At 39.5% G+C, this 72,089-nt stretch overlaps 3 protein-coding genes across 4 annotated transcripts; all 3 read left to right on the forward strand.

The window, feature by feature from the left end:
- The first annotated feature begins 4,531 nt into the window (after window positions 1-4,531).
- On the forward strand, window positions 4,532-5,014 carry LOC125497758 (uncharacterized). Its single transcript, XM_048645436.1, has one exon. The coding sequence runs from the start codon at window positions 4,532-4,534 to the stop codon at window positions 5,012-5,014; it is 483 nt and encodes a 160-aa protein (XP_048501393.1).
- A 692-nt stretch (window positions 5,015-5,706) lies between these two features.
- LOC104893823 (clathrin interactor EPSIN 2) lies at window positions 5,707-19,588 on the forward strand. Of its 2 annotated transcripts, none has more exons than XM_010679961.3 (15): window positions 5,707-5,931; window positions 6,099-6,220; window positions 7,132-7,200; window positions 7,452-7,503; window positions 10,417-10,496; window positions 10,593-10,671; window positions 11,741-11,824; window positions 11,951-12,096; window positions 14,456-14,803; window positions 14,886-14,924; window positions 15,088-15,183; window positions 15,256-15,476; window positions 16,428-16,612; window positions 17,847-18,615; window positions 18,707-19,588. In XM_010679961.3, exons 3-15 carry the CDS (start codon window positions 7,160-7,162, stop codon window positions 19,150-19,152), a joined length of 2,586 nt encoding a protein of 861 aa, XP_010678263.1. In that variant the 5' UTR covers window positions 5,707-5,931; window positions 6,099-6,220; window positions 7,132-7,159; the 3' UTR covers window positions 19,153-19,588. The 2 variants fall into 2 exon arrangements, with proteins under 2 accessions (XP_010678263.1, XP_010678264.1); XM_010679962.3 differs by having other exon boundaries at window positions 6,099-6,134.
- A 43,236-nt stretch (window positions 19,589-62,824) lies between these two features.
- On the forward strand, window positions 62,825-64,855 carry LOC104893832 (uncharacterized). The gene is made up of 4 exons (XM_057394712.1): window positions 62,825-62,897; window positions 63,452-63,582; window positions 63,657-64,028; window positions 64,148-64,855. The coding sequence occupies exons 1-4, from the start codon at window positions 62,825-62,827 to the stop codon at window positions 64,853-64,855; spliced, it is 1,284 nt and encodes a 427-aa protein (XP_057250695.1).
- The last annotated feature ends 7,234 nt before the right edge of the window (window positions 64,856-72,089 follow it).

The following is a 72,089-nucleotide window of genomic DNA, read 5'->3' on the forward strand; positions in this document are numbered from 1 at the left end:
CAACAAAAGACTAGGCGGCAGGAGGATCATTGTCCTCTTCGTCCTGAGCCTCCATACGTCTTCTCCTTCTTCGTCCTCAGAAGATTCTTCAAAGAGGGAAGGTCTGCTCCAGATATGGTGGCCTTGTGCAAGCTTCTTGGAACTCCAGCCGACGAGCATATCTGGGATATCCTCCTCCTCGCCCATCATACCAAAGGCCTGCACCGCCCATTCTTTTGAGGTATCTATGACGGTGTTCATAGCCTCCTTAGCCGCAGCAACGGTGTTCGCAACCTCAGCGCGAAGGGCTTGGTTCTTTACCTTCAGGACGAGGTTCTCTTTGTAAAAATCAGCAGCCATGGTCATGACTGAGTTCCTCTCGTCCGTCAGGGCACGTTCCAAAGATGCCCGTTCGTCTAACATCTCCGTCAGCCGAAGGAGGTAGACTTTGATCTGAGATTCCATCTCGGCCGACCGTTTTTCCAAAGCAACCTTGGTTTGCTAATGCAACACCTCTTGCTCGGAAATAACAAACTCGGCATGGTCAGCGGCCGCCGTCACATCTTGGACGAGCTTTTTGTTTTCTTTTCTGAGCTTCTTCGCCCAATCTTCCGTTATCATGCTGCGAGCAAAGAGCTGAAAGAGAAAGGGGGATAGAAAAGTCAGGACGAATGTTAGAAAAATTAATAAATATCTCAAGTATGGAATTGGAGCGTCCAAAGAGAAGCTTACCTCTGCAGCCAGCTGAGACATGTAGCCAACATGCCCTGAAGAGGCTCCCCTTAAACCCTTTATGTAAGGCTCAGGGAAGCATTTGAAGAGATCCAGCTTGAGCTTCTCCCTTTTGGCCGGGCTCATCCTCGTAAAGGCGGCCGAAGCTTCGTCATCAGAGAGGACGGGAGAGCCGGCTGGAGCCTCCTCAGCTTTGCCCTTTCCCTTATCTGAAAGAGTTGACTTGTCAGTATATTTGATGGGTATTACGACCGTCTGATGGTTGGAGGGACTCATTGGCCGTCCGCCAACGCGCAAGGTCCTAACAAAGTTTGAGTAATAGGACTCACCAGAAGAAAGGGAAGTCGTCTTATAAGCTTCCGGCATTTGTTTTACCAACTTGGCAACCGGCCCGGAAAAAGCTGACCCGTCCACAGAAGTGTCCGGTTTCAGCTCGAATACATCCAGTTGAGCAAGGGCCTCTGGTTGCTCAGTCTGCTCGGCTGCGGAGTAGGGGATCAGGCTCCTCTCCTCAGTGACCTCCGCGGCCGGAGGAGTATCCTCGGCCGGGATATTGATCACCACCTTTGGAGGAGGCCGGGCAGGTTTCTTCTTCTTGGCTGTGAAGCCTTTGGATTTTTTGGGAGGAGGTACCTCACCAGTTGGGGCCGACCTCTTCTTTGAGGCCGCCTTTTCCGCCAACGCTTTAGACGTTGGGGCGTTTTTCTGGAAAAAAATGCAAGTTAGAACTCGTTCTGAGGATATATTTGTATACACAGATTAAGAGTGCAAGGTATTCAGATAATATTTTAGACGACTTGCTCATGGAAGGGGCAAAGCGTCCAAAGCACCCAAGACGGTTTCCTCTTTGAAGAGGCAACGCGTCAAAGAGGGATTTCAGACGACTTACCCTTTGCTGAGGCAAAGCGTCTAAAATCAGTTAAGACGGTTTTCTCCTCGAAGAGGCAAAACGTCAAAGAAGAATTTTGGACGGCTTGCTCTTTCCCAAAGCAAAGCGTCCAAAACATCCAAGACGGTTTCCCCTTCGAAGAGGCAAAACGTCAAAGATGGATTTTGGACGACTTGCTCGTTCCAAAGGCAAGGCGTCCAAAAAACATCCAAGACGATTTGCTCTTCTAAGAAGCAAAGCGTCAAAGATAAATTTTGAACGACTTCCTCCTTCCCAAGGCAAAGCGTCCAAAAACATTCAAGACGATTTGCTCTTCTAAGAGGCAAAACGTCTTGAATCAGTAAGGACGATTTACCCTCCATGAAAGTAGGACGTCCAACACAAAAAAAAAAAATATAATATATATATATATGTAATTATGTACCAGGGTGTCTGCTCTCTTTTCAGCGCCGGACTTGCTGAACTCCTTCCATAAGGAGTCTGTAAACTTGGACGCGCTCATGTCACCTTTCCAAGATTTTTGTAACTTGGCCTTGGCTGAATCTGCATAAGAAGAGAAAATATCAGTTTTCTGAACACAGGACGAAGAAGTTTTTCCCTTAGAACTTTTGAAAGATATACCTCTATCAGCGGCCGGCCTCAGCCCAGCCGCGACCAAGAAGCCGTCATTGTAGAACATCTCCTTGAAAGGGATCCAGTTGGACGGACCTCTAAAGGAGACGTCATTGATGGAATACTCGGAGGTTTTAAAGTATTCCACCAGGTGTTCAGCCGAGCTGTCCTCCAGCTCCAGAAAGGACGCAGTTCGTCCAGTATTGGTGGCACTCCGGCTGGTATAGCGGTAACGTCTGGCCACAGCTTCGTTTGGAGCTTGGACGAATAAGAACTCGGCTTTCCAAGCATGCATTTTGGACGTCTTGTCCCAAGACGTCATAAAGCCTTGCCTATTGCAAACGCTCACCCAAGCCCCAGTTACAGTTTTGGGAACTTTGGAGACATAATGTATTTGGGAGAAGGCCGCCATGGATGGCTGGACGCCCTTAAGCTCACAGACGGCTATGAAAGTTAGAATGTTTTGCCATGAATTTGGGGCAAGTTGGTTGAGTCCTATGTTATAATAATAAAGAATTCTAGTAATAAAGGAATGAAGAGGAAAGCGTAGTCCGGCATCTAAAGCTAGACGATAAACAGCAAAATGGCCAGCAGGAGCACTAAGTACAGTGTCCTCCCGGCCAGGAAGAACAAACCGATACCCCGGCATGGGTATGGCTGAAGAAAGGTGGTCTAGATGGCGACCTACTCGTCCTAGCTAACCAGATTCGGCCAGAATGTATTTAGGGTCAGACAAGGGGCCCAGGCACCTCCTTATCTCAGAAGATGTGGTTGATGGATCGTCTGAGCCACTGTCAGCAGCAGAAGAGCTCTCGGCCTCATTTGATTCATCCGAGGCCGTTCTTGAGTTTGACGGGTTAGGCTCTGGAGAGCCAAGTCTTTCAGGCTCCTCCTGGACGAGTTTAGGAGAAGGAGTTTGGTTAGCAGGACTAGCACTTTGGGTCTCTCGTTCTCTTTCAACAGGAATTCGGCCAGTTGATTCCTCTTTTTCTGAGCTGGAGGCCGGCATGGTAACCCCTCTTCTGATACGAGCCGTCTGCTTGACGCGCGCCAGATTACCCTGCACAGGTAAAGTCTGGGTCGTCTGACTTTGCCGTCCATGGCTAAAGAAAAAGAATGCATGTCCGGCCGAGATAGGACCAACTTTAGAAGATGCCGGGGAAGTTAGGCCCTCTGTTCTAGGGTTAGCACCAACCCTTGAGCGGCCGGAATTGTTCGAGGAAGAGGACGAATCCATTTTCTTAAAATATGCTTGAAAATATAAAAAAGGATGAATGAGGGAATACCTGTAGAGAAAAGTTCGGACGAACGTCAAAGATGACTTGAGGCCTCGGACGAGCAAAGTAACAATTGCAAGAGCTTGGACGGGAGTAGTTCTTCTTTCTAAAAGTTCAGTAAAAACTTGCAGAGTCTCTCTCTCTAGAAAATCTCTCAACAATGTTAAAATGATTCCAGGAGCGACTAAGGCACATATTTATAGAGGGGTGAAAATGACCCCCTCATCCGGTAAAAGTAACCGTTATTCATAAGGGTTGACCTGTGGAGACCGGCAAAATGGCGCCCCTTTTTTGAAAAAGAGAAGGGCAGTTCCAGGTTGGTTAAAAGAGGAAGATTAACCGTCTTGGTACCTAGAAGGCAATAACTCCCTCTTTTAAGGGGCAAATGTTGTAGCCTAAAAATCAACGGCTATTGCACTGACACGTGGCCTCATCAGAACCTTACATGTGGCATATATGCAGGTGAGTAAAGTACAAAGGGCCTGAAGGTGACATGCCTAAAAGTACATTTCTCTGAAGAAAGCGTACTAAAGGTCCTACTCCTGGCCCCAAAAATTGTACTTAGGCCTAGTAAAAATGATCTACACCTTTATATGAAAGTGAGGTGTGCTGACCAATTAATTGCTGCCACGTGTCCCATTACTTTGATTAGCCAATCAGATGCTCCCAAATTAGGGTGACATCAAGGCACAACAATCATTTCAAACAGTATAAATAGTCCTTGATTTCAGGGTGAAAGGTACGTTTTTCAGAGCATAGTACTGTTACTCTGTCATAAATTCTTCTCTCTCTCTACTTTCTCTCTCTAAAAGTTCCTTTACATCCCTGACATCTGACTTAAGCATCGAAGGGGGAAATACCACCCAAACCTCCAGGGTGGGTCCCTTTTTTGCAGGTTGCTGGTCAGGAGTTAGCATCGGGATTTGAACCAATCATTGTTGCACAAGTCTCCAGTTTTAAGAACCCATCTTTGGGAGTGTGATATAAGTTTGCTAGTTTTACACTACGTAACAACTTGCATCGACCTTTTGGAGGCAAAGTTATGGTGTTTGGTGGTGATCTAAGGCAGATATTACCAGTTGTACCAAAGGGAACGAGGCAAGATATCGTGTTTGCTACCGTTAATTCGTCTTACTTGTGGGATTCCTGTAAGGTTCTAACACTTACTCGCAATATGAGACTAAAATCAGGTTCTTCGAAATCTTCTGCTGATGAAATGCGAGAATTTTCAGAGTGGATATTAAGTGTAGGAGACAGAAAGGCTGGAGGTCCTAATGATGGCGAAGCCATAATTAAGTTTGCAAAAGATATTCTTATAGATCCAGGTTTCGATCCAATTTCAACAATTGTTGATAGCACTTATCCAAACCTACATGATCATATTTGGGAAGCTAAATTCTTCCAGGAAAAAGCAATTTTGGCGCTAAGAAATGAAATAGTGGAGATAGTCAATGATCATGTTCTATCTACCATTCATGGAGAAGAGAAAGTGTATTTAAGTTCGGACGCTATAAGCAAAGAATAGGGTAACTTTGGAGTACATGAAATATACTCCACTGAATTCCTCAATACAATAAGATGCTCCGGTCTCACAAATCATAGCATACGATTAAAGGTTGGTGCGCCATTTATGCTTCTAAGAAATGTTGATCAAACATCTAGATTATGTAATGACACCAGGTTAATCGTTAAACACTTAGGCAATCATGTTATTGAAGCTACTGTTATTTCTGGAAGTAATGTTAGAGAAAAAGTATTTATCCTAAGAATGACACTCACTCCGTCTGACTCGACCAAATTTCCTATCAGATTTCAGAGACGCCAGTTTCTTTTTAATGTATGGTTTGTTTTGCTATGACTATAAATAAAAGTCTAGGAAAATCTTTGTCTCATGTAGCCTGTTCTCTCGAGACCTGTTTTCAGCCATGATCAATTTTATGTTGCCGTGTCCAGAGTTACGAACAAAAATGGTCTCAAGATCCTTCCCTTTGATAAAGAACACGGTGTGCGTACAAGTACAACAAATGTAGTTTACAAGGAAGTATTTGCAAACATAGATTGAGTTGTAAGCTTTTTTTTTTTTTTTGTATTGTGTGCCATTTACCACTATTATATTTAGAATTTATGAAATTGTGCAATTCGTTTCATTCTTATTATGCGACTTAATTTAATTTAATAATGTTATAAAGTGCAAGAATAAATTCCTAAAATTTCTGCGTGCAAGGTGCGCTGTCTCGCTCTGTCCATTTCTATCTTCCTCCCAACTCGTAGAAACGTCGGGGGTCAGCACGGAGAAAAAAAGAAACTAAGAGTTTGTTCTTCCTTTCTTCCTCACCAAATAAAAGTTGTCTTTGTATTTCCCTTTTTTTTTACATCAAACAAATTATTCTCTCTCCTACCATCTCAGCAGTCAGATCTGACCTTCCTCAGCGATTTCATCAGGTTTTGTCTATTTCTTTTTTCTTAATATTCTAATCCTTTTTTTGGCCTTGTTTCCGATCTATAATTTTAAAATTCTATTTTTCATCATTTCTTTGACTGTGTTAAGATCCAATTTCTTGGTTATTTCCGTTGAAAATTTTGATTTTTGACTTATTCGTTTCATGCAGCGCTGAGATTCAGCTGGGTCTTGATCTGCTGCTTTGGTATTTCCTCTCCATTTTTCTTATGTCCCATTTTCTCCTAATTTACATTTGATTTTGCTGGGTACTGTTCCAGAATTCGAGTTCTGGTAATTTCATTAATTGCCTTATTTTATGCTATTTCTTTTGATTGTTTGTGGGTCATTAATTATTCGTCTGAATGTTGAATTACAAGTTAAGGGTGGTTGTTGGAATGATTGAATGTGACTTTAGAATTATGGGTTATATGGGTTGTAAGTTTAAGATCCACGAGCTGTACGGACTTTCGGTTCATCGAAAGCGTGTTTTGTTGTGGTAATAGCAGGTACGAGTGAGGATCATCAGAGTTATGGTCTGTAGGGAGGTCTGGGATTTCATTTTAGAGGATGATGGGTAAGGAAATTCAGCTTGTTTGTGATAGGAACTTTCGATTTTGTCCCGAACTTATGTATTGAGTTTCTAAAAAATACAAGATGTTCTAGAATAGTTTGAGATAGAAGGGAGTAACGCATAGTTTAATTGAGGATTGTTGAAATAATTATTCAATTATGATGAGGTATGCAGTATTAGTGACAAGGGTTTTATCTTTGATGGTAATCGGACACCGATTTTATGAAAACTTCTCCATGTTTGTTGCCTTCCTTCTGTATAAGCCTGTTATGAAAGACGAACTTCTTTTTTTAAGTTGTTAATCCTTTTATCTTTTCAGTTTTCTGTATCATTCACTAGATTGAGGCTTTGGCTATGGCTTTTCCTCGTTGAAGCTGTAAATGTTATTTGAGTTCACCATAATTGATGCTCGTTAAGTTTCTCTAAGATTATCTTAATTATTTGTGTAAATGTTTTCATTTTTGTATACCCGTGTAGTTTGTGGTAGTCTGTTATTCCAATTTCCACCATCATTTGTTCTTGCATGGTCTGCATTTATTTGGTAGTGTTGTGCTCGAAAACTTTCACTGGTCGGTTGCGTGATCATTTTTTCTTGTGCTTAAGTAGTATGTAAAAACAATTTTCTGTGCAGTATCTACTGAAGACAAGAGAGTTAGAGCATGTCAATGAAGAAGGCCTTTGACCAAACCATTCGAGACTTGTAAGTTATAACAAACTTTCATTCCTTGCTTCCTTTATGGAGAAAATCGTTGGACATTTGAGAAATTATTAGCCTCTTACTTGAATAACACTCTCTACCTACAAGCTGTCACCCTAGACATGCACATTGCCAATCGCTAATTGACCTCTGGAACATTGTTTGCAAGTGTGTCTGTTACAATTCTGTTAATATTAATTATATTATAGTGTGGTACATGCTAACTAATTGGAAACTTTTGTTTGTGTTGCTAGAAAGAGGGAGGTCAACAAGAAAGTTCTTAAAGTTCCTTCGGTAGAGCAGAAGGTAAACACTCTCCTTGGATCTTTGACTGAGTTTGTGTTGCTGATCCGTTTCATAGGGAAAGTATTCTTTAGATTATAGCTCGAAAAGATTTTGAGAAGGATTATGTGCATAACTTTTGACAAAAATGTACGTCTTTTTTGTATTTAAGGTGCATTTGAAACTAGATTTTCTGTAATCTACCAAATATTCCATGAAGAAAGATGCACATTCTTATTATTTAGTAAAAACTAGTTTAAAGAAGATAAACATGAATCCTTCTCACCCTTATGTTTGTAAGTGCCTTTCATTTGATTTTAGAGTTACTTTCTAAATCCTTATCTTGTTATGCTGCATGGGGATTAAAAGCTCTAAACAACAATTGTGTGAAAACATGAATCCTTCTCACCCTTATGTTTGTAGGAGCACGGTGCACCCAATAATTTTGTTCCATTTTCGATGAACAAATGTTCTATTTCACCAAATGTTCGCTTTAAGCATATTTCAGCAAAAAATATGTTCTATTTTCCGTGAAAGTTGTTCTATTTTCTTTGAAAATTCTGTTTTCAATAAGCAAATGTCCTATATCAACAAACGTTCTTTTTAAGTTTATATTTGAGCACAAAATTATGTTAAGTTTTCCTTGAAAATTGTTCTATTTTCCTTGAAAATTGTTGTATTTTCGATAAGCAAGTGTTCTATTTCAGTAAAAGTTCGTTTAAAGCTTATTTTTTAGTGAAAAATATGTTCTATTTTCCATAAAAATATGTTCTAATATAAGTCATGATTATGTTTTTACATGACAATTAAAGTAAGTGAAATCTTGTTTTATTTGGATAGCATGGTGTTAAATAACGCGTCGTATCAATTTGGTTCACCCGAGTTGTAACAGATTTCAACTTTGGCGAACCGAATTCGATAGGTTCATACCGTCTTTTCAATATACACTGAGATTTCGTTCATTCCAACCATAGTTCGAAAATGCGGTTTAGGTTACGGTTGCGGTGATGCGGGAACGGGGATGATGCGGTTGGTGTACCGCCAAATATCGGCTTAAACCATGAGATATCCCTAGAACCCGCCTAAAATGCGGTTTTTTTACACCTTTACGATGCGGGTAATATCGGTTCGGTATATTTAAAAACCTTTACGACACGGGAGATACGATATGATGCGGCCTTGTTTTGACACCATGGTTCCAACCGAAACTAAGAATTATCGGCTGCATTTCCCGTTCTAAGATGCGATTTTCAGATTTTTTTTCCAAAGAAACAAACCCGAGATCTACCAATTGAAGATGAAATATGTGATTTCTCAAAAAGAAATGTTAGGGCTTTTGCTCGGGGGTTTGATTCCGTTACCAAGGGTATATTTTTTGACGTAGAGAGGAGAGAGAAGCGACGAGAGAGGATGAACATTGAAGGAGGACGAAGAGAAATTAACAGCGTGTTTACTTTAGGTGGGAAGGAACCCCACGTGCTACTCCACTGTGTGCAACTTTTTCTTTTTATTTTTATGATGCAGTACACTTTTACAGCTGTATACAACTCTTTTTTTTTTCTCTTAAAGAGCTAATGTCCCACTGCCAAATCATGCTCTTCTTCTTGATTGATGTTCTTAATTTTATTTTAACTACTTTTTTTTTACGGGAAAAGTGAATTATTATCTCTACTCACTTATACACACTTTTTTAAACTCCGTATTTTTAATTTTTTTAAGTTTTATTTAATATTGGTGCAAAATTAATAAAAAAATTAAATAGCCTAAAAAGTATTATAATATCCGATTCGTCCACGACAACTGCGACGCGGTCCGCGGCAAACATATCCATTTTGTTCTAGCGAATCCGTTACCGTTTTCGCAACCGAAACCGTATTTTCGAACTATGTTGGATAGATAGATTCATTTTCATTGGGAAACACTTACATTGTGTTTCTCTTTTTAACAAAAAATAAAAACTGAACATTTAATGTTGTACGATTCAATGTGTAGAGAAGTTCAATGGGGTAAAATATCCATTTTGTGATTAATAATGGTGTATTTGGAGCTGAAATCATGAGAACATTTTGGAAATTAAATTATTTTCATGAGGGTATTTTCGGCATATATTATTGATTGAAAATAGAAATGGGACTTATATTTTGGGATGTCTTATAAGGAAACATGACTTATATTATATGGGAGAGGGAGTATTTTTAAGTCTTATATTTAGACCCTTTTTAGTCCTAATATAGTACATGTTACATTTATATGTTTTAACATTTAATTGAATTGATGAACAAAAATATAGAGTATATGTTCATTGTTTAAATTTAAAAATATGTTTTTCACTTGTTCTTTGTACCTTTCTTTATGTTTATATAGTACTAGGTTTGTCCCCTTGTAAAAATGTTCCATTTCAACAATAAAATATTCATTTTCGTAATTGAATTCTTGTAATGTTCCACTCAAACAATAAATTTTCGTTTTCTTAAGTGAATTCTTGTAATGTTCCACTTCAACAGTTTCATGTTCGTTTTCGTAAGTGAATTCTTGCTATGTTCTACTTCAATAGTTAAATTTTGTTTTCGTAAATGTTCTATTTTGTATTGTGGGAGCATAGTTCTCATGCTCCCGGGAGCATAGTTCTCATTGTGCACCTGGGAGCACAATGCACAGATTATCAATTGTGACTAAAAGTATGAGTATGATCTTATCTTATATGTGAATTCAATTGTATCAATATGCATAGCAGTTTCAATCTCCGAGTATAATGGACAATATGGCAAAATAACGGTCTGCAATGCACATCACAGCATGCTTTTAAGTTCCCTCTTTTACATAATGACATTTTGCGCACAGCAAGTTCAGAATCTATTACAAAACGACCTGTATGTTATGGAACCTTTTTATTTTATTCCATCAAGATGTCATTTTTTGGTGTGATGGCTTTTACAGGTTCTTGATGCTACTAGCAATGAGCCTTGGGGTCCTCATGGATCACTTCTTGCAGACGTAGCACAAGCTACAAGAAATTAGTAAGTCACATGAATAGCCTCCCAAATTGTTCTTTTCTTTTTCAAAATTTCTGGTTGAAAATTGCTAAAGTTGGTGAATTTTGCGTAATTATGCAGTCATGAATACCAAATGATCATGGCAATATTATGGAAGAGGTTAAATGATACTGGCAAGAATTGGCGACATGTTTACAAGGTAGAGAAACTTGGCAATTTGAACTTTCTTCATGTGTATTGTTGATTGATTAGTTGATGGAATACTTGATTTTAGTTTATTGACTTGCATTTTTTCAACTATTTGGCAATCATGAGTGTATTTGGCGGTATATGTCAGGGAGGTTGGAGCAAGGAAGAAAATCGCTGATGCCGTCGCGTTTGCTGTTACAGTTGTAACAGAACGTGGTTAACACGGCGGGCATTTTTTAAAAACGAATCACATAAAGAGAGTTTAACTACAACTTTGCATTCGAAGTTTGCCAAGTATACCTTCAACATAATATGACCAAACCTATTATATGCTTGGATCATATATATGGTGAATGAATAATTACTTATAACATAAGTGAGAAGTGCTTTATTGTATTATTCATATAAATAAACGCTACCTCATATACATTATCCAACTTAAAAGCCCAAGTCATGCTCTTCTCCCTTCTATCGTGTATGCAAATTGTTTTTTCCAGTTGCAAGTTTTTGGCCAATTCTGAGAAGTGACAGGTGTAACGGAATATAAAAACGCTCTAACGCGGGCGAGTCAGCGTCACGTAATGTACTTTGTATTGAGAAGGCCGTAATTTTCATTGCAGCTAACGGCATTTTGTGGAACAAGAAGTTGAAAATAAATTACAAGTGGGTGTTAATTAACGGAACAGTAGAGTTTTTATTTCATGGGTTGGAGAACATTATTTGAGAGAGGCTAACATGTTTGAGGTGAAATAATGGTTGTGGCATTGAACTCTTGCTTACCAGAAACCAGAGGCGGGGGGGGGGGGTTGGAGATTATTGTCTTGTGTTTGCACTTTGCAGTACTTGTAAGTAGTTTATGGTATTAAGTTCAAAGGAAAACAATAAGGAAGATGAAAGCAGACAAAGTTACCATACTATGCCAGCTTTTTATACTTCAAGAGGTTTTGATCATCCTAGTTTCCCCCCTACCCTACTGTTTTCGCATTATGGTGGTTTACAGAGACTTGTATTTTGTCTAATGATGCTACTTTCGTTGTATTGTGTGGAGTGAATTTTCTATTGATCATTGATGCTTTCAGGCTTTGACAGTTTTGGAGTACTTGGTGGCACATGGGTCTGAACGTGTTATAGATGAAATAAAAGAACATGCTTACCAAATATCTGTAAGATTCAACCTCTGGCTCTTTATTTTGATTACAATCATATACATTTTTGTGATCAGTTAAAAGTTTATTACTAAAGGGCCCCTCTTTTTACTTGTTTATGATGCTTTAAATTTGTTTATGCAGACGTTGTCCGATTTTCAATATATAGACTCCAGTGGGAGGGATCAAGGAAACAATGTGCGAAGGAAATCTCAGAGCCTTGTGGTTTTGGTGAATGACAAAGAAAGGATACAAGAAGTTCGGCAAAAGGCTGCTTCTAATAGGGATAAGTGAGTCATTTTTTCCATGTTTTCTTGTATTGGGATGTAGCCGTTCTTTTACTTGCATATATTGATTCACGCTCAACTCTTCCCTTAATACAATTGTCATAATTTTTAGCTTTATATCGTATGAATTTTTTTGATGATCTTGCAGAATGCATTGTGCTAACCCTTTAATTTGCTTTTATATATGGATTATCTCTTTGGTGGATCCTTTTCTTTAGCATAGTATCTTTCCTATTTTTGATTATTTCTACCTTGGATAAAGTGGATAGACAATGCAGTTTTTTTTAAATCTAGGAATGATCAAACCTTCAGACATTGGAATTTTTTAGTCTTTGTGGTTTGAGAAATCTTGGGTATTTTACTTCTGTATTCATTAGATTTACTGATAGTGCTTCTATTTTAAACACTGACCTAAAGAAATTTGGGTTTTGACTATGGAAATATCTCCTAGTTAAACTTACTCCGGAAGGCATGTTTTGTTGGTTTTGAGGTACTTTCAAGTAGGAATGACTAATGAGTTCCTAGTGTGTAATTCTGGATAGGTTTTGAACTTGTTATGACAATGAAAATTTCGGTGGGGAATACTAATTCAAAGATGCAAAATTAGGGGATTGATTCGTTCAGAACTTCTAATATCGACATGTAACTGCGCATGAACATCATAACTAGGCTGAAAAAGAACCTATAGAACAATTCTATATCTGGTTTAAATAAACAATTGTGAGCCATTTAAGGCAACATTAAGCCATGCTATGTAGAATAACAACCATTGTCTTGATGCATCATCCGAAAAGTGTTGTTTTTGGAGTTCGTTAAATTGATTCAATATTGACGTGTCTAGAAAAGAGGATTGATCATCGGAACGGATTTACAACAAGAATTTTTAGAACTCCTTGGGAATAGGGGTAATTGCTCCAGATCTAGCATTAAGGATTAAATCTAAAGAAAAGGGAGAAGAGCGAAGGATATAATTCGAGCCTGATCCAATTGAATGAAGCAAGTAAGCAGTGGGCAAAGTAATAATTTTTCAAATAAACAATTGAGGACGCAATGCATCTAAGACTAGTTAGATCTTGAAAATCCTATGGTCCAAATCCTTATTATTAAGAAGCTTTCTCAGTATGTATGTCAATTTTCTTTGACCCTTAATATTTTCAATTCAATAAAATGGTTAAAGTGCAATGTAAAATTACTAAATTAGTGCAAAAAGTCATTGTGGAGCAAGTAATACAATTAGGGGAGTATATCTTGAGGCATAGTACTATTTTGGGCTATCTAAATCAGGCATAGTAACTTTCAGAAACATATTACAGCAAGATAGCTATTATATGCATACTCCCTCCCTTTTCTTTAAATCTTCACTTTTTTTTGGGCCTGTTTCTTTTTAATCTATAGAATGCTCCTTTTTCTATTTTTGGTAACATGTTCCATCTCTCTCCTCTTTTTCCACCCATGTCATCCACTTTTTAATACTTTAACCCACTTTTTAGTTTCTCTCACTTTTCAATTTCTCTCTTGACCTTTTCAGTTTCTCTCTCTCATACTTTTGTACTTCCTCCTTGGTTCTCCCCCAAAGTAAAGTGAGGAAACTAAAAATAAAAGGAGGGAGTATATACTATATAGGTAGGTGGATAGATAGAGATGGAGAATAAACAATGGACAAAACAGTGTTAAAACTGTTTACGTTTCTCTGAAGTACTTCTGAAATTGTGTGCCCAAACACCCTTAGAGTTTCTTTAGAAACAGTTTCCCTTGGATGCAAAGGCAACCCACTATACAGGGTTTCATATGCTCTCAGACTTGCCTTTTCATTCCAGTTGCAGTACTAATTTGTTGCCTTGACTATGGTATTCACTAGTGTTCCTGTTGCTCTATCCCAGTGTCACATAATTTCTAATTCGTTTTGGAACTCGGAATGACTTCGGAAATAGGATTCGCTGCATAGTGGTTTGATTTTAGGGAGGAGCCCCTTTATCCGCGAATTGTGAATTGGCGAATTCCAAACTGGAATGTCCGAACCAATTCGCAATTCGCATACACCCCCAGCGAATTATGTGACTCTGCTCTATGCATCCCTGGTTGTGGTTTAACTATTAGTCACAAAGTTTCCTATAGATATTTTGTACAGCACTGACGTGTGTTAAGATGAAGTTTCCTTATTGATCATTGCAGGTCTAGTTGTTGGTTGATATTTTCTTCTGCTGCAGGTCAATGGTGTCGGGCCCTGACCATAGTCCTATGAAGTGTGATCACCCATAGTAGGGTGGAAATTGCTTTCATTTTTATGCATGGGGTGAATGTATTACCAAACTGCTTTTGGAAAATGCTCTTCATTTACTTATGTCATTGAACTATTCAACAGGTTTCGCAGCACATCTGGTGGAATGTATCGACCTGGTTCACACTCAGGTTCAGGAGGTTATGGTGATGATCGGTATGAAGGCCATGATGAACGGAATGGTTATGGAAGGGAAAAAGAATGGGGATATAGAGATGATGAGAAGTATGGGCGGTATGGGGACTCATATAATAGAGAGGGAGATCGATATGGGAGAGATTCTGAGGAACATTATGGAAGAGATAGGTATGGGGATGATGACTCTAGAGGAAGAGCTCAAAGTGTTGATGATTATCAATATGGATCAAGGAGTAGGAGTTCTGACAGAGATGGAGATCGTGCTTATGATGATGATGACCGTCATTCAGCTCGGTATGCTGATTTTGTAAATTTATAAGCTATCTATATGAAGCATTCTGATGAAATTACTAAGTATATTTGTGTCATGTTGCAGAGGAAGTAATGCTAAAGTAGAAGATCACTCTGATGGAAGGTATGTTAGTTGCCTTTTCAGTTTCATTATGAAGGTTCTCTTAAACTTGTATTCACCACGTTATGCTATAAAACCAGCTGATGATTTTGTTCTCTCTAATTTGGTCTTTTGGCTTTCCTTTTCTTCCCTTGTGGTGTGGGCGTCTTGTTGGTTTATGTTACAGGCCAATTGAACGTAAGTTTTCTGAACAAAATCTTGGTGCTCCTCCAAGCTATGAAGAAGCTGTTGGCGTTTCTGGAACCCCTACTTACAGTGACAGGTCTAATTTGCCACAGCTTTTGATACACAATAATAGTAATTTGCAGGAGTCCTAACCATTTTTCTTTTGTAGGGATGGAGAAATGCCACCTACTTTAGCTCTGCAGTCGTCTTCTCCCCCTGTAAATGCTGCTCCTCAGTCATCATCCCCCATTTCTAATGCTGCTCCTCAATCATCATCCCCCCCTAATAGTGTTAATCCAAGTCAAACAACTGCTGAGTATGGTGCTCCATCGCATCCAAATATGGTAACTGATGGTTTTGATGAATTCGACCCGCGTGGCTCTGTTCCAGGTACATAGCACACTTAATACCTGCATTGATGTCTTAGAATGTCTTAATGGTATATTCTGATTTTTCTGTGTTATTGCTGGCAGCTTTGCTTTAAGTGTAATCTATTCATGCCATCCTGATAAGATGTGAAATATTCTACTTTTAGCCATCCCAATGTATGGTCATAGATTAACAGAGTGGTGCATAAACAAGATGAGTGTGAGTGATATATGCTACAAAGTATGTGCAACTTTTTGTGAGAGAGGGAGTTTGCTTAGCCTTGAGCTGTATATATAAGTGCTTTGCTTGTAGGGAATACTATTTGTAGTCCTGGTGTACACAAAGTACTCTTTTTACATCAGCCAAAGTCTACAAATATTGTTAACCATTAGATCTATCAGACAGATCGTCAAGTCGGGTTAGAGTCACATTTTTTGAGGTTGGTTGGTATCGGGTTTGGATCAAAAGATGCTCTCAAAGACACAAAGCATTTAGAGCCGGGTTGTCCCAATGAGTTGAAAAATTTGAAGACTCTTTCTACTTCCACTTTTTTTTTTTGGCTACATCACAAATAGAAGTCATAATGAATATAGTTATTAATACCCAAATCTAACCATACCTATAATATCTAAGTTCAATAAAAATTATGCTAATATCAATAATTTTAGTAGGTAAAGGTATTATTGGCGGGAAAGTTTTAATAATTTCAACATATTGCTATAAATGTAATGGTTTTCGTGTTGGTCAGCTTTGCTCAGTTTTGACCCAGGAACTTCTGGGTTGTTCGGATTCGGATTCTGATCCGGTAGGTTTGGGTCGCAATCTTTTGTTAGAAACCTGCTTCTCCTGGATTGGGTAGAATTTTCGGGTTGGACTGATTTTTGACATGTCTGATAACCATCCTTATTGGTTGGTCATATAATCATTTCTTATGCAAGAGTGGAACTTAAAGTTTTCTCTTTCTGCATACAGCTCCAGCAAGAACATCGAACACTGCCGAATTGGACCTGCTTGGTTCTCTTTCAGATGCATTTTCACCCAGCCCGTTAGCTATCATGCCAGCTCCATCTGACTCTTCAGACATCCAACCTGATTCTGGGAAGACTGCTTCCAATCCGTCATTTACTGTAGCATCGGGAAGTAATGGTTTTAACCAGGTACGCTTGCAGCAGTTCTGTTAATGTCCCTATGTTTTATTGCTATAAGATTGATCTCTTATCAAAAGTCAACAACAATTTGACATATCCTTTGAATCTAGCTTCATGGGAAGACAGTTGAGAAAGATCACTCCCAAATGAAGTCTTAACATGTATGCCTTTTAGTGCTGACATGGTCACAGGATTATGAAATTTCACTCCCAAATTTTTCCTGAAATGCTCATTTCGTCTTGAAATGAACTCGACTCTACATTTTAAGGTGTCCCAGAAAGAATTTCATCCTTCTTTTATTGCGCTTGCTTTTTTCTCGTTTGTCACTAAATCCCAACCATTTATTTATATTCTCTCTTTCGGAACCCTTTCTTTTACCCCTTTTTTTCTCTCTTTTTTTCTTTCTCAACTGACTTTTGAATATTTATATGCCAATTAACAATTATTCTTGATCCACCAATCTTAAGTGTCAAGATCATTTTGTGACAGAGTAGTGTTCATTCAAGGGAAAGTGATGCCAAATACTTCTAGGAAATAGATTAGCTGCAATCTGCAAGAGAGTTAATCAATCAATTAAACACAAGTTTTTTTTTTTTTTTTTTTTAACATTTAATAACTTTTTGGACAACCGCTGATCAATATGAAGAGGGTGATTCTGCATTATCTAAGCCCTTTAGCTCCTTTACCACTGTCGAAGGACCCACATACTAATCGCACTAAATTACTCTCTTCTCTGAGTTCTCTCTGCATCTTGTGTTTTTCTTGGGGTAAGAAACATATAGAATTATTTTGACTGGTGGAAAGTAGGACCTGTTCAAGGGAAAAAAAGTACTGTTGAGGACAGGAAATCACTTTGTGCTTGAATGTATTTTTGTACAATTTGAAAGTTTTCGGATCAAGAACTTGCATTAGGAAACAACTTATTTTCTTTTTCCATTTTTCCATGTTTCATCTATAACCATCATTTCTTGATAGAAAAAATAAGTGAACTTGAGTTATTAGTTTCTCTAGAGACAAAAGTTTGGAGTGGAGGAAAGCTAAGCATGGAAACTTTTTCAACAAATGACATGCTTCTAATCAGTGTTCTTCTCCTACATTTCAGAGAGGAACTAAGATTTGTTTCTTTCGGTAGTTCTTTTTAATGATATAATGAGTACTGCAATGTCATCTTGCTTGTCTGGGTGTCTTATATATTGTAGTTTATGAAGGATCACGTTTTCCTTTTTTAATTTTCTGATGACAGTCTTTTGAAGATCCATTTGGTGATTCACCTTTCAAGGCCTTCCCGTCAGACGAGGCACCAACTCAATACCATAATGTTTCCTCTCCATCGTCTTTTCAGCCTGTTGTGAATCGTTCAGAGCATTCACTAACTGTAGCTCCGAAGGGAGAGGTTCCTAATTCAGAGATTTCAGGCACTCTTCCAGGCTCAACTTTCAACCCAGCTACTGCTTCTGACTTCCAAGCTTCTTCGAATCTGCAATATCTGCCTCAGGAGCCGCAAATGATGCAGGACAATGATATACTTGCTGGCATTTTACCTCCTTCTGGACCTTTTTCCTCATTGGTCTCACATGCATCAGGCATTCCTCCTGCCACTGCTCCACAAACTGCTTTTCCTCCATCTGTGCACACTTCAGCAGGCATTGGTTTCATGACCCAAGCAGGACCGACAGCAGCATCATTTTCCCAAAGTCCTTCTCAGAACATGGATGTGACATCCAACCAGCATAATTTGCTTCCCTATTCTGCTCCATCCAATGCTTTCAATTCAAATTTCGCACCGCAGGCACCAGCTGGAGGTTCAAGTCATCAAAATAATGATTTCATGGGTGGTTTCCTCCAACAACCTGGTGCAACCATTCCCACATCTTTACAATTAGCTTCCTCAAGTTCTACTAGTTCACTTGCTCTTGTTCCACATCAACCTGCTGAGGTGAAGTTTGAGCCTAAGTCAGCTGTTTGGGCTGATACATTGAGCAGAGGTTTAGTTAACCTGAACATCTCTGGACGTAAGTATATTGCTCATACGCTTGATTTTTCAATCTTGCGCCATCAAATATTTTTTCCTAATTACTGATTAGTGTTTGTCTGTTCTTGCAGCTAAAGCTAATCCACTATCAGATATAGGTATTGATTTTCAATCCCTAAATCGCAAGGAAAAGAGGATGGAGAAACCTAGTGCAACTCCAACTACTTCCAATGTCGCCATGGGAAAGGCCATGGGATCTGGTTCTGGAATGGGTCGTGCTGGTGCGTCGAGGGCTCCACCAAACGCAATGATGGGTTCTGGCATGGGCACGGGCATGGGCATGGGTATGGGTGGTGGACCTGGTGTTGGAATGGGGATGGGAGGTTATGGGTCGATGAATCAACAACAAATGGGCATGGGAATAGGTGTGGGACAGGGCATGAATATGGGTATGGGCCAAGGAGTAATGATGCAGCCTTCAAACGGTATAGCCCCTGGTTCAAACATGAATAATTATAATCTCATGATGGGAAGAGGTGGCTATCCCCAACAACCATATGGTGGTGCATATCGATGAATGTGGTCTTCCTTCTGTACATCTTCAGAGTTGGAGTGATTGGGAATTTTGTTGATCTGTGTAGTACTTGTTCCTGTCATGTTGTACGCGCTTCTTTAGCTGGTGAACAAGAGTACACACGAGAACCCCTATCGTTATACGGGATTTCTCTATTTCATTAGTGCTGATTTATATATCTCACTGTTTGATGCTGGCAATGTACTCTATTTCCCGTGATGGCATTAAAGATCCACCTTGTTATATATCAGAAGACAAAGAAACCAGAGAAGTTCAAAGTTCTGTTTGATTGAGTTTTGTTTTTCTATTTTTTGTATGGCGAGAGTTAGCCTCCCTCAGGCTTCTTATATATTTGTTATATTCTTGGATCACAGAGAATTGAGATGTGATTTGATCGGTTCAGACAACAAGTATTAATTTGATGATAATATCCCTGCCATTTCTTTGTGTTCTACTCTCTGAATCATGTTATGGCCAAATGCCAATTGGTTTCCTCTACAGAATTATTGAATCTCTTATGTTTAATTCAATGTTTAATAAAAGTCGCGTTTTTCATAATAATGTCTCAATTCATGAATCTTGCGGGATTTTTTTCCCCAGCATTTGACTGTCATATGGTACCCATTAACGGGGAGTGACATTTTCAGGTGGAAACTATCATTCACAAATTAGTGTTTTTGGAGGTTGGTTTCTGATGCAGGAGTAGATAATGATCAAGTTGCTCAATTAGTAGCCTTTGGTTTGAAGGTTCCTCAAGTACAGTTAGATGGGATGCATGGCTCTTTACTTGGTTTCTTTGCTACAAAAGTGTACGTGTGCATGGTGACTAATTTAGGGCAAGAAGCAATGTAGATGATGCATGAGCCATTCCCAGTTCTATTAGGAATGAGTGTGGCGTGCCATGACCCATGAGCATGCTTAGTTGAGTTCTAGTTTGGTTAGAACTCTTTATATCTTTAAAACTTTGTTAGTAGAATCACTTGGTGAATTGTTGTGAGCATAGTAGGAGTTTGTTTATTTCCATTATATAAGCATATGTACGATTGATTTCATTAGTTAATTATTATTGAGTTTAACTTTTTTGAATAACCTAAGCGTTAATCAACCCTCTTGAAGTTGGTGGCTTTGCCTTTATGCTTCAAAACCCTTAAACTATATTATGGTGCTTTGCTTTATCAATTGGTTTAAGTCATATCGTTCGTTTTTGTTACAATTCAATTCTAAATTCTATACTTTTATTCAATCATTTAAGATTATATCATATGGTATCAAGAGCTAGGAAGAACATCCTATAATCTCGAAATTTTTTCCTCCACAAGAGGAAGAACAACCTTTAAAACGCTAAAGTTTGTGCTTTGCTATTTCAAGATTCTTCAAGAACTCGAGCAAGAACCTATCTTTTCTCCAAGATTTCAAAATTTTTACAAAGTTGTATCATACATCATTCATCCAAGCAATTGAGTGACACACAAACATCATCCAAGATCCAAGAAACACAACAACAAATTCATACCAAGGGACCCCAAGTTCTATTTGGACCCTCGATATGGAAGATGTGGGAGGTAATCCTCTTAACGGAGATGATGAACAACCTAGGGTATCTAGAGGCTTGACACTTGACCAAGCAAACAACATCAGGTGTGATAGAGAACCAGAGGAGCTAAGGCAACACATGGATGAGTTGGTGCAGTTGTTACAAGAAGGACAAGGTCGAGGGCGGGGTAACACTCCTAGTCCTCTTAAGATTTATCATGATGAAAACTCATGCGATTTGGATGAGGAATACCACCCTAGGCTCACCAAGAAAGCAAGATGATGATAGGGGTCTAAGATTGGAGTTGTGATACATATGTGATATGATCATTTTCTATAAGTAATATGAAATAGAATAGTAATTATGTAGAGTTCTAGTTCTGTTAGAATTCTATGTAATTTAGGGTTTTATTTAAGTAAGTGTAAATGATAAAGGAATCCTATTATAAGTAGGAGTCTAATTCCTTATCATTGAGTCTTAATAATTATTAGGTTTAGGCGTGTGATTAGGCTTTATCTTTTATCTTTAAGCTTTACTAGTCCTAGTAGGTTTAGGAAAGTATTGTAGTATATATAGGCTATTCGGCCATCTAAATAAAGTAGAGAAGTTTTAGATTAAAGTGTTAAGCTTGTGCTTGCATAGAACTGAGTGTTCAAATACACAAACCGCGACTTTGTGTGATCTTGGAGCCGAGACTCACAAGAGAACCTCTTAAACTGCGATTTAAGAGCCTATCCCTTTATTTTATTGTTGTTCATCCATAAAATCATAAAAACACAAAAATAGTTCGAACCGCCAACAAAAATCACATCAAGTGGTATCAGAGCCAGGTTGCCTTGTGACGGCGCGTGCGGGCGCGTCCGGTGTCCAAATCGTGATTTTTTTTGGTTATGTGTAAAGCTAACAGGGCTACGTTGTGTCAAAATTTCAGCCTAATCCGAGATATAACGAAGCCGCAGCGATCGCAAACTTTTGACGAAAATTCCAGACAGATTGTTATGGGGTCCAATATGGAAAAGTTGGATGCTTTGCTTCAAAGCTTGAAAAGAACGAGGCTAGGAGTGATAACTATGCCAAACACATACTCCAACTTCATGGGGAGATTGAAAAACTCACTTGGAGAAAGGAGAACGCCAAGGCAGGAGTGAATTGATTAAGCTTGGAGACCTTCCCGAGTTTAATGGATTGAAAGATCCTCAAGCCTATTTAAATTGGGAGAGGAGGACCGAAAGAATGTTTGATCACAAGGACATGGATGAGTTACAACGTTTTTCTCATGCTATTCTAAGGCTTACAGATTATGCCTCGGATTGGTATGATTCCTTTCAAGTTCAAAGGGTGCGAGAAGGGAAGGAAAAGATCAAAACTTGGACTGAATTGAAATAAGATGAGGAAACGATTTATTCCCAAGTCTTATAAGCAAGAACTCTATCTTAGACTCAATTCCTTTCAGCAAGATCACCGTTCTATTGAAGAATATGTGACTGAGTTTGAGAAGCTCTACCTTGCGTGTGGATGTAAGGAGGAGGAAGAGCAAAAGATGGCAAGGTTGTTAGTGGTATGGTTAAACCTATAGCTAATTGCGTGGAACTCCAAGCCTACAACACTTTTGATGAGTTATGTCAACTAGCTACGAAGGTGGAAAGACAACAAAAGGAGGCTAAGGGTAAGAGCACTCGTTTTTCTTTCACTCCTAAAATGAAACTTCTTCTTCTATGTAAAGACTGAAACTTTCGACAAGGGGAAGGGAGGTGAAGAGGAATTTAAAACCCCTCCTAATGCGGCTGGTCAAAAAGGGATGAGGGAAAGGGTATGCTTTAAGTGCCAAGGACAAGGGCATATTGCGAAACAATGCCCTAATAGGATGTTGATTACTTTGGAGGAGCGTTTTGCCTTGTTGACACAACAAATGGAAGAGGCGTCGGGGGAGAAAGCTAGGGAATGAAAGAAGTCCTGAAGCAACGTTGCATGACATGGCAGATCCATCCTTTTGGGCTGCAACTCCTATCTATGAACCAGAGCCAAAAAGGATTGATTGTGCGAAGGACGTTGGTGGCAGCACCCTTAGAGAGATGCAACAGATGAGCACGTGAGAATTATTCGAGTCTAGGTGTTTGATCAATGGTAAGTTTATAATTTCATCATAGATTCAGGTTCTTGCACCAATGTTGTAGCACGTTCCTTGGTGGATTCATTGGAGTTACCTACGCAAGATCACCAAACCATATAAGCTGAGTTGGTTGAATGATGAGGGAGGTGTGCGTGTGAAGAAGGGCTTTGGTAGGTTTTCGAGTGGGGGGTTATATGGATAAGATGTGGTTTGATGTGGTTCCAATGACTGCTTGCTCGTTGCTCCTAGGGCGCCCGTGGCAATATGATCGACAAGTGCTACACCATGGTCGAGATAAAGTGTATTCGGTGCTCGTAGATGGTGCTCGTGTGGGCCTCAAGCCATTGCCGCCCAAGAGAAGCTTGATTCCTATGCCTAAGGAGAGTGCATCGAGTGTCCAAGATGGTGGTGGTCATGTTTGCCTACAATCATGTCGAGACGAGATGCTAGAGACCGCAAGCACCAAGAAGGAAAGAAGGGCTAGTGTGCTGCATCTTCGGCAAGACTCACGCCTAAGTGAAGGGGACTATGTGTGGCTTTCCCTTAGTGCTCAAAAGCTGCACATTGATCATAAGAATGATGAACCAATGGATGAGGGTCCTTTCAAGGTTGTTAAGAAGCTTGGGTTCGACACATACAAGGTTCTATTGGGGCGTGGCATATGTGCAACACTTGGGGGAGTTGATTTGGTGCCTTGTTTAGAAGACCCTTGAGGACAAGGATGTTTTCAAGAGGGAGAGGATGATACATATGTGATATGATCATTTTCTATAAGTAATATGAAATAGAATAGTAATTATGTAGAGTTCTAGTTCTGTTAGAATTCTATATAATTTAGGGTTTTATTTAAGTAAGTGTTTAAATGATAAAGGAATCCTATTATAAGTAGGAGTCTAATTCCTTATCATTGAGTCTTAATAATTATTAGGTTTAGGCGTGTGATTAGGCTAGTTATCTTTTATCTTTAAGCTTTACTAGTCCTAGTAAGGTTTAGGAAAGTATTGTAGTATATATAGGCTATTCGGCCAATTTAAATAAAGTAGAGAAGTTTTTAGATTAAAGTGTTAAGCTTGTGCTTGCATAGAACCGAGTGTTCAAATACACAAACCGCGACTTTGTGTGATCTTGGAGCCGAGACTCACAAGAGAACCTCTTAAACTGCGATTTAAGAGCCTATCCCTTCTATTCTTATTGTTGTTCATCCATAAAATCATAAAAACACAAAAATAGTTCGAACCGCCAAGAAAAATCACATCAAGTTGTCGGAGTTTGATGGAGGGATGAAACCTGAAAAGTTCCTCGAATGAATGCAACACATTGAGAGAGTATCGACTACAAGGACTTCAATGATCATAAAAGATTCAAAGTTGCAGTCTTGAAAATCACAGTGTATGCAAGTTTGTGGTATGGGAATCTCAAGAATAAGAGGCACAAGGAAAGAAAACCGAGATTGTGCTCTTGGGAAGCCTTGAAAACACGATTGAAGAAGCGGTTTTTTCCTAGTGACTTCATCCAAGATTATATGTATTTGAAACTAAAAAGTTTGAAGCAAAACTCTCTCACTGTAAAGGAGTATGTAGTTGAGTTTGAAAAGTTGAGCATGATGTGTGACTTGAAGGAAAGAACCGAGCATAAAATTGCAAGATTTATCACAGGCCTCGATAATTCATTGCCAAGAAGGTGGATATTCGGCCATATTGGTCGTTTGAGGATGTTTACAAGGTAGCCATGAAGGTGGAGAAGCACAAAGGGAAAGAAGGCTGCTTATTCTAAGCCCTACGCAAAGAATTTCCTGAAGGCAGTAAAAGAGAAAGGAGGGAGTTCAACTAATACTAAACCTCCTACGAGGTTTGAAAAGTTAAAGAAGGATACGGAGAAGAGTAATACACGTTTCACACCGTATGATCGTAGAGTTTGCTTCAAGTGCAAGGGTTATGGTCATATCATTAAGGATTGTCGTGGCAATATGGTGATGTCATTGCGTGATATTCATGAAATAGAGGAAGAGTATGCAAGGAGGGAAGAGGAGAGTGAGAAGGAGGAGGAAGAAGGTGGCAATCCATCCGATGAAGATGGATTTGTAGCTGATTCATAGGAGGATCCCGTGAATGAAGGGAGGCCCCTTATCCTTAGGCACACCCTACACACCAAACCTGTGTCTTTGGAAACACAAAGGGGGTGTATCTTTCTTACTTGATGCTTGGTGAAAGATAAAGTGCGTGAGCTCATAATTGACACTGGAAGTTGCATTAATGTAGTTTCTTCCACCGTAGTAGATAAATTGAAGTGGCCTAATACCACTCATCCAAAGCCGTACAAGTTGCATTGGTTGAGTGATGAAAGTGATATGAGGGTTACTAAGCAAGCCTTGGTTGTGTTTTCCTTAGGCAAGTTCAAGGATGAAGTCTTGTGTGATGTTTGTGACATAGATGCATGCCATATTATCTTGGGACGTCCTTGGTAGTATGATAAATATGTGAAGTTTGATGGAAGAGCCAATGTTTAATAGCTACAGTGGGGAAGAAGATAACATCACTCAAGCCCTTGACCATTATAGCTAAGCCTAAAGAAGTACTCTTTTTGAGTGAAAAACAATTTTTGAGTGTGTTTAAACAAGAGGGAAAGGCCTTCCAACTTCTAGCAATCCCAACAACCATCGAGACACAAGCTGTTGAGCAACTTCTAAAGTGTTTGCAAAGAGTACTTAAGGAGTTTAAGGATGTGTCTCCGAAAGATTTACCACCTGGTTTACCACCCATACGAGGCATTGAGCACCAAATTGATTTAGTTCCGGGGGGCCTCATTACCTAATAAGGCAGCTTATAGGTGCAATCCTTAAGAAACAAAAGAATTGCCGAAGAATGTTCTCATGTTGCTGATTTGTACTTCAAAGAGATCATTAGATTCCATGGTATACCTAGGAGCATTATTTTGGATAGGTACTCTAAGTTCCTTAGTCACTTTTGGAGGTGTTTGTGGAAGATAATGGGAACAAAGCTTCTATTTATCACTACCCATAATCCTCAAACTGATGGCGAAACAGAGGTTACAAATCGAACTCTTGGTTCATTGTTGCGAGGCCTTGTGAGTAAGACTCAAAAGGATTGGGGTGTGAAGCTTGCACATGCGGTGTTTGCTTATAATCGTTCTCATTCATCCACTACCTTTCGTTCTCCATTTGAGGTAGTTTATGGTGTTAATCCCTTTCTTCCTATTGATCTCGTTTCTCTTCCTAAAAATGAGATACACGCGGATTCAAAGAAGAGGTTGGAAGCTTTTAACAAGACTTGTGCGCAAATGAAAGCTCAAATTGAGAAGATGAATGCACATTACAAGGAGAGAGCTAACAAGCATAAGCACCAACCTAGATTTAAGGAAGGTGAATTAAGTGTGGATTCACTTGAGGAAGGAGAGATTTCTAAGCAAAAGGAAGAACAAGTTGATGCCTATGGTCCATTTGAGATTATTGGAATGATTAGTGATGGAGCTCACAAGAGAGACTTACCTAGTGATTATGGAGGGGTAAGTGCTACTTTCAATTTGGTGATCTATCTCCTTACTACGATGATGAGAATTTGAGGGAAAATTCTTTTGAAGAAGGGGAGAATGATGCGGATCCGAAGGCACCAATCCAAGATGAGCCAATTCACTTCTAACGGAACACATGGGATTCATTTTGATGACATACAAGAATCCATTTGTGTCATGTGTCACTTGGTTCGAGGAAGAAGCTACTTAGCATTTTTACTTAGTGTCATTATTAGTTAAAATGCCAGTTAATTTAGTTGAGTTGTTTTAGCTTCAATAAAGCCGAAAACATCTTGTTGATTTCGGTTAATTAAGAGTCTAGTTGTCATGGTTGTATTCTAGGAAAGTTGCCTTAAATTTGTGAAGAAGTAACGTGCAAGGTAAAGGCTAGCTTGGCCGTGTGTTTCCTTGTATTTAAGTAAAGATTTGCTATCTTTTCTTAAGCTTTTGTTTCCTTTAAGTTCTTGCTAGATTCTAGGCTAGAATTAATGGATAATACATTCCTAATTTACTACATTGTAGCCGTGGCTTTTGGATGCTTGGAGGACAAGTTGATTCTTGTCATGATTTTTATAAATAAACATGTCATGTTACCTTACAAGGGCATGCATGATTTAGACACACTAGTAGAATAAATGCTATTTGCTGCGGTGGTATTGCTGCGGTTTTAACCATACGCCGCAATATATCACGTAAAACAAAAAAGTAAAATATGAAATAAAGATATTGCTGCAGTTTTTGCTTAAAACCGCAGCAATATAGTGTAAGCAGAAAAAAATTTGAAAATAGTTGACTATTCGACCAAATATATTGCTGCGGTTTTTGTCAAAAACTGCAGCAATATATTAAAATATCATTAAAAAATAATATTTTAGTATATTGCTGCGGTTTGTGATAAAAACCGCGGCAATATTATTAAAAAATATTAAAAATATATATATAAAGGCGTGGTTTCACTTAGGGTTTCACTTAGGCTTTTTTTCATCTCTCACTCCTTTCATCTCTCACGCCTCTCTCTCCTTTTCTGATCCTCTCTCTCCTCTCTCTCTCTCCTCTCATCTCACACCTCACTCCTTTCATCTCTCAGTCGCCTCTCTATCTCCTTCTCTCATCCTATCTCTCTCCTTCACCTCGTCGCCATCATCAACCTTCTCTCTCCTTCGTCGCCGTCGGAAATGGTTCGAAGTAGTTTAGTTTTGTGTCTTACTCAAAGATCTCGAAACTTTTTTGCACAAATTTCAGTTTAACTCAAAGATCCTCTCTCTCCTCTCAACACAGTGTTCGATTCCGCCAGTGTTGAAAGTTTTTCCTGCTTCTTCTTCATCTCGCACTTTTCGTCTCTTTCCTTTCATCGCCATTTTTTTTATCTCTCTCCTCAAGATTTTTGATCGATAATTTCCCAATTTTTGTTGAACTGTAACCCTCTGATTTTTTTTACATCTCGCGCTTTGATTCGTCGGCTGTCTTTTTTTTTTTTTTTTGGGTCAGGCTTTTGGGCTTCGCACGCAGCCAGCCCAGCGCATAAACAAGAGTGCTCGACTGTATTCACGAGTTTTGCCATCGCCCGTTGTTCGCCGTCGATAGTTGTTCGCCGGCGACAGTTGTTCGTCGTTGACCATTCGTTTGCCTTAGCGTTCGATTTTTGTAATTGTTGTTATTATAATATTATTGTAATTATTTGTGTAATTGTTGTTATTTTCAAATCTACTGTTTTGTAGTATAAATATATTTTTTGTAGTATATAATTATTTGGAGTTACGTATATAATTGTTATAATTTCTTTTCAAATTTGCTATTTTTTTGGTACTATAATTTTGCCTTTTTGTCATTAGTTTCAATTAGTAGTGTTTTATTTTCTTTTACCCTTTTTGTCTTCCATATTAGATGGCAAAATGCAAAAAAAAAAAAAAATTTTTTTTTTCTACCTGTTCAGTACCTATTGCTGTGGTTTTCTGAGAAAACCACACCAATATGTCTATTTTTTATTATTAAATATAGCATATTGCTGCGGTTTTTTCCAGAAACCGCAACAATATGCTTTCTAAATCTGATATAAAATAAATATATTGCTGCGGTTTGACCTAAAAACCGCAGCATTATTTGTCGATATTGCAACGGTTTAAAACCGCAGCAATATAATTAATACCTATTGCTTCGCCCTTAATTGCTGCGCGCCCAAAACCGCAGCAATAGGGCACTTTTTAACCGCAGCAAATAACATTTATTCTACTAGTGACAAAAATTGTGTTATTGAATTTACGGTTTTTTCACCATATACCCCTGACAAATTTTTTTTTGCACCGTATACCCTTTCAACTTTCCAAATTCATCATATACCCCTCACATTTTGAAAAATACATCAAATTACCCTTTTGACTAACGGTGTTAGACTTCCGTTAGTCATTAACCCCTAATCCCCTCTAATCCTAATTAACTAACCTAAATTAAACCCTAACCCTAACCCTAACCCTTATCTAATACACTTTGGGCTCTAATCCACTGCCACATCACCCCCACCCCTTACCCCACTGCCACATCACCCCCACCCCTTACCCCCACTACCACATCACCCCACCCCCTTACCCCACTGCCACATCACCCCCACCCCTTACCCCTACTGCCACATCACCCCACACCACCACCACCACCCTCCCCTTCTCCAGCTGACCCCCTCCCCTTCCCCCGTTGACCCCCCTCCTCACCACCACCCCTCCCTTCCCCCGCAGACCCCCTCCGCTCCCCACCACCCCCAAATCCAGCCTCCCCACTCCCACGCAACCCCCGAAACCTCCGCCTCCCCTTCCCCCGCAACTACCCACCCACCCCCGTCGATTTTCGCACCCCCCACCCAGTCGATTTTCTCGCCGATTTTCGCAGCCCACAACAGGTCCGCAGCAGGTCAGCCCACAACAAGGATAATTCCGATGTCGGCAAACTAAAGAGACGGGGAAGGGGTTTGGTGCGACGGAATTTTGCGGGGGAAAGGGAGGGGGAGGGGGTTGCGGGACTGAGGGGGAGGGGCTGTGGGGAGGGGGGCTGCGGGGAGGGGGGCTGCGGGGAGTGTGACTATCGGGGAGGGGAGGCTGCAGGGGTGGGGCTGCCAGGGAGGGGGGCTGCGGCTGTGGTGGGGGGAAGGGGCAGGGTGGGGGTGGGGGTGGGGTGGGGGAGTGTGAGTGTTAGGGTTTAGGGTTGATTATGGTTAAAGGAGGAATATGTTAGGGTTAATTAGGTTAGACGGGGTTAGTGTTTAAGGTAGTTAATTAGAGTTAAGGGGGAATTAGGGGGTTAATGACTAACGGATGTTAACGCTGTTAGTCATTAAGGGTAAGTGGATGTATTTTTTCAAACGTGAGAGGTATATGGTGAATTTGGAAAGTTGAAAGGGTATATGGTGCATAAATTTTTTTTTCAGGGGTATATGGTAAAAAAACCGTTGAATTTAATCGTGTTTCAATTAACTTCGACCATTAATCAGATTTTCAGGAGTGTTAATCTTATTAGTGTTTAAACAACTTAATTACAAGAGAGGTTTTAAGTGTGTTTATGATTCTTTTTGAGTGTTTCAGGAGTGATCATTTTATTAGAAATGTCTTGGTTCCTTGTTCTAAATTTCACATTACCTTTGTTCTTATTTCAAGTTGGAGTTTTTTCATTGAGTGTTTAACTATCCTAGTTGAGCATTCATATCACTTACTACTTGGTAGGCCATGGCAATTCGACAATGATTCCGAGCACAACGGAATTTCAATGAGTATGTATTGACCTTGAAAGAATGCAAAATAGTCAAGTTGTATCCCCTACTCCCATAATAGCTCAAAAAGAAAAGAAAGCGAGTAATCATGTTGTAATTTGTACTGATTTTTGTGATATAGTGGATAAAGGCGAAGGGGTTTGCTTGGGGGTTGATGCAATGGGTGTTTCTTTTGATAACTCATATTCCTATGAGTGTTGGAAAGAAACACCAGCCATGTTAAAAGAACCACGAGTCAAGAATAGCCTTTTGTTTTCAAGGTCAAAGTTTTGAGAGGTCGGAAACCCAAAACGAAAGAGCAGAAAAAGAAGAAGGAAAAGTTTTTTAACTCGAGGAATGGTTTGGTTACAATTGAATGTGAGGTGCCCCAAACTCAAGTCTTTTCCACTTGATGGGGGACCCTTTCAGATATTAGAGAGAATTGATCATGAGAGCTATAAAATAGATTTGGGAGGCTTGAGTTCAACCTTCAAAAGGGGTGAGTTGTCTCTTTACACCGAAGAAGAAAGTTTTGGATTAAACTTTTTTTTAGAAGAGGAGAATGACCAAAGTTCGTTCTTTAACATCAACGGGTCTTTGACCATGGAACCCATGAAGCCTACCTAAACTAAATACATGTAATACAACATTTTAAGAGCCCAAGTTCTGTTTGGGTCACAAGCAAGGATATAAAGGAAGCCCAAGTTCTGTCTGGGTTCCTATTTATTTTTGTTGTTTTATTTTAAAGCTTAAAATAAAGCCTAGTGATTAATTATGACACCGAGGCAAGTAGGCGTGTGTAGCATCAATTTTAGTCTTATCATTTGCTGGTTTAACAAAGCTTGTAACAGCAAAATGATTGAAGCTTTAAGAGGAGGCGTGAATCAAGGAGCCTTTCTAGCTCCTAAAACATAACTCCTTTGGACGATTTTTGTAACTGACTTTGAGAAGTTTCCTGGCTTCTTTTGCTGCTCCTAACTCTTTTTAAGGAGAGCTAATGTTAAATGAAAATCAGTTTTGAGTTGATTAAAAAAAAACCCTTTGTGTTTATAGTTTTGTGCTTTGAGTTTGGGCTTAAATTTGAAACTAACCCTTATTGCTTTGAGTGTGTCGTGAGTGATAAGATTAGGGAATATTGAGTGAGTCTTGTCTCTAGCCTAAGATCCCAAATCACTGAGTTTGTTTTGTGTTTTGGTTACTATCCTAAATCCGTGAGTTACAAAGTGTTATTGTGAGTGTTCTTTTTCTTGAGTTTTAAATCATCATCCAGCTCTTTGGAAGGTGTTTTTAGATTCACATCAGTAGGTTTCGGCTTCATTTAGGAGTTGTACTAATTAAGATAATCACTCTAATGTGCATTAGGTTAGATTCTTACTGAAACTTTCTATATCTATGAGAAAAGTTTTAAAGGTATGTATCTCATTTTGGTTAAGATTGGTTTGAATGGGAAGAAGTTCTTCCAAGGTAGAAGGTTTGGTTTCCGCACCACAGATGCAAGGTGTTACAATAGGTTTTCAGTTTTCAAGTTGTTGACATTTCCTATGTGGTATCTCGAAAATATAATTTCGTGATTTCAAAATGGTTGAGATTACTTGAGTAGCATCTCAAGGAAAATGGAACTTTGTTAGGTATTGTTAGTTTCGGACGAACACTTAAGCAACTACAAGAGGGGGGGGGGGTGAATTGTAGTTGGAGAGGTTTTCAAACTTTTTGCGGAAATAAAAGAATGATTGAATAAGAAAGAAATAATTGCATGAAATAAGAAAGAACTAGGAACACGAGATTTTTACAAGGAAAACTTCCTAGGCCCAATAGGAAGAAAAACCTTGACCACGAGGGTTTTGACTCAATTCTCGTTAATAACTTTAGGCCAAAAGACTCTCTTTTGTACAACCTAAACTCGGACCAACTCTGTTCCTCTAGGAACTGGTTCCTGTCATCTGTTCCCCTGAACAAGTTGACTTCTCCCTTGACTTCACTCGAAGTCTTTTCTCTTTCTCTTTCTCTTTCTCTTTCTCTTTTTCTCTCAAAATATTACAGACTTAGATTCACTCAACCCAATCTATAATACATCAATTGCTAAGAAGAAGAAAACCGAATGTACTTTACTAAGAATATTACATAATATTCTGAAAGTATATTTAAAAAGATCGTTACAAAACTCTATTTGTAGGGACCTATCTTCTCGAGTTCTTCTCCACGATCTTCTCCATGATCACACGTAGCTTCAGCCACTTCTCCATAATATGTCCGTTTGTAATTTTTACCGTTGACAATTGGGCTTCCATAATCTCAGCCACTTCTCCACGATCACACGCCTTATAAATAGATTGGTTGTTGTGGTTCCTAAACTGTAGGAACTACCTCAACGATCTATTTTGAAGCGCTTGCTTAGGTTAGTTTTTGGTGGCGCCTTGTTTGTAGGAAAACAAAAAACACTGCACACAGACTAACTAAACAAAATATTATGGAATCTTAATATATCAAATTTGTTACCTCCATAATATTAACAGATTGTCACAAATAAGGTTTAATAACTTAATCTTGATTAAACTCCTAATCAATTCTTCATTAAATTTAACAAGTTATTCGTGAAGTCTAAAAATAAATAAACTAATTAAAAATAAAAGAATGAATCTAACAACATAAAATAAACAAAACAGGAAAAATAAATCTAAAATAATGAAATTATTCTAACATAATAAATAAAAACGACTTAATAAACTAAAATCAAATAAACTTTAATTATATGTCATTATCAAAATAGTGAAATAACAATATTCCCCCTTTTTGATTATGAAAAATAAATAATTTTTTTTTATGTTTTTATGTTTTGAAATAAAATCTAAAGACTAAGACTAAAACAAAATAAGATATACAAACTATACACAAACTAACTTAATTAAAACTCTACTGAGACTGGGAACAGGATCAGACTTGACTGGAAACAGGGATGAGAAAGACATGCATTGAAACTAAGATAAATTTTTTTTAGACACTATATCTCTTCCCCCTTTGTCATTATCAAAACCAAGATTGTACCTGCAGCACTAGAGAGTCAACAGTCTAGGCAACAAGCAAGTTGCTCAAACATACATCTCATAATATTAGCCATCCAAACACACAAACAAAATAGGCATGCAGAAAGCAACATTATAGACAACAGATATTACGCAATATGCAGAGTAAGGCAAAAGAAAGTGAAGAAATTAAAGAGAAATTAAAAGTACTTCATGTGTGACAGAAGGACATACGAAGAGAAATCCAAAAGATTGTTTAATAATTACAGCCACAAAAAAACTTGTTCAATAGTTCCAAAGTTAAGAGAAGCTAGGGTTTGGTCTTTTGAAGAGAGAGGAGACCACAAATCATCTTGGAGAGCACACCATCCACCTTGTTCCTGATCCCAGTATCAGCATTCTTGATTGCAAGCAGTTGTTGCTGCTGCTGAGAGTCCAGAACATTGACGGTAGCTTCAATGGCATTGATCCTGGTGTGTAGAAGGGTCAAGGAGTCCTGAATTTCCCGGAGTAGCTTGTTAAGCCCAGTTGTAGACAACAACGGAAAATCCACAACAGTAGAAGGAACTGCATCAGAATCTAGGTGAATAAATACTGTGTCACCTTGATCCTGCTCCTTCAGGGACCCAGCCAACCTTTGGCTCTTCCTTACAGACCCACTGGGAACTCCTTCTTCATCCAACTTCCTCTTGCTACCCACTTCAACCTTTACAGGAGTTTCTTCTCTCTCAAAATCTATCTTCCCATTTACCAACCTCAAGCTAAGCCTAGTCAGAGTTTCTTTTGTAAGATAATTTTCTGGCTCAAGAGAAAAAGAGGGACTGGTAGGCAGTTTAACTTTGCATTGTTTAAAAACAGAGGAGAGAAGATTTTCATAACACACTTTGGTGTTATGGGTAATGCAGTGAGAGAGATGTGAAATTATCAAAGGGGAAGGTTGATTTTTATGTTTTCGGCAAGGCAGTACATAATGGAAAGATCCATTAGACTTGCCTGGGTTCTTTTTGAGGAACGGGTAAAATGAAACGCCAAACCAATTGAAATAACAGCTTATGAAATGGAGACAATTCTTTTTGATCTAAAGATAAAGCATGTGAATTGCCGTTAAAGAAAGCAAGAATTTGAGCATTAGAAACTCCATTTATGTTCAGCTTAGCCCTACCCTTAATGTAGTCCTTGTAACCCTCATTCGGAACATCAAACCATTCCCCAGTTTCTTCTCATTATGTAACACAGACCCATTACATTGACACAAAACACCCTCAGTTATGGTAAACCCAGAACAAAAAGCTTTCATCTCCTTTTCATAAAGACCCTCATCTACGCTAACAATTTTTAACCATTTCTGAAATTTCAAAATTTTCAATAACTCATTCCACTTAGACTTTTTGCACCATGCAACATCTACACAAAAGCCCACAAGAAATTGTGAAGATTTTGTTTTCTTACCTCGCTTTGTAGGTACAGTATTCTATTGTTCTTGATCGCTTTCAATCTCGTTTCACCATCTTCCTTTTTTGGAGAGAAAGAAACAGGAGCAGAGGATGCCGATTTTGACCCGATAGAATCTGCGTCGTTCTTGGATGATTCTTGAGCACTTAATTCATTATGGGATGATGTTTCCTCTCTTGGGAAATTTTCATGATCACCGGAATTCTGAGTTTTGGAAGACAATTAATGAAGTTTCTTCATTTAACTTAGATTAATTGAACGCGTAATAATGGCCGTAATTCAGATTAATGTTTTTAATTTTGGACGGAAATGTGTGAAAAGAAAGAGAAACAAGAAAATTTGGAGGAAAATATAGGAAATAAAAAAAATCAAAATAAAAATTGTGTCCATAATATACAAACTACATACTTACCAAATATGTGCAAATACACTAAGGGTAATATTCAGAGACATATATGAGTCCTTATACTTGACCCTTGGTGTATGAAATTTAATTCATGAAGGTTGCAGGACACACTTAGTAAGAAAAATCTGGGGGGAATCAACATTATTTGTACATTTAAACAATTTTTATCATTCCTAATTCCAAGCGTATCTTTTCAAACCTGACCCTAGATAGAGGTTTAGTCAATATGTCAGCTATTTGATTTTCAGTTGGACAAAAATTAACTTTGACTAATCCCTTCTCTACATTGTCTTTTAGGAAATGATGTCTAATGTGAATATGCTTGACCCTAGAGTGATGAACTGGATCCTTGGAAATGCAAATAGCACTAGTGTTATCACATAATATAGGAACACACTTAAATTTTATGCCAAAGTCACGTACCTGTTGCTTGATCCATAATACCTGAGAGCAGCATGCAGCAGCTGCCACGTATTCAGCTTCTCGTGTGGAAAGAGCAACAGTGTTCTGTTTCTTTGAGCTCCAAGAAACCAAGCTTGATCCTAGGAACTGGATAATACCGATGTGCTTTTGCGATTCACCAAGTCTCCAGCATAGTCAGCATCGGAATAGCTTACTAGATCAAAGATGTCACTTCGAGGATAGAACAAACAAAGATCATCACTTCCTTTCAAATATCTAAGAATCCTTTTGACAGCTGTCAAATGGATTCCTTAGGATTTGATTGGAATCTAGCACATAAACCAACACTAAAGGATATATCAGGCCTACTAGCAGTTAGATAAAGTAAGGAACCAATCATACCTCTATGAGTTTCTGATCTACGGACTTACCACTTTGATCCTCATCTAACCTTGTACCTGTTCCTATAGGAGTATGGTTGTTTTGCTTGATCCAGTCCATATTTTTTCAATAACTCTTTACGTATTTTTGTTGATGGATCATTGTTCCTTTTCAGTTTGCTTGATTTGCAAACCGAGAAAGAAGTTTAATCTCCCATCATGCTCATTTCAAATTCACTACGCATTAACTCAGCAAATTCTTTACAAAGAGATTCGTTAGTTGCACCAAAAATTATATCATCCACATAAATCTGAACCACTAGGATGTCTGTTCCTTTGGATCGAAGGAACAGGGTCCTATCAACTTTGCCTCGTAAAATCATTAGAAAGTAAGAATTTTGAAAGTCTTTCATACCATGATCTAGGAGCTTGCTTAACCCATAAAGAGCTTTATCTAGCTTATAGACATGATTGGAAGATCCGGGTTTTCAAAACCAGGAGGTTGTTCCACATAGACGTCTTCAATCAAATATCCATTTAAAAAGGCACATTTGACGTCCATTTGGTACAACCTAAAACCCATGAATGCACAGGCAATCAAAATTCTTATTGCTTCTATTCTAGCTACAGGAGCAAAGGTTTCATCAAAGTCAATACCTTCTTGTTGATTGTACCCTTTGGCTACGAGTCTGGCTTTGTTTCTTATGACTGTTCCATGTTCGTCAAGCTTGTTCTTGAAGACCCATTTTAGTCCAATCACCTTTTGGTTTTTAGGCTTGGTCTCAAGATGTCAGACCTTGTTCCTCTGGAACTCATTCAGTTCCTCTTACATGGCGTTTATCCAGTCGACTCCAGTAGGGCATCATTGTGATCTCGTGGTTCTGTCATAGAAAAAAAGGCATGGAAAGCACATAAATTTTTCAGTTGGGATCTCGTTTGAGTTCCCTTTTCAATATCACTTACTATTAAATCCAATGGATGGGATTTCAAGTGTTTCCAGGTCTTGGTTCAAATCTCCTTGTCTCTGCTTCTCCATCATGAGGAGCTTCATTTGTCTCATCGACTGGATGATTTTCTGGCACCTGTTCCTCCTGTATAACAGGATCAAGAACAACTATCTCTTCTTCAGGAATATGCTTTTTGTCGGTTCCTGCAGGTGTTAGTTCCTCATCAATGTTTACTGACTCCTCAATACGAGTCAGTCCTATTTCAAAGTCATTTTCATGACTTGTTCCTGCAAGAGTTAGTTTCATCAAAATAACATGGACACTTTCCTCAACACACATTGTTCGTTTGTTGTAAACTCTATATGCTTACTATTAAAGCATATCCAATAAAAACAGCCTCATCGCTTCTAGCATCAAACTTTCCTAAATTGTCTTTACCATTGTTATGTACAAAGCATTTACGCCAAAGATTCTAAAGTATGAGATATTGGGTTTTCTTCCTTTGAATAGCTCATAAGGGGTCTTCAAGACAATAGGTCTTAGCATGACTCTATTGATTATGTAGCATGCGTATTCACTGCTTCAGCCGAAATTCTTCGGAAGATTGCTTGCTATGATCATTGTTCTTGCCATGTCCTCCAAAGTGCGATTCTTCCGTTCTACCACGCCATTTTGTTGTGGAGTTCTAGGAGCTGAGAAGTTGTGATCAAGACCTTCTTTCTGCAAAACTCATCAAATTTGGAGTTTTCAAACTCCTTACCATGATCAGAACGCAAGTGCTTAATTTTAAAACCACTTATTCTTTGAGTTCTTTTAGCAAAGTTAACAAATTCATCAAATGTCTCATCTTTGCTATGAAGAAAAATAACCCAAGTGTATCTTGAAAAATCATCAACTATTACAAGTACATATCTCTTACCAGATCGACTTGGATTCGAACAGGGCCACTAAGTCCATATGAATCAATTCAAGGGACTTTGTGTACTCACCATTTTCTTTGATTTGAACGAGGATCTAACTTGTTTACCTTTTGCACATGGTCCACAAACTTCATGGTTTGAGACTTTGATAGTTGGTAGTCCAATCACCAAGTCCTTACCACTTAGCTTCTGGAGTAATGCCATACTTGCGTGACCACACTTTTATGCCAAAGAAGTGGTTCATTGTCGACGACACTTAAACATGTTAGATTGTTCCTAGGAACAAGGTTGAGATCAACAACGTAGGTGTTCCCTTTCCTTATTCCTTCAGAATTTTGGTACCTGTTCCTGCATTACTTACTACACAACATTCATCAGTAAAATTTACACTGTTCCCTTTGTCGCAAAATTGAGAAATACTAAGCAGATTATGTTTTAAACCCTCGACCAAAAATACATTGTCTATGGAATGTGACTTAGACTTTCCTACCTTCCTATTGCAACAATGTTACCGGTAAGATTGTCTCCGAAGGTCACAGTTCCTCCATCATAGGCTGAAAGCGAGAGAAATTTCTCTTTATCTCCTGTCATGTGTTTAGAACAACCGCTATCGAGGTACCACAGGTTGTTCCCCCTCACTTTAGCCTGTATCAAAGCAATCAGTCAGTGGTAGGAACCCATTTGACTTGGGTTCCTCTGTCGGGCTAGTATTTCTCTTAACTTTCCAAACTTTTTAACTAAGTGGTGTTCATTTCAATATGTTCTTCTCGGAGGAACAGTCAGACACTAAGTGTCCACTGTTCCCACAGTAAGAGCATATTCGGCTGCTTGGAAGATCAACATATTTTTTCATTTTGTTTTTCTTCTTGTGATTGAAACCTAACCCACTTCTTCCTTCATTTTTATATTTTTGTATCCACTCACTGGATCAGGAAGTGTCGTTCTTGAAGATTCCATTTTCTCTTTAAGTACCAGATATTTACTTAAAACTTTTTCATGTTCGAATTTTAACTTTTCGAACTCGGATCTGGTATTTATAGAGGAACTGGTTCCTTCAGGAACGAATAGTTTCAATTCAGCCATTTCCATATTCAAGAAAAATTTTCATTTTTAGCATTTTCAAAAGCTTCTCGAATACGTCGGTTTTCATCAAAGACTTCAAAGAATCTTTCCTCAATGTTTGCATTCACTGTTTTAAACCAATTTGAATGTCCTTTGGTGACTTCTAAGGCTTTTTCTAAATTTTCTTCTCTAACACAAATGGCCTTGTAGTCATCCAAAGTTTCCAAAAGTAGTTTTATTAATTGATTCTTTGAAAGTTCTTTTAACTCTTCTTCAATAACATTTATGCGTACCTTGTTGTTTGGCAAGTCTTCTTCCTCGTCTGTTTTTGCCATGAGACATAAATGAGCTGTCTCCTCTTCTGGTTGTTCCTGCTCCTCGTCTGAATCGATTCTCCCCAGGCAGCAACCATGGCCCTTCTCATATCAACTTTTGAGAAAGGTTTTTGTGTTCCTTTCCCTTCTCCTTGTACTTTCCTTTGCTCTTTTCATTTTACTAGAGAGGGTATTCCTTTATAAAGTGATCCGGACTTCCACACTTGTGACAACTTAGCTTCCCTGGCTTTTTCAAGTTCTTTCCTTTGTAGTTTTTGTTGAAGAACTTTTTGAATCTTTTCACGATCAGTGCTGCCTCTTCATCATCAGTTTCTGAATCCTCCAAATCATAGGACTTGAGAGCCAAAGCCTTAGGCCTATTAGAGTCAACTTCATGAGTTCCTAGATGATTTCATGAGTAACAAGGAACCGGAAAGTTGCTCGATATTGAATGTGGTGAAATCTTTTGTTTCAAGCAGGCAGTGACCTTTGCCATCCATTTTTCATCCTGAGGAAGACTTCGTAGAATTTCGTACTTGTTCCTCGGAGTGATGATCTTTCCTAGAGATTCAAGTTCATTATGATGTTGGAGAACCTTGTGACATTCTTGAACAGACTCCTTAGGCTTCATTTGAAATAGCTCATATTTGTGCATGAGCATGTCAATCTTTGATCTCTTGACTTCGTTTGTTCCTTCGTGAGTAACTTGAAGAAGTTCCCACATTTGCTTGGCTGATTTGCATCCCATGATTCGATTGTGTTCATGGGGACCAAGACCACAGTGAAGAATCTTTTTGGCCAAGTTTTCATCTCCATCTTGTCGAAGTCATCTTTATCATATTTGGAGAGAGGCTTGGGGATTCTTCACCTTTTTCATTTTTCTCTGTGACTTCGAAGTCACCAATCTCTATTACTCTCCAAACTTGATAATTTTCGGCCTTGATAAAATTTCCATACGATTCTTCCAGTATGGATAATACTTGCCATTAAACATGGGTGGACGCTGAGTTGAGTAACCTTCTTCCAATCTTTCTCCTGATGTGTTCATCGTTTCCAGGAACTAGCTCCTCAGTGTTAACTGATTTTGGAGGAACTAGGCTCTGATACCAATTGTTAGTCTGGACGAACACTTAAGCAACTACAAGAGGGGGGGTGAATTGTAGTTGGAGAGATTTTCAAACTTTTTGCGGAAATAAAAGAATGATTGAATAAGAAAGAAATAATTGCATGAAATAAGAAAGAACTAGGAACACGAGATTTTTACAAGGAAAACTTCCTAGGCCCAATAGGAAGAAAAACCTTGACCACGAGGGATTTTGACTCAATTCTCTTTAATAACTTTAGGCCAAAAGACTCTCTTTTGTACAACCTAAACTCGGACCAACTCTGTTCCTCTAGGAACTGGTTCCATGTCAGCCTGTTCCCCTGAACAGTTGACTTCTCCCTTGACTTCACTCAAGTCTTTTCTCTTTCTCTCTTCTATTTCTCTTTCTCTTTTTCTCTCAAAATGATTACAGACTTAGATTCACTCAACCCAATCTATAATACATCAATTGCTAAGAAGAAGAAAACCGAATGTACTTTCACTAAGAATATTACATAAAATTCTGAAAGTATATTTAAAAAGATCGTTACAAAACTCTATTTGTAGGGACCTATCTTCTCGAGTTCTTCTCCACGATCTTCTCCAAGATCTTCATGATCTTCTCCATGATCACACGTAGCTTCAGCCACTTCTCTATAATATGTTTGTTTGTAATTTTTACCATTGGCAGTTGGGTTTCCATAATCTCAGCCACTTCTCCACGATCACACGCCTTATAAATAGATTGGTTGTTGTGGTTCCTAAATTGTAGGAACTACCTCAACGATCTATTTTGAAGTGCTTGCTTAGGTTAGTTTTTGGCGGCGCCTTGTTTGTAGGAACACATAAAACACTGCACACAAACTAACTAAACAAAATATTATGGAATCTTAATATATCAAATTTGTTACCTCCATAATATTAACAGATTGTCACAAATAAGGTTTCATAACTTAACCTTGATTATACTCCTAATCAATTCTTCACAAGTCATTTAACAAGTTATTCGTGAAGTCTAAAAATAAATAAACTAATTAAAAATAAAAGAATGAATCTAACAACATAAAATAAACAAAACATGAAAAATAAATCTAAAACACATGAGATTAATTCTAACATAATAATCTAAAAAACGAACTAATAAACTAAAATCAAATAAACTTTAATTATATGTCATTATCAAAATAGTGAAATAACAGGTATATCTCGACATGACATATTAGTTGGGGCACATTGATCAATGCCTCAGACTTAGATCGTGTGCTATGGTTGGCCGTATGTGGGGTGTGCACACTAGGGGGTTTTTATCTATAAGTTATCTGGATGACCTAGCTAGTCCAAAGGCTAGGAAAGTTTTTGTTCTATTCCATAGGTTTTATAAATCTCTCTTTGTGAAGGTAAAGGAAAGGACATGATTTTTTTTAAGGAAAAGAAAGAAAGGATTCGATTTAGAAAAGGAATACAAGAAAAGATTTTATAAAGCTTGCTACTTATTTTTTTTAATTCAAAAGAAGATGATTTGTAGGATACATCCTATATCCTACTTGTATATATGTTTGGCTTTACAATATGAATCTTGGTCAGCCAGTTTAGCTGATACTATATTCCCGATATATGTAGGTACATCAAGATCTTACACGTAGGGTATGGGGTGTCGGCTGAGAGCAATGTTCCACCAACTTTTGCTACCTAAAGTTATATAGTAGTTCTTTATCTGCTGCACTATATAAATATATATATATATATATATATATATATATATATTATATTATATATATATGTACATATATATATATCTATATATGTATATATATATATCTATATATGTATATATATATATATATATCTATATATGTACATATATATATATATATATATATATACATATATATATATATATATATATATATATATATGTACATATATATATACATATATATATATATATACATATATGTATATATACATATATGTATATATATATATATAGATAGTCCATTCAATTAAAAGCAACCAATAATTACGAAAGGAGAATTCTAGAGAGAAGGGCTCTCCCTTCTCTCTAGAATTCTCTATGACCTCTCCACCGCCTCTTTACAGCCCCTTTTCCCTCAGCCTTTTCACTGCTTCTCTAAGCCACCACCCAGCCATCCACCGCTCTCTCACCACCTTGTCTGCATCTCTTTGCTCCTTCATCCACTGACCGCCCTTTCATGGCGGTTCGGTGGTGTTGTCTCGCGCCTCGCGGTGTAATTCGCGACGCCTTCGTTAGATCGGGTGTGGGTGATCCTAACTCCACCAGATCAACCGATTTCTGATGATGGAATAGCTTAGCCACCATAGACACTTCTAGCCCGGACAACGGCCAAGTCTCTACCGAAGTCCTCGAATCACCGCCAGTTCATAGGTGGATGCCTGCTTCTTCACGAAGCTTTGTTTGTTCCTATAAGGAACTAGATCTAGATGCTAGGGTAGATTTTGTTTTCTACTTACATCTTGTATTTTTTTGAGAAGCTTGTTGTCTGCTGAAGCTAGTTCTAGGTTTTCTTTTTTTTATTTTCTTTTTTTAGCTTAGTTCCTAGTGGTTTCTTCCTGAGATAGGAATTCCACTAGTTTAGGTTCCTAGTGGGTTGTCCCTGAGATAGGGATACCACTAGTACCCATGTACCAGTTTAAAAAAAAAAAAAAAAATATGTATATATATATATATATATATATGTATATAATTATTATTACTATTATTATTACTATTATTTTGGAACTTCGGGTCGTAAATATTAATTCACTTAAACCTTTACTTTCCTGGACTATAATAGTTTATTTAAGTTCTGCTTTGACTTAGATTTAGTATGTGTAGCTTATCGCTAACGGTTATTCTCACAATAACCATGGGGTAACACTTTTGGAATTTCGGGTAATTGTGCATGGATACTTTTGAGATGGATGAGGATTATTTAGAATTTGGGTTACTGGTTTGTTGAAAGATGTTTATAACGCGAGTCCTAAATTAAATTTTAGGCAGTCCATATTTCAAACGGAGCTCTGCCAATTTTTCTGTATGATTTTAATATTATTTTGTTTAGATAGTAACTCGAAATTCAGGGGTGTTATAGTTTAGACATGTGCAATGTTGATGTTACAACATGCTTAGTGTGCTGGTTTAAGCCTTGTAACAACTCATTAAATGGAGTTTATTAAGAGGCTTGAATCAAGGAGTTTTGCAACTAGTGGAAAAAAGTCCATCTGATGTGGTCAAAACCGGGCTTACTGATGCAGTTTTGGTTCGCATCAGACGCGTTCACAGTAGTTCCCATTAAGTTACTGATTCGGTTAAAAACCGGATCAGTAAATGATTTATCGATGCGGTTCTTAAGGAAAAAGAACTGATGCAGTTTTCCTTAACAACCGCATCAGCTTGTTAGAATATATGTCCAAAAAAAGTTGCAAACCTGCAGGCTGCAAGTCTGCACTACTTTTCTGCGTTTGGTGATATAAATATATGTCAACGAAATTTGGATTGTGTAATTGTAATTTGATACAAATTGAAACAAAATACATTCACATTAATTCAACCAAAACATTCAGTGAAATACATTCACAACAAAAGAATCCCTACAATTATATACTAACAAATCTAAAATACAGAAAATTAATAAAATACTATAAAATTAAAAAAAACTAAAACGAACAAATCTAAAATACAGAAAATTAATAAAACAAACTAATCACGAGTGAAAACAAACTAAAATACAAAAAATTAATAAAACGAACAAATCTAAAAAAGAAGACTTCAGATCCCTAAATTAATTCCTAAAAAATAAAACAAACAAATTTATCACAAGCATTCCTCATATCTGGAATATTAAAAGACGGACAAATTAGGGTTCCTCATACGAACAAACGAACAAATTAATCACGAAAATTAAAAGAGGACTTCAGATCTAAATAAATTGAAAAAAAATTAATGGGCCACGAGGACTGGGCCAGGTTTCGTTTTTTTTTAAAGAAAAAATAAGAAAATCTGATGCGGTCCTAAAAACCGCATCGGATTTTAAAAAACCGCATCAGTTTTTTAATCTGATGTGGTCCACAAGAGGACCGCATCAGATTTTCCTCCCAGCTTTCTTCCCATTTTGTAATTGATTTTTTGATGCGGTTTTGTAAAAACCGCATCTGTTACTAAGTGACTGATAAGGTTTTTTCCAGTAGTGTTTGTAGGTTTTCTTTTGTGTTTTATGCTTCCTTCTTGCTGCTCCATTTCCTCTATATAAGGAGAGTAAACAATGAATGAAAATAAGATTTGAAGTTGAATTACAAAAATGTTTCTTTATGAAACTTTCTTTTGAGTGGGTCTCAAAAAACCCCTATTACAACTTGAGTGTGTCTTGGTTGTTTGGGATTGATAGACTAAATTGAGCGTGTCTATTTAGTTGTATCAAGATCCTATAGTTCTTTGAGTGTGTCTTGAGAGTTATAGTTAAATTTTCAGTTTTCTCTATCCATTCTAATTCATCAAAAGGAGCAAAATTATTAAAACCAATTCAACCAAAAGGAAGTGAGGAAGTGAGGTTGCATTTGGATCATTCACACTAGTATGGGCCACTAAGAAGATTAGGTATTATATGCTTACTCACACACAATCCATATAGTATCACGACTAGATCCTCTTAAATTCTTATTTGAACGGCTAGCCCTTAATGGTAGATTCTCATGCTAGGTAGTAATGCTGGCCGAATTTGACTTGAAATTAATTCCCCACAAATCCATTAAAGGCAACGCTGTATCAGACTTCTTAGCGGATTTCCCCGTAGATGAAACTCGTAAAGAGTATAAATTTCCTGATGAAGATATTCTCATGACGGAAGATGAAAGTTGGGCACTATACTTCGATGGTGCTTCCAACCAAAAAGGATGTGGCGTAGGGTTACTCCTAGTATCACTTATAGGCGAACACACTCCTATCTCTTTTAAACTCGGCTTTGATGTTTCTAACAACGCACCCGAGTACAAACATGTATCATAGGGCTTCAGGCCGCAATATCCCTGGACATTAACAAATTGAGGGTATATGGTGATTCAAACACCAAATAGCATAATTATTATAAGGATTAGACACTGTTTCATCATTCACAACTTCTTTGTGGATCAACTTCAATGTTTCGGGCTTATTAAATTCTGAAAAAACATAAATTATCGTATATAAAAATACAAAGTAGAACACAAACCATTTAGATATACTTATGGACATTGCAATCCATAATTTATCCACTAAACACCCCTTCAAAATTTGAACAAATATTTAGGTTCATTAAGGTGTTGTGGTTATCCACTATAACTAACATAATGTTCTTTTACACTATACATATAAATAAGGAAAAATCAACGCCAATAGTCCCAACTATATGTGATATTATATAAACAATACTATGGAAAATTCATGGTTGGTCCCAAATTTGGCTCCAATCTTACAAAAACGGTATAGTTGACTTGTTAGCCTGCAATAGCATGTAAATCTTAATTTTTCTCTCTTCTCCCTCTCATTTCTCCCACTTATCTTTCTCTCTTTTCTCACCTCACCCTTATTTCACAAACCCACCCAACCACAACCACCGACATCCAACCACCACAACCACCTTGAAACCTCCACCAAACCCCAACACTCCCACCTACAAACCAACTACCCTGAAACACCACAACTCAAAAACAACCACCCCGAAACACCACCAACCACTCCCAACCATCACCAACCAGCCCCAAAACACCACTAGCCATCCCCAAAACACCACCAACACTGCAAAACACCCCTAACCACCGCACCCATCCACAACAAACTCCGAGACCCACTAATGCCTCCTCCAAAACCAATGCCCAAACCCACCAACACCACCCAAACCCATGTCCGAACCCCATAAAGTCACGCCCAAACCCACGATCACCCCCCAAACACCACCCTAACCCACCCAAAACCATGCCCAAACCCCCACAAACCAATGACCACAAAGGAGAGAGGACGATTGGTGGTGGTGTTCGGCGGCGGGTGGTTGTTGGGAGATGGAAGGAGGAGAGAGAAGATGATGGAGGGTAAAGGGAGGAAAGGAGGGAGAAAGGTGATGAATGATGATCAAAAAAGGGAGAAACGAGGGGGAAAAAACATATTTTTTAAAAAATTTTTAATATAATAAACTAAGGGGAAACACATATATATTTTTTTATTTTAATATAATAAAATGAGGAAAAAAAGAGAAATGAAAAAAAAGCAAGATTTACCTGTTGTTGCAGCAACTAGATCGTTTTTGAAAGATTGGGTCCAAAGTAGGGACCAATTGTTGATTATCCATAATATAGAGTATTTATAGAATATGGCCCATTTTTAGGACCATTGACATTGATTTTTCCTATAAATAAATAGCATACAAATAAATTTTCCTGAGGTTAAATTAGAATGTTCATTGCAACATATGGAATGATCATTTTGAAGGAATATGTCCTTAGACATTCCGTCAATTACTAAATGTAAATAGGAATGTTATTATGAATATAATAAAGTTAATTATTTTAGTAATCATATTTTCTTGCTAGAGAATAAATATGATTAATAGGACAATATTGATTGGACCTATAACTAAAATAAATTAATCCTATGATGTCACACAATGAAGTTGGACAAAGTAATTCAAATCTAGTTAGGATTAGGATTGGGCCGGTCCAAAGAGGAATGGGAGGAGAATTAGTTCTGCTAACTAGCCTATGACTCTTCTATTATATATCGGATATAATATTAGGGTTTTAGGTGATCAATTCATTAATCAGTTTCTTTTCACTAGAGAGAGAAAGTGAAACCCTAGATCTATTCCCTATAAAACCGGCGTCTATACTATAATAGAAACAAGAGACTTTATTATCTTCCGTTCTAGCAAACATTGGTGTTCAACTGGGGCTCGTGGACTGATTAGAGGAGCAACACTTGGGGCTCTTGGAGCTTCAAAGCTTGCATACATTAGGGAAATCACGCTACAAAGGTTTGATATTTAATCCCTATTGAATGATTCATGTGTTTGATTATGTCTGCGATCTTATGATAAATGTTAGGAAATTGTATCCTGAAATTCCGCTATTTGCATCTACATATTCCTACAGTGGTATTAGTTTTGGCTAATTCATAATATTCCTATGATCATGTTATTGTATGCAAAGCTATTATTTTTATTTAATTAAGGGAGGAATTATGTATGGCTTGAATTTGTATAATTAATATTTGATATTAATTATTGGAAATTACAAATAATAATTTATTCAACAACCTTTAAAAGTTTTTTAAAATTTGTTGATTAATTCAAAATTTCTGCCACAAAATTTTCAGATTTTATAACCTCATTATCTCCAAAGTCTTTAATTAATTGTTAAATAAAGATTACTTTACTTTAAATTGTACTTGTTATAAAAATTAAAGAAAGGGCAACCATGGCTTGGTGGACCACCGGAGAGGGTGGTGCCACAATGCTTAGCGGAGAGAGCACCGGAATCTGACGGAAGAAGTGGCGGCGAAGTAGGGGCGGCACACGTACGACGTGCGAACCCTTCCCTCCTCGCGCGTACGAGCATTGCCGGCGAGTGTGCGACGAAGTCTGGTGGTCCAGCTTGCCTGACGGGAGGCGATATGACGTGACAAAGGAGACTGGCCGGCGATTGTCGCTAATGGCCGGTGGTTTTTAAGGCTCATGGGATTCTTGGTTGGCTGCGGTTTTGTTATTGGTGCTGCGTGGTCGATTTATTGGTTGGCTGTTGGTCAATGGTCAACCATTCAAAAGGTTAACTTTTTAAATAAAAAGAGTTTTTTAAAAAATATGATTTTTCAAGGTTGAGCGTAAATTCCAAAGTTTCCTATTTGGCAAGTTTGTGAATAATAATGATTATTGCCATATTTAAATAAGTAATTAAATGAAAATAATAAAGTTTCCCAAATAATTTATAGCTTAAATTTGTTAAGTTTTAGAGTTATTATGGAAAGTTATATTTGCTTATTAATTGTTAATAAGTAAATATTTTGTGTTTATTTTATTTTGATATTATAAATGCGTGGATGATTAATTAATATGTTTGATATTATATTTTGCATATTATGACTAGTATGACCCAAATTAGAATAGTAAATATGATCTGCCTATCGTTATATTTGAATGTAAATTAAATACGATATGTGAATCATTTGTATTTTTGTACGTTTAAATTTTTGTTATTTATTTAATTCAATTATGTAATCAAGCATGATCCAAGGAGTTTCAAGGATGGTGATCCATAGAGATTCAAGGGAGGATTAATGAAGATTAATTTTCTTGCATTTATTTTGTTTAAATGCTTGCTTATAAGTTTGTTTGTGGTTAATTGATTTATGTGTTCACTTTTATTGACCATATTAGTAAACTTAGGTCCCCACAAGTAATATTGAGTTTTGATTGCTTTTCTAAACAGCACCTATAAAGCCTTAGATAATGAGTGATAGGTTCTACCAAAGCAGGGTGTTGCTCATGATTCCGGGGATAGTAGGGTAGGTTTTTGAAACTTACATGTTAATGTTTGGTTTAACTCAACAAAATCATCAAAATATAAAGTTTTGGATTTTGAAGCTAAGAGATAGGAGTAAACAAGGAGTTATTAACCTATCTATCGAGAATTATAATTAGTTATAATTATTAAAGTGTTTACTTACCTCAACTACTATAAATTGAAGGCAGGGCCAAAGTCCGTTTGATTGTAGTGGGAGGGGATCTTGGTTATTTCTTTATTCAATAGGGGACTTTCATTTTGAATAAAGGATAGTAGTTAATTGAAGTTTGTTTAATTGCTGCATTCTTGATAAACATTGGATGAGTCTTGCTTTATTATTATTCCTTTGTTGTAGTTATCATGTCTTGTTCAAACAACAACAACAAAACCCCCGGTTTTAATTTGCGGTATTTACTCGAAAAGGACAAACTGAATGCAAATAACTTCCTAGAATGGGAAATGACTGAGAATCGTTCTCAGAGCCGAAGGAAGAGAAAATGTTCTTGACAATCCTCTCCCTGAACCCCTGCCAGACACTGCTACTCTAGCTGAAAGGAGAACAAGGCAAACCCTAGAGGCGGATTCTGTGCAAGTATCATGTCTGATGCTTGCTTACATAGAACTAGACTTTCAAAAGTCATTTAATGGTCTGGATGCCTACTCCATCCTCCAGCAGCTGAAAACTATGCTTCAGAAGAATGCTAGATTGGAGAGGTTTGAAGCTCACTGTAAGTTGTTGGAGTGTAAGTTGGAAAAAGGAAAAACCTGTTGGTCCGCATGTGTTCAATATGATTGGACATTTCAGATCATTGGAAAAATTGGGCTTCTCTTACCTTCCAGAACTGGCAACTGATATTGTGATGAAATCCTTGCCTGAAAAATTTCAAAACTTTAAGTTAAATTTTTACATGCAAGGAGGGGACTTAGGGGAGGCTACCTTGCACGAGCTACATGGTATGCTAACTCAAGCTGAAAGGAGCTTGCCTGCCGAACCTGAACATAAGGATGTTCTTATAGTTAGGAAAGGCAAGCAGTTCAAGAAAAAAAAGGGGCCTAATAAGAAGAACAAGGGCAAGGTTGTTGCCACTAGTGATACTTCTAAGCCAATGACCACTTCTAAGGCAAAAGTAGCAGCACTAGATGAGTGCCACCAGTGCCACAAGATTGGTAATAACTGGAAAAGGAACTGCCCCAAGTATCTAGAGGATAAGAAGACCGACGCTTCGACTTCAGGTATTTATGTTATAGAGATTAACTTATCTACTTCTACATCATGGATATTTGATACTGCGTGCAGATCTTACATTATTTGTAATGTGCAGGCACTAAAAAGAAGTAGAACTTTGAGCAAAGAAGAACTGGACCTCCGCGTGGGAAATGGAGCATGAGTTGTTGCTTTGGCTGTGGGAGATTGTAGCCTACTTTTGCCTTTTGGTTTTGATCCAAAGTCAAGCCCACTTAAAGGCTCTTTGGTTCATGAACCAGTTGCACTTGTTTTAGAAGCTCTTGGCTTTTCTCCATTTGTTCTTAAGCCCGAGTTTGTTACTTGTTTAACTTGGATGGTGGATTGAGGCGTGCATCAACATTTGAAAAGCCCAAGTTCTGTTTGGGTTGCAAGCAAGGATGTAAAGGAAGCCCAAGTTCTGTTTGGGTTCCTATTAATTTTTGTTGTTTTATTTCAAGCTTAAAATAAAGCCTAGTGATTACTTATGACACTATGGCAAGTAGGTGTGTGTTTAATGGCTGATTAGGCTTGTAATTAGGGGTTTATTACAGCTCCATAAGTTGCTGATTGCCTTCTTGTAACAGCCCCATAATTGAGGCTTAATTAGGGCTTGAATCAAGGAGTTTTGTAACTCCTCAAAACCTTTCCTCTTAGGACGGTTTTTAGGGTGTTTTTATCTCCTCCTTGCTGCTCCTTATCTCTATAAAAGGAGAGCAAATGATAATAGAAGTTCAGATTTGAGTTTGATTAAAAAAAACCTTCGTGTTTTCAGTTTTTAGCTTTGAGTTTGTCTCAAGTTTGAAACTAACCCTTATTACTTTGAGTGAGTCTGGAGTGATAAGATTAGGGGAGATTGAGTGAGTCTTGTCTCTGGCCTAAGATCCCAAATCATTGAGTTTGTCTTTTGATTTGGTCATTTATCCTAAAAACGTCAGTTACAAAGTGTTCTTGTGAGTGTTCTTGTTCTTGAGTTTGAAAACATTGTCCAACTCTTTGAAGGGTGCTTTTAGATTCACATCATCTGGTATCAGAGCTTTGGTGAAGAAATTCGTCGGAAAAATCGAGTTTTGGAGAAGAAACAAAACTGCCAGAATTCAACCTGTTTTTCATCCGACTTTGAAAGATGATTTCTCAACTTTCAGGAGTTCAAATTGGTTGATTCTTTTTTTTTTATTCTGCATAACTTTTTGTCTAGAATACTCACAAAATTTTTCCAATTTTTTTGAATTTTTTAGATATTAAACTGGGCACGTTTTTCGCAACTGCGCCAGAATGGAGCAAATCTGGCACACAGAACTTCAAACGACGATTACTCCTTCATCCGGAAAGCTTTTTAAGAGTTTCTTTTTTTTATTCTGCTTGAAATTTCCTGAATTTTCTTAATCTGTAAGCCTTTGAGAGTCTCAAGGCCATTTTCACTTTCTTTCTGTTGTTTAAAGTTGCGGCAGTTTGCATCTTGTATTTGTAATAGTCTAGCAAAATAGTGAAATTATGGCTGATGGTGATCTTGCTAGGATGTTACAAGTAATTACTGATAAGTTAGAAAACTTAGAGAGAAAATCAGAAGTAAATGATGAAGATAAGGCTCAACAAAAGACTAGGTTAGATGCTATGTCCGAAATGTTGATGCAAGCAAGTAGAAAACTGAATTTTCTTGAAAATGAAGATGGTGAGATTAATACACCTAGACTTTGATAATGATAGGGGTTTGAAAATTGAGATGCCTGAATTTGATGGGGGACATGATAGTGAGGCCTTTCTTGATTGGATGAGGCAAATCGAAACCGTTTTTGATTATAAGGGGTATGATGATAGGAAAAGGTTTAAACTTGTAGTCCTGAAACTCACTAAACTTTCTGCGTTGTGGTATGAAAACCTCAAGTCAAATAGAAGGAGAGAGGGAAAAGAGAAGATAGACTCATGGGTTAAGTTGAAAAAAGAGATGAGGGATAAATGGGTTAGTAAGGAGTATGAGCAAGATCAATACCTAAAACTTACCCACCTTTCCCAAGAAAATAACATGAGTGTAGAAGAGTACATGAAAGAGTTTGAAAAATTGTGCTTGATTTGTGATTTACAAGAAAAGGAAACCTTTAAAATTGCTCGATTTGTTAAAGGTTTGTCTAAAGAGATAAGTAAGAAAATAGAAGTGACTCACTAGCCACTTTTAGTGATGTTTGTAAACTTGCTTTGAAATATGAGGCACAAGCTAAGGAGGAAAAGGAGAAAGAGAAGCCCAAAACTTCTTCTTCTTCTTTCAAAGGTACTTCAAAATTTACTCCTTTTAACTCTAAAGGGAGTACTTTTCAAAGTAGAGCCTTTTCATCTAGTTCATCCGGTTCTAAATTTGATAAGGGGAAAGAAAAAAAGGTGATTTCACCTAGTGAGCTTGCAACTAGGAGAAAATGTTTTAAATGCCATGGGAGGGGTCATATTGCTAGTGAATGTCCTAGTAAAACTGTTTTGACCGCCACTCAATGTGCCATAATGGTAAGAGAACAAATGTATAACTTTGTAGTGTAAGAAGAAGATGGTTATGTAGAAGATGACTTTGAAGAAGAGATAGAACCCGAGAGTGAGTACAATATGATGGTTGTGAGGAAAGTGTTGTTTAGTGAGCCTCAAGTTGATGAGAGGCAAAGAAACAACTTATTTCATACTAGATGCAAGATTGGAGAGAAGACTTGCAATGTGATAGTCGATGGTGGAGCTCAAATGGATGTTGTTTCATCCGAAGCTGTGAGTAAGTTAAAACTTACCACTAGAGATCATGATGAGCCTTATAAGCTCAATTGTTGAATGATGGCAATGGTATTAGGGTGAAGAAGCAAGCTTTGGTTTCTTACTCTATTGGCAAGTTTGAAGATGAGAGATGGTGCGACATTCTTCCTATGGATGCTTGTCACTTGTTACTTGGAAGGCCATTGCAATTTGACCATGATTCGGAGCATAAAGGCAAATCTAATGTATATCTTGTAACTACCAAAGATGGTAGAAAAGTTAAATTGCTTCCCCTACCCCCTAAAGTTGCTAAGAAAGACAAAGAAAAGAGCAACTACCTTGTATCTTGTAATGAGTTCGAAAAAATAGTGGAAGAAAATGGTGGGGGGTATGCTTTGGTTGTGAGGACCAAAGACGAGAATGAGACTACTTGCAATAACTCACCACTTTTGGATGAGTTGTTGGAAGAGTTCAAAGATGTGTTCCCCAATGACTTGCCCAAGGGCCTCCCTCCAATAAGGGGCATTGAGCATGCCATTGACTTGATTCCAGGATCACCTTTGCCCAACAAGGCTAATCAACATTTGCCCAACAAGGCTAATCAACATTTCAATGTGGGAGATTTGTCAAAATACTTAGATGATTCAAGTTTGAGGGAAAACTCTTCAAAACAAGGGGAGAATGATCCAAAGTCAAGCCCACTTAAAGGCTCTTTGGTTCATGAACCAGTTGCACTTGTTTTAGAAGCTCTTGGCTTTTCTCCATTTGTCCTTAAGCCCGAGTTTGTTACTTGTTTAACTTGGATGGTGGATTGAGGCGTGCATCAACATTTGAAAAGCCCAAGTTATGTTTGGGTTGCAAGCAAGGATGTAAAGGAAGCCCAAGTTCTGTTTGCGTTCCTATTTATTTTTGTTGTTTTATTTCAAGCTTAAAATAAAGCCTAGTGATTACTTATGACACTATGGCAAGTAGGTCTGTGTTTAGTGGCTGATTAGGCTTGTAATTAGGGGTTTATTACAGCTCCATAAGTGGCTGATTGTCTTCTTGTAACAGCCCCATAATTGAGGCTTAATTAGGGCTTGAATCAAGGAGTTTTGTAACTCCTCAAAACCTTTCCTCTTAGGACAATTTTTAGGGTGTTTTTATCTCCTCCTTGCTGCTCCTTATCTCTATAAAAGGAGAGCAAATGATAATAGAAGTTCAGATTTGAGTTTGATTAAAAAAAACCTTCGTGTTTTCAGTTTTTAGCTTTGAGTTTGTCACAAGTTTGAAACTAACCCTTATTACTTTGAATGAGTCTTGAGTGATAAGATTAGGGGAGATTGAGTGAGTCTTGTCTCTGGCCTAAGATCCCAAATGATTGAGTTTGTCTTGTGATTTGGTCATTTATCCTAAAAACGTGAGTTACAAAGTGTTCTTGTGAGTGTTCTTGTTTTTGAGTTTGAAAACATCGTCCAACTCTTGGAAGGGTGCTTTTAGATTCACATCATCAAGAGCAGATGATGTGAATCTAAAAGCACCCTTCCAAGAGTTGGACGATGTTTTCAAACTCAAGAATAAAACTCCTTGATTCAAGCCCTAATTAAGCCTCAATTATGGGGCTGTTACAAGAAGGCAATCAGCAACTTATGGAGCTGTAATAAACCCCTAATTACAAGCCTAATCAGCCACTAAACACACACCTACTTACCATAGTGTCATAAGTAATCACTAGGCTTTATTTTAAGCTTGAAATAAAACAACAAAAATAAATAGGAACCCAAACAGAACTTTGGCTTCCTTTACATCCTTGCTTACAACCCAAACATAACTTGGGCTTTTCAAATGTTGATGCACGCCTCAATCCACCATCCAAGTTAAACAAGTAAAAAACTCGGGCTTAAGAACAAATGGAGAAAAGCCAAGAGCTTCTAAAACAAGTGCAACTGGTTCATGAACCAAAGAGCCTTTAAGTAGGCTTGACTTTGGATCAGGTTTAGTATTAGAACTCTATAATTGTTATTATGTTCTAACTAGTACCTATAATATTGTTTCAATTTCGGTTTTGGATTCGAAAGGTTTTTTCATTTCAAATAAAGAATAATTGTTGTTCTGCTTATTTGAGTGATTTATTTGATGTCTCACCCAAGTTATAAACCCACATATATAACATAAACAAGCAAGAAGCATAAAACAAATGATTTAAACCCTATATTTCTATGGCATTGTCGATTAGCCCACATAAGCTCAAAGCATATTGAGAAGCTTCATAAAGATGGTGATACATATTGATATAGCACATGAGAGCATTAGTTGAAAGAAGTTAAGATTCAGTTTTAAAATAACTAAAAGAAACTAACCCGATTTGTTCTAAGACAAACAACCACCACTTTCAAAACCCAACAATCACCAAACAAGGCTAAGACAAGGTGGAACAACTTGTCCTACAACCTACTTTATGTTCTTAGCTCTCACCTCAATGAATGACAAGCAAACAACAAAGATTTTAGATAAACAAAACCAACTCGGTTTTGGACAGAAAACACACTTGTTTTCAATTAGAGAGAACTCTCTGGTTTTTATAAGCAATCTGCTGACTATTTATACTACAACATGTCGAAATTTCGTAGCCAACAAAGATCTACAAATACTATTAAAATAAGCTAAAATTTGGAAGAGCTACTGAACTCGCTTTTAGGACCTTTCTCCATCTTTCAGCCCATATCTCATGATTAGCTTATCCAATGGCCAGGAAACTAGTTGGAGGGTTTCCTACACTTGAAGAGATTTCCATCCATTGGTCACACGTACGTCCCAAAATAATGCTCGCTGCTGTACATTGATTTCTTCTCCATGCTTTTTCTCTTCTTTCTATATGCTGCCTAGCAGCCTTTATGGACTTTTCTTCCTTGAGAGGTTAATGCAAGCAGCTGCATCATGCTATGATAAGCAACTAGCTTAAGCACATAGGCGACTAAGCGCCTTACAAAAATTCAGAATAAAATATTAACAAAAATGTTACAAAAGATGTTCTAAAACACCGACTAAACATCTAACAACGTTTAACTAACACTCTAGGACACTTAGAGCTAATTAAACTCAAAAACTTAATTTTTAAAGCATTATTATCATTATTTACAAGAAGATTAGTAATAGGAATAATAGAGCTAGATGCTCCTGCATCAACTAGTAAATTAGGAAAGTGTTCTCCTTTAATTGTAGCCTAGAATCTAGCTAAATTTAAGGATTGAATAACTTATGGAAAGCTATGCAATACTTTACTGAATTATAACTGAATCACACAACACTCAAGTTTACGCCTTGCACGCCACTCATCCCACAAGTTTAAGGTAACTTTCCTAAAATACAACCATGACAACTTAGACTCCTAATAAACCAAAATCAGTTATAATTTTCGAACTTTCGTAAAACTAAAATCTACTCAGCTAATTTTAACTAACGATGACACTTAATTACAATGCTAATCCTCTTCATTCCAATCCACAAAATCATACATATTAATTAAAGATCACTAAATCCAACACTAAAACACTACTTACAGATTTGAATTACAAAATGGTCCAAATTCAATAAATAGATAGATCAAAAAATATAATGAACTTGCATTGCCTTGCTGCATTTGTGTCATTCTTGATTTGAACGCTCAACTGCGATATTTAAACATTCAAGAGAAATGCCATCTTTGAACAAGAACAATAAGAATTCGAAATAGTAACAAGGATATTTCTTAATGAATGATCACTCCTAAAACACTCACAAAGAATCTCAAACACACTCAAACCACTCCTGGAATTAAGTTGTTTAAATATTAATTAGATTAACACTCCTAAAAATCTGATTAATGGTCGAAATTAAGATTCGTGGAACAATCGTAAACTGAACCCAATTTTATGTAAATTCACTCTAATTGTCTATCTCTTAATGAGGCTAGACTCGTATTATTTACAGTAGAAGAAGCAAGAAAACCTTGCTCTCTAAGACAGCCATAAGCTACGATTTACTACTAGTAAATTAGGAAAGTGTTCCCCCTTAATTGTAGCTTAGAATCTAGCTAAATGTAAGGAAACAATACCTTATGGAAAGCTATGCAATACTTTACTTAATTACAACTGACTCACACGACACTCAAGGATACGCCTTGCACGCCACTCATCCGACCACTTTAAGGTAACTTTCCTAAAATACAACCATGACAACTTAGACTCCTAATAAACCAAAATCAGTTATAATTTTCGAACTTTCATAAAACTAAAAACAACTCAGCTAACTAACTAATATTTTACTAACGATGACACTTATTTACAATGCTATCTTCTACAATCCAATCCACGAAATCATCTATATTAATTGAAGATCAACAAATCCAACACTAAAACACCACTTACAGCTTTTAATTACAAAATGGTGCAAATTCAATAATTAAATAGATCAAAAAATTATAATGAACTTGAGTTGCCTTGCCGCATTTGTGTCATTCTAGATTTGAACGCTCAACTAGGATATTTTAACATTCAAGAGAAACGCCAACTTTGAACAAGAACAATAAGAATTCGAAATAGTAACAAGGATATTTCTTAATGAATGATCATTCCTGAAACACTCACAACGAATCTCAAACACACTCAAACCACTCCTGGAATTAAGTTGTTTAAATACTAATAAGATTAACGCTCCAAAAAATCTGATTAATGGTCGAAATTAAGATTCATGGAACAATCGTAAACTTAACACAATTTTATGTAAATTTACTCTAACTATGTATTGTTTAATGAGGCTAGAATTGTATTATTTAAAGAAGAAGAAGCAAGAAACCTTGCTCTCCAAGACAGCCATAAGTCACGATTTACCACTAGTAAATTAGGACAGTGTTCCCCCTTAATTGTAGCTTAGAATCTAGCTAAATTTAAGGAAATAATAACTTATGGAAAGCTATGCAATACTTTACTTAATTACAACTGAATCACACGACACTCAAGCATACGCCTTGCACGCCACTCATCCCACAACTTTAAGGTAACATTCCTAAAGTACCACCATGACATCTTAGACTCCTAATAAACCAAAATTGGTTATAATTTTTGAACTTTCGTAAAACTAAAAATAACTCAGCTAATTTTAACTAATGATGAAACTTAATTACAATGCTAATCTTCTTCAATCCAATCCACGAAATCATCCATATTAATTGAAGGATCACCAAATCCAACACCAAAACACTACTTACAGCTTTGAATTGCAAAATGGTCCAATCTCAATAAATAAATAGATCATAAAATATAATGAACTTGAGTTGCCTTGCCGCATCTGTGTCATTCTTGATTTGAACACTCAACTAGGATATTTAAACATTCAGGAGAAAAGCCAACTTTGAACAAGAACAATAAGAATTCGAAATAGTAACAAGGATATTTCTTAATTAATGATCACTACTGAAATACTTATAAAGAATCTGAAACACACTCAAACCACTCCTGGAAGTAAGTTGTTTAAATACTAATAAGATTTACACGCCTAAAAATCTGATAATAGTCGAATTTAAGATTCATGGAACCATCGTAAACTTAACACAATTTTATGTAAATTCACTCTAATTGTCTATCTCTTAATGAGGCTAGACTCGTATTATTTACAGTAGAAGAAGCAAGAAAACTTTGCTCTCCAAGACAGCCATAAGCTACGGTTTACTACTAGTAAATTAGGAAAGTGTTCCCCCTTAATTGTAGCTTAGAATCTAGCTAAATGTAAGGAAATAATAACTTGTGGAAAGATATGCTATACTTTACTTAATTACAACTGAATCACACGACACTCAAGCATACGCCTTGCACGCCACTCATCCCACAACTTTAAGGTAACTTTCCTAAAATACAACCATGACAACTTAGACTCCTAATAAACCAAAATCGGCTATACTTTTCGAACTTTCGTAAAACGAAAAACAACTCAGCTAACTAACTAATATTTTACTAACGATGACACTTAATTACAATGCTAATCTTCCTCAATCCAATCCACGAAATCATCCATATTAATTGAAGATCACCAAATCCAACACTAAAACACTACTTATAGCTTTGAATTGAAAAATGGTGCAAATTCAATCATTAAATAGATCAAAAAATATAATGAACTTGAGTTACCTTGCTGCATTTGTATCATTATTGATTTGAATGCTCAACTACGATATCTAAAAAATCAAGAGAAATGCCAACTTTGAATAAGAACAATAAGAATTCCAAAAATAGTAACAAGTAACAAGGATATTTCTTAATGAATGATCGCTCCTGAAACACTCACAAAGAATCTTAAACACACTCAAACCACTTCTAGAATTAAGTTGTTTAAACACTAATAAGATTAACGCTGCTAAAAATCTGATTAATGGTCAAAATTAAGATTCATGAAATAATCATAAACTTAACACAATTTTATGTAAATTCACTCTAATTGTCTATCTCTTAATGAGGCTAGACTTGTATTATTTACAGTAGAAGAAGCAAGAAAACCTTGCTCTCTAAGACAGCGTTAAGCCACGAATTACCACTAGTAAATTAGGAAAGTATTCTCCCTTAATTGTAGCCTAGAATCTAGCATATTTTAAGGAAACAATAACTTATGGAAAGCTATGCAATACTTTACTTAATTACAACTGAATCACACTAGACTCACGGATACGCCTTGCACGCCACTCATCCCACATGTTTAAGGTAACGTTCCTAAAATACAACCGTGACAACCAACATGTTGTAAATGCCACAAAAATAGGAACAAGTTTCTATTCTCTTGCAACCATCTCCTTGCTTGATGTATATGCCTTTGAACATGTTACAACATTACTTAGATACATCCTATTGTTTTAAACTACATCACTAACACTTTATTATATGACTTTTTAATAACTAAAACAACTAAAACAAACAAACAACAAAATTATTCGAAAATAATAACATAACTCCTAAACACACTAGGACTCTTATACTTACTTAGAATCAATTACTCTTATTTTTACTTAGAATCAATGACTCTTAGTAGTACTACTTTTGGGAACCAAAAATACAACTCAAACCAACTAAGATCATAGTTCAAAACACACGAATTAAAAGACTCCTAATTAACATGGACTCTATTGATTTGACATTAAATGACTAAGGAACAAGCTTACTGAACTTGATTAGAAATGGACTCTTAAATGGATGAAATACATAAAGTACTTCACTCATTATATCAACCATTTCATTAAGAAGCTTCTACCCCAATGGCAACCTTGGTTGCACCTACAACATAAGTAATATTTTAACTAACGATGACACATAATTAACATGTTAATCTTCTTTAATCCAATCCACCACTAGTAGAGTGATCAAAGTCTGTTTCGATCATGGAACCCATAAAGCCTCCTTAAACTAAATACATGGAATACAAAAATTGAAGAGCCCAAGTTCTGTTTGGGTTGCAAGCAAGCATGTAAAGGATGCCCAAGTTTTGTATGGGTTGCTTTTTTTTTTTTCAAGCTTAGAATAAAGCCTAGTGATTACTTATGACAGTAAGGTAAGTAGGTGTGTGTTTAGTGGTTGATTAGGCGTGTAATTAGGGGTTGTTTACAGCTCCATAGTTGTTTATTGCCTTCTTGTAACAACCCCTTAAATGAGGCTTGATTAGGGCTTGAATCAAGGAGTTTTATAACTCCTCAAAACCATTCCTCTTAGGACGGTTTTTAAGGTGTTTTTATCTCCTCCTTGCTGCTCCTTATCTTTATTTAAGGAGAGCAAATGATAATAGAAATCAGTTTTTTAGTTTGAAGTAAAAACCTTTGTGTTTTCAGTTTTTAGCTTTGAGTTTGTCTCAAGTTTGAAACTAACCCTTATTACTTTGAGTGAGTCTTGAGTGATAAGCCTAGGAGAGATTGAGTGACTCTTATCTTTGACATAGAACCCCAAAACATTGAGTGTGTTCTTTTGTTTTGGTACTGTTTCTGTCTAGAAATTAAGGGTACTGATTCCTTTGCTTAGGGAATACCGGGTCAGATTCGAATCTCCTGAGTCCAAAGTCCGTACGCCGGAATCCTGCAAAAGTAATGGTTAGAATGCCCCGGGGGTTGTTCCGGGATCGCCTCTCCGACGCTCAAGTCAGTGATCAAGCTTAGAGAGATAAAGTCTAGAGAGAGATGCTCTGGTTTGTTAGGTAAGAATTCAATACCTTCTCATTGATGAGGGGGTTGAGTATTTATAGTGCTTGGGATATCCCAACTGTAGGCCAGCTGGAGGGCACTGACAGCTGGGAGGCACTATCACAGGTGGGGCCCTCTAGAGGTTTAAGGCCTTATTGGGCTTGATTGTCCCTAGCTGGCTCAACCCAGGAAATAAGCCCAAATAATTAGCCCCACGCCAGGAATGGGAAACATCGAGGCCTTGCTGAAGCGTCTCCCGTTCGTGGCGGAACCTAGATAACCCTGAGCCTAAGCTGACGTGGTCTCCTGGAGGAGGAGGAAGGTAGCTGCCGACCCAGTCTCCTTGAGGAGGAGGGTGGCAAGTGCCGACCCGGTCTCCTTGAGGAGAGGGATGGCAAGTGCCGACCCAGTCTCTTCAAGGAGAGGGGGTGGCATGTGCCGACCCGGTCTTCTTGAGGAGAGGGGTGGCATGCGCCGACCCGGTCTTCTTAAGGAGAGGGGTGGCATGTGCCGACCCGGTCTTCTGGAGGAGAGGGGTAGCATATGCCGACCCAATCTCTTCAAGGAGAGGGGGTGGCATGTGCCGACTCGGTCTTCTGAGGAGAGGGGTGGCATGTGCCGTCCCGGTTTCTTCAAGAAGAGGGGGTGGCATGTGCCGACCCAATATCTTCAAGGGGAGGGGAGCTTATACGCCGACCCGGTCCCTGGGAGGAAAGGGGGGCATGCGCCGACCCGAGTCGCTAAAGACGATAGCCTCCTTGGGCTTTTTACACAGGGCTCGGACGAAGGGCCAATGAGCCCCCTGCTTGTCCGAGCCGGTGCCTGCTCTCGCTAAGTCAATCTGGGACTTAGGAGACTTGCTCATCCAAAGAGGAGAGCCTTCTTGGCCGAGTTGGTTGGACGCGGCTCGGATGAGGGGCCAATGAGCCCCATGCTTGTCCGAGCCGGTGCCTGCTCTTGCTAAGTCAATCTGGGACTTAGAGACTTGCTCAACAAAGGGAGAGCCTCCTTGGCCGAGTTGGTTGGACGCGGCTCGGATGAGGGGCCAATGTGCCCCATGCTTGTCCGAGCCGGTGCCTCAGGCTTTGGACCACTGGCTGAAGTGACCGAGCTGGTAACCTTGAGCTGATGAACTAGCAATCTTGAGCTGGTGAACTTAATAGTTTCTTGAAACCCGAAATGCCACGTGGCGATGGTGGATTATTGGGGAGCTTGAAAACATGGTGGCGATTCAACTTCTGGCATTAAGACCTTTGTGACGATTGATATTCCTGGGAGCTGTGTCTTTTGAACAGTTTTGGGCATTTGGGAGGCCCATTAAGGCGGCGAAAACACAGGGCCCGGTCCAAGATGCGACGCGGGACACGAAAACCGAGGATTTTGCCTATAAGTAGGGAGAGAGGGGAGAGATTTTGTCACTTTTACAATTCTCTCTCTCTCTCTAAATTTGAGATTTCTGCTCTCTCTCTCTCTACTTTTAGAGTTCCTTCTCTCTCTAAGTCCGGGTTCCATCTTCTTCGTCCGACCAGATACGCACTTGTTTTGCTTTTTCACTAAGTTTTTCTTCTCTTTTTTAATAAAATCGGCCGACCCCCTTCTGTTGATAAATAATGGGGAGCTCGTCCGAGTCAGTGACACCCCTCCCTCACCTCCTTATAATTTAGCCGAGGAAGTGAGAGGTATGGGAATGGTATTGGTGTCAACTTTAATAAGTTGCCCGGATCCCTCGGCTGTGCCTGAGGCGCTTTCCCTCCCAGAGTACTCCTTCGCAAGCCGAGGAGGAGGAGGCCGAGGGTACCATCCCCCTACCCTGGGAGGTGTCCCTGGCCTATCCCTCTTCGAGGAGTTACTTAGACAAATATATGTCTGATGGTGTAGTTTGGATAGCTATGCCGGGCGAAGAAGGTGAAGCGTCGACGTCCGGGAGGCTCGTATATCCGGAGCTTGATCCCAAGGGCGGACCGGGAGCGAAGTTTCCACTTCCGTCCTTAATAAAGGCTTTGCTAGAAGATGCCCGAGGCCAAGCGGCCAAATTTCAAATAAAGGACCCCTATTTGCTGGTCCGACCCGATGCTAGCCATACCATCTTATCTCCACCGCCCGGGTGCACTGCATTTTATTACAAAGCAATGGAAATGGGCTTAAGATTCCCGCTGACCCAATTTGAGAAAGACATTTTGAACGCTTACAACTTATGCTTGGGTCAGCTCTCCCCAAACTCTTGGGGCGGCATTTTGGCGGTTCAGGTAATATGTGATCTCATCGGCGTTAAGCCGACCCTTACCCTCTGGCGCCATTTGTATAAACTGTTCGAGATGCCGGCCGGGGATCACGGACCTGGTTGGTTGTGCTTCCAGGCTCGGCGAGGCTACCGAACCGTCCTTGACCTACCCACTTCTCAAAAGGGATTTCGCCGGGGATTCGCCTTTGTCTACTATGGGGGAGAATGGGGCATCCCGACCGTGCCCCCATCTGCCGACCCAAATCACTGCCTTAATTTCAAAGTGCCCGAGCTATCGGAGGATGAAGCCGTGGCCGCTATATATATGCAGGCTAGAGGCCAAAATAGTGGATGGCGGCGAAGTTTTTGTAGCGGGGAACTGGCTCCCGAGCTGCAAACTCTTCAAAGATGAGCACTTCCTGGCGGCGTTTGGTCTAAGCCCGGCTTTTCCCAAGGGTAATTCGGCAAAAGGGGGTCCGGTTGACTTGTTTTTGTTTTACTTGCTATATTTTGCTAATTGTCTGTCTTTTTGCAGAGGCTTCTCTAGCTTATATAAAGGAAACAGACCCGGACATGGCCGAACGACTGACCTCTGCTGCTCTGAAGGCTGCTAGGATTAGGGCCGAGATGAAGGCCAACAAGATTAACAAGCCTTCCAAGCCAAAGGTAAGCGCCCTTTTTATCCGACCCGGATCACACTACGTCTTTTGATTCTCACCAACTCCTTGTACATTTTGTAGGATCCCTCCAACCCTAAGCCGAGGAAGCGTAAGGAACGGACCGAGGAGAGGGTGGAGATGACAGAGAAAGCCTTGGCGAAGGCTCGGGCCGAAAAGGAGGCCTCGGCCAAGAAGGCAAGGCAAGAGCCTTCCGTAGAGGTGAACAGCCCGCGCCAGGCTTCTGGGGATGAAAATACACGCATCTCCCTTCACCCAGAAGACTTCGAGCCGGTGCGTAGCCCGAGCCACGCACAGGGGACCTCTCACACCAAGCAAACCTTATCTGAGGCGCCGGTCCCTGTTAATGAGATGTCCAAGTCGGACAAAAGACAAAGGATCGCCAGTGCCTTGGAGATACTGGTCACCCAAACCGACCGAGATCATATCAACGCGGTAAATGGGAAGAATGAGTCGAGCGAACTTTTTCGCTCCTGGATGGACGTAAGTACCTTTGCTTTTTCTCCGCTTTTTACCTCTTTATTGCTACCTTCTAACTGGTCTTTGTTTTGCAGTTTTCCATCCGGATGACTAAAGTAGCTGAGGACCGGCTTGCGTTGGTGCAAGAGGTCCAGAGCTTGAAGGAGGCGGCTCGGACGCACTTTGATGAGCTTTATCAGGCTAAGGAGGCCAAGCGTCTGGCCGAGCTTCGTTTGGAGGAGGCCAACAACAAAATCGACAAGGGCGAGGCGACTTGGAAGCAGGAGTGGGAAGACTGGAAAGTGGAAAGGGCCAACCTTTCCCTTGCCAAAGAAAATGCTGAGTCCGCCAAGGTTACGGCCGAGACCAAGCAAGCCCAGGCCGAGAGCGACTTGGAGGAGGTCAAGCTCAAACTCTCTGCGGCCGAGACGCAACTTAAGGAAGCTCAGGCGGCCGTTTCTCGCTCCCAGGAGGAGTGGTTCAAGGCCTGGCAGAAGTCGGACGACTGTACCGAGTTCTGCGCTGAGGTGGGCCAATCCTCCCATAAGATGGGCGAGGACGAGGCGCTCTCCAAGCTCAGGGAAGCCTTGGCCGACTCCTGCCCTGATGCTGACTTGAATTCGGTCTGGTCTCGCTATCAGGAGTTGGCTGAAGCCGAGGCAGCCGAGATTAAAGCCAAAATGGCTGAGGAGATGAGCTCGGATGATGATGCTGATGATGATGAGGAAGATGCTGCTAGCACCGAGCCACCTCCAACCGAGCAACCTGCTGCTGAGCAACCTGCCACCGGTCCTTCTTCTTAGCTGCTTTAAGATTTTATTTTCTTAGCTTTGGCCTTGTCGGCTTTTTAGCTTTTCTGCTTTCGACCCTGTGTTTTTGTAAACTTTTGGTTGTATTTTGCAACTTTTGATCAATTGGAATACAACTACTATTTTGCAAGTTGCCTTTTGTCGCACATTTTTCGTTATTTGCAATATTATAACATTTAATAGACAATAACCTGGTTAAGTCTTGCTTGCCTTTTTGATCAAAATAATGAGACTGGCTAAGTCTTTTTATTTCTGGGGTAGAAACCCGACTTGGTACATGGACTGGTTAAGTCCGAGTTACAAATGGATTTGCTTGCTAAACCGACCAGGTAGTGCTAGCCTTACAACATGCCCCTAGTGCAAGTAACGAAAAAAGTTTAAACATAGAATCTTTTGAGATTGTCTAAGTTCCAAGGTCGAGCCAAGGGAACCCCTTCGGGAGATTCGAGTCGGAAAGGGGAGTGCCCCGTGGCTTCTTTCACTGTTGTTCGAGCCGACCAGAGTACTCCGGGCAGGTCGTCTACCCATGCCCCTTTAGCTGCATCAAGGGATTTCTTGATACCCTTTAGGACAATTTTATTGGCTGACTCGGCTTGCCCGTTGGTCTGAGGGCGGGAGACTGCTGAGAACCTTGTTTGAATGCCGAACCGGGCACAATACTCTCGAGTAGGCCCGCTGTTGAACTGTCGGCCATTGTCTGATACCAAGGCTCTTGGAATTCCGAACCGGGTAATGATATTCCTCCATATGAACAGCTGGACCTGCTTGTCCGTAATTGATGCCAGTGGTTCGGCTTCGGTCCACTTGGTGAAGTAATCAATAGCCACAATTAGGAACTTCCTTTGCCCAGAAGCTGGGGGAAAAGGTCCGAGCAGGTCCATACCCCACTTGTCGAAGGGCAGAACTGCTTGAATTGTGGTGAGGGGAGTGGCAGGCGCCCTTGGTATGTCCGAGTGAATCTGGCAGAGGGACACCGCCGGACTAAGTCCGAGGCGTCAGCTTTCAAAGTAGGCCAGTAGTATCCTGCCCTTAGCGCCTTTCCGGCTATCGTTCGACCCCCTTGATGGCTCCCGCAGGCTCCTTGATGTATTTCCCGGAGGACATAATTTCCTTCCTCGGGGGTTATACACTTGAGGAGGGGATGAGTGAAGGACTTTTTATAGAGCTGCCTTTCATGCCAAAGGAACCAACCTGATTTGTGCTTAACCCGGTCGGCTTCTTTAGGATCACTGGGTAAGGTCCCGTCTCGCAAGTACTCCACAATTTTGCCCATCCAGTTCGAGGAACGATTGAGTACGAGCTGCTCTTTGGCATTTATGCTAGGCTCCTTCAGTACTTCCCAAGTTATGGTTCTAGGGGCCGACCCTTCCGCAGAACTAGCCATCCGAGCCAGTGCATCGGCTTGCTGGTTTTCCGAGCGAGGAATGTGGGTAATCCGGAATCCGGACAACCTTCCAATGACAGCTCGGGCTTTGGCCAAGTACATCCTCATGTTGTCCTCCTTGGCCTCATAGTCTCCGGAAATCTGACCCACTATGAGTTGTGAGTCGGACTTGGCTATGACCGATGTTGCCCCGGCTAGGATGCATAGCTGTAATCCGAGGATGAGTGCCTCATACTCGGCTTCATTGTTAGATCCGAGAAACTCGAACTTAACAGCATATTCAATTTTTTCTCCGACCGGGGGCTTGATGACCAGCCCTGCTCCACAACCACTCTTTGTGGACGACCCATCAACAAGTAACTCCCACTCCTCTTGCGAACCGACCGGGGGTCGAGTTGCGCATTCAGTGATGAAGTCAGCGAGTGCTTGGGCCTTGATTGCCCTTCGTGGCTCGAATTCGAGCCCAAAGTCTGCTAACTGGTCTGCCCAATCGCTCATCCGACTCGAGTGATTTCTATCTCAATGAGCTTCCGGAGCGGTTGTCCGGTTAGGACTTTGATGGGATGTGCATGGAAATAAGGCTTGAGCTTCCGACTCGCCATTACTAAGGCAAAGAACATTTTTTCGACATCGCTGTACTTCGCCTCGGCCCCCCTGTAGGCGTGGCTGATGAAGTAGACAGGATGTTGCTTTCCTTCTCGCTCGGCTATTAGGACAGCGCTGAGGGCGTAGTCCGAAACAGCCAAGTAGATAAACAGGGGTTCCCCCGGCAAGGGGGAGATCAGTTTAGGCAAAGTTGCCAAGTGATTTTGAGGCAGTGAAGGCTTGCTCGGTTTCATCATCCCATGCGAACTCTTTTCGCTTCAGGGCCTTGAAGAACAACAAGCTCTTATCAGCGCGACCGGGAGAGGAATCGACCGAGCGCCGCTAAGCAGCCGATTAGGCGCTGTACTTCCCGAACGTTCCGAGGAGATTTCATCTCTAGGACCGCTTTGATTTTGTCCGGGTTGGCTTCGATTCCTCTCTCATCTACTAAAAATCCGAGGCACTTTCCCCCTTTAACTCCGAAGACGCATTTTTTAGGGTTGAGCATCATTCGGTATTTTCTTAGGGTGCTCAGCGTTTCTTTCAGATCTGCAGGGTGATCCGACTGGGCCTTGCTTTTGACTATCATATCGTCAACGTATACCTCAATGTTCCGACCCAATTGGTCGCTGAAGATTTTGTTGACGGTTCGCTGATATGTCGCCCCGGCATTTTTGAGGCCGAACGGCATCATTTTGAGCAGTAGACCCCTGGAGGAGTGATGAATGCTGTATGAACCCTATCCTTCTCGGCCATGGGAATTTGATGATAGCCGGCATTTGCATCCATGAAGCTGAGAAGGGCGTGCCCTGCCGTTGAATCGACCAGCCTATCGATCTTTGGCAGAGGGTGATTGTCTTTTGGGCAGGCTTTGTTTAAGTCGGTGAAATCGACACACATTCGCCATGCCCCACTCGGCTTTTTGACCAAATACCACGTTGGCCAGCCACTCCGAGTATTGACATTCTTCTATGAAACCCGCTCGAGCAGCTTCTTGACCTCTGCGGCTGCGCGGCATTTCTTTCGGGACCTTGGTGTCTAGCTTTGCTTGATTGGTCTGAACCCTCTTTGATGTTAAGCTCATGACACATGATTTTCGGGTCGAGCCCCGGCATTTCTGTGGCCTCATAGGCGAAGACATCTTGGTACTCCGTGAGCACTTGGATGATATCTTGCCTTGTTTGGGAGTCCATGGCCTTGCCTACCCTGACAGTCCGACCGGGGTCCTGGCCGATCGCGACTTCTTCGTCATCCTCGGCTGGCTGAGGACGTCGTATTGCTTGGGGTTTTCAGTTATGTACACCCCGAGGCTGGTTGAGGGCTGACCCCTTCGTATTTTCTTTTTTTCGAGTCCTTTTGGACGTCGTTGTCCGAGTCCTTTTGGACGTCGTTATTTTTGAGGCTATTCACATAGCACTCTCTTGCGGCCTGTTGGTCGCCTTGAATTTTTCCCACCTTCCCTCATCAGTCTCAAACTGCAAGAGGAGCTGGTAGGTGGAGATGGCGGCCTTGGCTTTGTTTAGCATGGGCCTCCCCATTATTATGTTGTAAGGCAAAGGGATGTCTACCACCAAGAAGTCGATCGGTAGGCTTCTCCCCTTACCCTTTTCACCCATCCGAGTGGGTAATTTTATTGATCCGACCGGGTGGACAGAGTTGCCCCGAAGCCTATGAGCGGCTGAGCCATGGGGTAACATCCCGCCGGTGTACTTCAACTTTTGAGGCAGTCAGAGGTGATTTATCAGCGGATGACCCACTATCCAATACCCTCTTCACCTTTGTATTGCTACCTTGAGCTCGATGACTAGGGGGTCGTCGTGCGGAACGTGCAACGTCCGACTGGGTTCCCCGAAGGTCATGACGGGGCCACTAGCTCGAGGGAGCTGGACATCAAGTACCTGATGTTTGAGGTTTTGGAGGTGAGCCTTGCGTGCTCGGCCGGTTAGGCCTCCCGACGCGAATCCTCCAGCGATGACACCGATGAATCCTTCCGTGTCCCGCTGTTCGACTGACCCACCTTTTGCTTCCCCTTTTCTTCGCTCGAGGCTTAGGTAGTGGTTGAGCTTGCCCTGGTCGGCCAAACCGTCAAGGATTTCTTGAGCTCTCGCAGTCTTGGTGGTGTGTCCACATTCCTTGTGGTAGTCACACCATAACTTTATCCCTCCGAGACGATGATGTCCGGATGGGCGTTGGCCTGGGAAGCCAATTTTTGTTCCGGATATCAAAGTAGATCTCCTTCCGGTTTTTATTCAATCGGGGGTCGTTGCCGTTATCGGTGAGCCGATCCCCTCGGCCCCCTGTTCTTTGATGCTTAGGCTGACCTAGGTGTCCACCGTCATCTTTTCTTTTCTTGCCGCTCTCGTCCGAGTAACGACAGATGTCCGTTGCTTGGATGAATCTTTGGGCCCTGGCCATGGCTTCCGAGTAAGTCTTTACTTCGTTCTCGGCCAATGACCACCTGAGCCGACCCGGTTGTAGCCCGGACATGAGGGCGGCAAAGGCCACCGCATCCTGCAGGTCGGTTATTTTGAGAGATTCCTCGTTGAACCTCTTTATATAGTCCGACAAGGACTCATTCTTGTCTTGCTTCACCCCTATGAGGTGAAGGCTGGTTTTTCTTTGCCTCTTTCCCGCTACGAATTGGTGGATGAAGAGGTGTTCCAATATGGCGAAGTCAGTGATGACCCCCGCCGGCAGCTCTTGGAACCAATTGAGAGCCAAACCTTTGAGGGTGGTAGGGAAGAAGCGGCACCAAGTGGCCTTGCAACTTGTCTGCACGCTCATTTGAGCCTTGTAACTAGCCATATGATCATCTGGGTCGGTTAGGCCCGCAAATGGCTCGATCAGGGGGGTCTTGATTTTCCCCGGAGGTTGGGTCCCTAGGATTTCTTGACTGAAGGGGATCAGGAACTTGAGCCCTCCTCCAGTTAGCCTAGGGGGCTGAGAATGAGCCGAGTCCCCTTGACCCTCTCGGTCATTTGCCTTCTTATTGAGGAACTCCCGGGCGTCGTAGCCTTGGCTGAGGCGCTTCTTGTTGTTAAGGAATTCTCGGGCGTCTTGGGGTTTCCGACCCACACCCCCCCTTGGGGATTTAGATACATCATCCAATCCTGCATGCAGACGGGCCGACCCCTGTCGCGCTGACTTTTCTTTTTCCCGGCGGCTTGGGTCTCTCGCATCGGACCGTGGCCGGCTAGGCTGCGGATCTCGATTAGAACGAGAGTGGTCCCTTTGGGAGCGAACGACTGTGCGCTCTCTGGGCTCATGCTGATTGAGCGGGACGAGTTGTTGCGACTGCCTCTGTTGGAGCATGTCCATCATGCCCTTTTGGAAGGTTTCCTGGAGCTGAGCCGTGATAAGGGCTAGGTCAGACGCGAAGAGCGGCAGAGGCTCCACATGCTGAATATGCTGGGATACCGACCGAGGGTCCAGAGTTTGGACGGTAGGTGACCTCTGAGCCGGTGAGGGGGTCCGCTCGGCCTCCCTGTTATGCGCAGGCGAGTGACCTCGCTCCGGCCGAGGGTTTGGGGGTTCCCTATTGTGCACGGGGGAGTGGCCTCTTTCTGGCCGACCGACCTGGTCAGAGGCTTGCTTAGCACGAGTGTTCTTTGTTGGTGCCATTGGAAATTGGCGTTCTGAGCTGAGTAGCTGAGTGAGTGTTGGCGAAGTAACTTTTTGTACTATCCCCACAGACGGCGCCAAACTGTTTCTGTCTAGAAATTAAGGGTACTGATTCCTTTGCTTAGGGAATACCGGGTCAGATTCGAATTTCCTGAGTCCAAAGTCCGTACGCCGGAATCCTGCAAAAGTAATGGTTAGACTGCCCCGGGGGTTGTTCCGGGATCGCCTCTCCGACGCTCAAGTCAGTGATCAAGCTTAGAGAGATAAAGTCTAGAGAGAGATGCTCTGGTTTGTTAGGTAAGAATTCAATACCTTCTCATTGATGAGGGGGTTGAGTATTTATAGTGCTTGGGATATCCCAACTGTAGGCCAGCTGGAGGGCACTGACAGCTGGGAGGCACTATCACAGGTGGGGCCCTCTGGAGGTTTAAGGCCTTATTGGGCTTGATTGTCCCTAGCTGGCTCAACCCAGGAAATAAGCCCAAACAGGTATTATCCCTTGTTTCGAGTGACTTTGTGTTGAATTGTGAGTGTTCCATGTTCCTAAAGTTTAGATTCATCATCCAATCCATTTGAAGGTGTTTTTAGATTTACGTCATCTGGTATTAGATCTTTGGTGAAGAAATTCGTCGTAAAAATCGAGTTTTGGAGAAGAAACGAAACTGCCAGAATTCAACCCGCTTTTCATCTGACTTTGAAGGACGATTCCTCAACGTTCAGAAGTCCAAATTGGTTGATTCTTTTTTTCATTCTACATAAATTTTTGTCTAGAATACTCATAGAAGTTTTCCGGTTTTTGTGAATTTATTCGATATTAAACTGGGCACGTTATTCGCAACTGCGCCAAAACGGAGCAAATCTGGCACACATAACTTCAAACGACAATTCCTCCTTCATACTGAAAGTTTTCAAGAGTTTCTTTTTTTGAGTCCTCTTGAAATTTCCTGAATTTTATTAATCTATAAGCCTTTGAGAGTCTCAAGGCCATTTTGCAGTTTCGTTTTGTTGTTCAAGTTTATGGCAGTTTGCAACTTGTATTTGTAATATTCTATCAGAAATAGTGAAATCATGGCTGATGGTAATCTTGCTAGGATGTTACAAGTAATTACTGAGAAGTTAGAAAACTTAGAGAGAAAATTAGAAGCAAATGATGAAGATAAGGCTCAACAAAAGACTATGTTAGATGCTATGTCCGAAATGTTGATGTAAGCAAGTAGAAAACTGAATTTTCTTGAAAATGAGGATGGTGAGGTTAATACACCTAGAAACTTTGATGATGATAGGGGTTTGAAAATTGAGATGCCTGAATTTTTGATGGGGGACATGATAGTGAGGTCTTTTGTGGTTGGGTAAGGCAAATTGAAACCATCTTTGATTATAAGGGTTATGATGATAGTTAGAGATTTAAACTTGCTGTCCTTAAACTCACCAAACTTGCTGCATTGTGGGATGAAAACCTCAAAATAAATAGAAGAAGAGAAGGAAAAGATAAGATTGATTCATGGAGTCAGTTGAAAAAGAAATTGAGGGTTAAATGGGTAAGTAAAGAGTATGAGCAAGAACAATACTTAAAACTGACCCACCTCTCACAAGAAGACATGAGTGTAGGGAGTATTTGAGAGAATTTGAGAAGTTGTG

The sequence above is a fragment of the Beta vulgaris genome, chromosome 5 (genome assembly GCF_026745355.1).
Source record: "Beta vulgaris subsp. vulgaris cultivar EL10 chromosome 5, EL10.2, whole genome shotgun sequence".
Taxonomy (NCBI): domain Eukaryota; kingdom Viridiplantae; phylum Streptophyta; class Magnoliopsida; order Caryophyllales; family Amaranthaceae; genus Beta; species Beta vulgaris.

Bases quoted from the DNA above. Each gene is read 5' to 3' on its own strand.
- LOC104893823 (XM_010679961.3), top strand. From the start codon at position 7,160: ATGTCAATGAAGAAGGCCTTTGACCAAACCATTCGAGACTT. The intron at 10,672-11,740 runs GTAGAGAAACTT...TGATGCTTTCAG, and splicing joins ATTGGCGACATGTTTACAAG to GCTTTGACAGTTTTGGAGTA. The intron at 15,184-15,255 runs GTCTAATTTGCC...TTTCTTTTGTAG, and splicing joins ACCCCTACTTACAGTGACAG to GGATGGAGAAATGCCACCTA.
- LOC125497758 (XM_048645436.1), top strand. From the start codon at position 4,532: ATGGTGTTTGGTGGTGATCTAAGGCAGATATTACCAGTTGTACCAAAG.
- LOC104893832 (XM_057394712.1), top strand. From the start codon at position 62,825: ATGGAAATGGGCTTAAGATTCCCGCTGACCCAATTTGAGAAAGACATT. The intron at 62,898-63,451 runs GTCAGCTCTCCC...GTCTTTTTGCAG, and splicing joins CGCTTACAACTTATGCTTGG to AGGCTTCTCTAGCTTATATA. The intron at 64,029-64,147 runs GTAAATGGGAAG...TTTGTTTTGCAG, and splicing joins ACCGAGATCATATCAACGCG to TTTTCCATCCGGATGACTAA.